Source organism: Aegilops tauschii, chromosome 4, assembly GCF_002575655.3.
Source record: "Aegilops tauschii subsp. strangulata cultivar AL8/78 chromosome 4, Aet v6.0, whole genome shotgun sequence".
Taxonomy (NCBI): domain Eukaryota; kingdom Viridiplantae; phylum Streptophyta; class Magnoliopsida; order Poales; family Poaceae; genus Aegilops; species Aegilops tauschii.
The window spans coordinates 449,790,738-449,862,826 of NC_053038.3; the positions used below are offsets into that span (position 1 = coordinate 449,790,738).

Below are 72,089 nucleotides of genomic sequence, written 5' to 3' on the forward strand. Positions count from 1 at the left end.
GCGCTCACATCGATGATGAGGAGCGGCTCGGGGCAGCCGGAGGGAGACGGCGGCGCGAAGTAGACCGGCAAGAGGAGGCGACGGCGGGCGTCCGGGCGCCAGCGGGCGTCGGGGGGCGGCGACGTCGGGGCTGCCTTCCCCCGATCCAGACGGGATCGAACAGAGGAGGCACGGGGGAGGGTTGGTCGGCGAGGAGGGAAGGTCCGGCGAGGCGGCTCGGGCGAGGTGGCCAGCGGGGCGCTACCCCGATCCCATCGGGGGAGGGGAGAGGGGCGTGGGGGTCGAGAGAAAGTGGGGGAGTTAGGTTAGGGTTCCTGGGGGTGGGGGCAATGTAGGCCAGGCGCGGGGTGGGCCGGCTGGCCAGCTGGGCCGGCCTGCTGGGTCGAGGTCCAGTTGGCCATAGGGGGGCTGTTGTTTCCCTTTTTTTAGTTTTCCATTTTTTTCTGTTTCTTTTTATTTGTTATGTTTTGTACTTATCTTAAATAGCAAATAGGTTTAGTAAAATAGGAAACTTGTCCCCATAATTCACATTCCAAAATTAGACAATGCCACAAAAAGTTTGATCCCAAAATAAAATAGTTTAACATTTTATAATTAATAAAAGGCATTTATTAAATTGGTTATGCTGCTGTTTCATTCCCATTTGAGCATTTAAACATTTTATAAAAGTGTGGTTTCTCCACCATAATTACCTATGCATTATTTTTCTCACTCCGAACATTTTAGTTTTAATATTTGAAAACTTTTATTGTTTGCTTGATTTTGAATTTGAATTTGAATCGGTTTCGAACTAACGTGAGATTAGTAATAGTAATCGAAGTGACGTGGCATCATTAGCAAAGGGTTACTGTAGTTTAATTATCTGGGCGTCACATCTCATGAGCAACAATCCTTCCAATGACTTCTGTTGGTTTGAGATCTTTGTAATTGGGCATCATTTGGATCAATGTGCACACGGTATCATATTTTCCATCCAAGGCTCTTAGGATCTACTTGATGAATTTGTCGGTCATCTCTTCACTTCCTAAGCCGGCAATCTCATTTGTGATGAGAGCAAGCCTAGAGTACATTTCAGCGACACCTTCACCATCCTTCATTTTGAACTTGTCAAGTTGACTTTGAAGCACATCCAATTTGGATTCCTTGACGGAGTCGGTACCTTCGTGCATATCAATCAAAGTATCCCAAATTTCCTTTGCATTCTCAAGACGGCTGATTTTGTTGAATTCTTCGGGGCACAATCCATTGAAGAGAATATCACAAGCTTGAGCATTGTATTGGAGCATCTTCAACTCTTCCGCGGTAGCTTCACAGTTAGGTTCTTTCCCATCGAAGAATTCACCTTGCAAGCCAATACACACAATAGCCCAAACGGCGGGGTTATGTCCAAGAATATGCTTTCATCTTATGATTCCAACTAGCAAAATTTGTACCATCAAAGTAAGGACCTCTACGGTGGTAATTTTCCTCGCTAGACGCCATACTCTCCAAGGTTGTGAAACCAAGGCTATGACCACCAAAAGCTATGGGAATCAAAGCAAATGGAGACCAAAGCTCTCATACCACTTGTAGGATCGAAAGTATGTCTAGAGGGGGGTGATTAGACTACTTGACCAAATAAAAATCTAGCCTTTTCCCAATTTTGGTTCTTGGCAGATTTTAGCAGCTTAGCACAAGTCAAGCAATCAACCTACACATGCAATTCTAAGAGTATAGCAGCGGAATGTAAAACAATTGCATATGAGGTAAAGGGAGGAGTTTGAGGGAGCAAACGCAATGTTGACACGGAGATTTTTTTATCCGTGGTTCCGATAGGTGGTGCTATCGTACATCCATGTTGATGGAGACTTCAACCCACGAAGGGTAACGGTTGCACGAGTCCACGGAGGGCTCCACCCACGAAGGGTCCACGAAGAAGCAACCTTGTCTATCCCACCATGGTTGTCGCCCACGAAGGACTTGCCTCACTAGGGTAGATCTTCACGAAGTAGGCGATCTCCTTGCCCTTACAAACTCCTTGGTTCAACTCCACAATCTTGACAGAGGCTCCCAAGTGACACCTAGCCAATCTAGGAGACACCACTCTCCAAGAAGTAACAAATGGTGTGTTGATGATGAACTCCTTGCTCTTGTGCTTCAAATGATAGTCTCCCCAACACTCAACTCTCTCTCATAGGATTGGATTTGGTGGAAAGAAGATTTGAGTGGAAAGCAACTTGGGGAGGGCTAAAGATCAAGATTTATGTGGTTGGAATGGAATATCTTGACCTCAACACAAGTGTAGGTGGTTCTCTCTCAGAAAATATGTGTTGGAAGTGTAGGCATGTTCTGATGGCTCTCTCTACAAATGAAGAGTGGGTGGAGGGGTATATATAGCCTCCACACAAAATCTAACCATTACACACAAATCACCAAACTCGGTGGGACCGATTCAAAGAACTCGGTTAGACCGATTTGGTTCATAATGTGACCGTTAGGCATTTCGGTGGGACCGACATGTCAACTCGGTGGGACCGATATCATTAGGGTTAGGGCATAACGTAATCTCGGTGAGACCGATTACACAAACTCGGTGGGACCGATTTTGGTAATAGACTAACAGAGAGTTGGTCACGCAAACTCGGTGGGACCGATTCGCTCATCTCGGTTGGACCGAAACGTTATGAAAAGGAAACAGAGTGTTTGCATTGCAATCTCGGTGGGACTGATCGCTCATCTCGGTTTGACCGAAACGTTACGAAGGGAAACAGAGAGTTTGCAATCCCATCTCAGTGAGACCGAGATTCCTATTGGTGAGACCGAAAAGACTAGGGTTTCTGGCAGTGGCTGTGTCAACTGAACTCGGTGGCTCCGGATAGAAAGAATCGGTGGGACCGAGTTGGACTTTTGGTTTGGGACATATGTGGATGTGAGAAAGTAGTGGAGGGTTTTGGAGCATATCACTAAGCATTTTGAGCAAGAACCTCATTAAGCAACACCTCATCCCTTCTTAATAGTATTGGCTTTTCCTATAGACTCAATGTGATCTTGGATCACTAAAATAGAAAATGTAGAGTCTTGTGCTTTGAGGTTGAGCCAATCTTTTGTCCTTAGCATTTTGAAGGGTCCACTTTCTAATCCATGCCATGCCAACCATTTAGCTTTCCTGAAATATTCATCTTGGAATAGCATTAGCTCAATGAGCTATATGTTGTTAGGAATTACCAAAACCACCTAGGGATAGTTGCACTTTCAATCTCCCCCTTTTTGGTAATTGATGACAACATATAGATCAAAGCTTCGACAAATGATAAATAAGATTGAAAAACATCGTCGCTTTGAGAAGTATGTGATAAGCAAGAGCTCCCCCTGAATTTGTGCATTATTTAAATAGGAATTACCAAAACCACCCAGGGATAGTTGCACTTTCAGATCAAGATGATGGAGATCATGGTGTCATGCCGGTAACGATGGAGATCATGACGGTACTTTGGAGATGGAGATCAAAGGCACAAGATGATGATGGCCATATCATGTCACATATTTTTGCATGTGATGTTTATCTTTTATACATCTTATTTTGCTTAGTTCGGCAGTAGCTTTATAAGATGATCCCTTACTAAAAGGTATAAGTGTTCTCCCTGAGTATGCACCGTTGCGACAGTTCTTCGTGCTGAGACACCACGTGATGATCGGGTGTGATAAGCTCTACATTCACATACAACGGGTGCAAGCCAGTTTTGCACACGTAGAATACTCGGGTTAAACTTGGCGAGCCTAGCATATGCAGATATGGCCTCGGAACACTAGAGACCGAAAGGTCGAGCGTGAATCATGTAGTAGATATGATCAACATAGTGATGTTCACCATTGAAAACTACTCCATCTCACGTGATGATCGGACATGGTTTAGTTGATTTGGATCACGTGATCATTTAGATGACTAGAGGGATGTCTATCTAAGTGGGAGTTCTTAAGTAATATGATTAATTGAACTTTAATTTATCATGAACTTAGTCCTGGTAGTATTAGCATATCTATGTTGTAGATCAATAGCTCGCGATGTAGTTTCCCGTTTATTTTTTATATGTTCCTAGAGAAATATAAGTTGAAAGATGATAGTAGCAATGATGCGGACTTGGTCCGTGATCTGAGGATTTTCCTCATTGCTGCAAAGAAAAATTATGTCCTTGATGCACCGCTAGGTGATAGAACTATTGCAGGAGCAGATGCAGACATTATGAACGTTTTGACAAGCTCGGTATGATGACTACGTGATAGTTTAGTGCACCATGCTTTACATCTTAGAACCGGGACTTCAAAAATGTTTTGAACGCCACGGAGCATATAAGATGTTCCAAGAGTTGAAATTGGTATTTCATACTCATGCCCGTGTCAAGAGGTATGAGACCTCTGACAATACTTTGCCTACAAGATGGAGGAGAATAGCTCAACCAGTGAGCATGTGCTCAGATTGTCTGAGTACTACAATCGCTTGAATCAAGTGGAAGTTAATCTTCCAGATAAAATAGTGATTGACAGTGTTCTCTAGTCACTGTCACCAAGTTATTGGAACTTCGTGATGAACTATAATATTAAAGGGATGACGAAAACGATTCCCGAGCTCTTCGTGATGCTGAAATCGACGAAGGTAGAAATCAAGAACAGCTTCAAATGTTGATGGTTGAAAAGACCACTAGTTTCAAGAAAAAGGGCAAGGGAAAGAAAGGGAACTTCAAGAATAATGGCAAGCAAGTTGCCACTCCCATGAAGAAGCCCAAAGCTAGATCCAAGCCTAAAACTGAGTGCTTCTACTGCAAAGGAAATAGTCACTGGAAGCGGAACTGCCCCAAATACTTGGCGGATAAGAAGGATGGCAAAGTGAACAAAAGTATATATGATATACATTTTATTGATGTGTACTTTACTAGTGTTCATAGTAGCCCCTGGGTATTTGATACTGGTTCAGTTGCTATGATTAGTAACTCGAAACAGGAGTTACAAAATGAACAAAGACTAGTGAGGGCAAGGTGACGATGTGTGTTGGAAGAGATTCCAAGGTTGATAAGATCACCATCGCACACTCCCTTTACCTTCGGGATTAGTGTTGAACCTAAAATAAATGTTATTTGGTGTTTGCGTTGAGCATAATATGATTGGATCATGTTTATTGCAATACGGTTATTCATTTAAGTCAAAGAATAATTGTTATTCTATTTACATGAATAAAACCTTCTGTGGTCATACACCCAAGGTGAATGGTTTATTGAATCTCGATCGTAGTGATACACATATTCATAATATTGATGCCAAAAGATGCAAAGTTGATAATGATAGTGCAACATATTTGTGGCACTGCCCTTTAGGTCATATTGGTGTAAAGCGCATGAAGAAACTCCATGCTGATGGGCTTTTGGAATCACCTGATGCTTGCGAACCATGCCTCATGGGCAAGATGACTAAGACTCCATTCTTCAGAACAATGGAGCGAGCAACTAACTTATTGGAAATAATACATATTGATGAATGCGATCTGATGAGTGTTAAGGCTCGCGGCGGGTATCGTTATTTTCTGACCTTTGCAGATGATCTGAGCAGATATGGGTATATCTACTTGATGAAACATAAGTCTGAAATATTTGAAAAGTTCAAAGAATTTCAGAGTGAAGTGGAGAATCATCGTAACAAGAAAATAAAGTTTCTACGATTTGATCGCAGAGGCGAATATTTGAGTTACGAGTTTGGCCTTCAATTAAAACAATGTGGAATAGTTTCACAAAGTCATGCCACCTGGAACACCACAACATAATGGTGTGTCCGAATGTCGTAGCCGTACTTTATGAGATATGGTGCGATCTATGATGTCTCTTACCGATTTACCACTACCATTTTGGGGTTATGCATTAGAGACAGCCGCATTCACGTTAAATAGGGCATCATCTAAAAATCCGTTGAGACGACACCGTATGAACTGTGGTTTAGCAAGAAACCTAAGTTGTCGTTTCTTAAAGTTTGGGGTTGCGATGCTTATGTGAAAAAGTTTCAACGTGATAAGCTCAAACCCAAATTGGAGAACTGCGTCCTCATAGGATACCCAAAATAATATGTTGGGGTACACCTTCTACCACAGATCCGAAGGCAAGATCTTTGTTGCTAAGAATGGATCCTTTCTAGAGAAGGAGTTTCTCTCGAAAGAAGTGAGTGGGAGGGCAGTAGAACTTGATGAGGTAATTGTACCTGCTCCCGAATTGGAAAGTAGTTCATCACAGAAATCAGTTCCAGTGATTCCTACACCAATTAGTGAGGAAGTTAATGATAGTGATCATGAAACTTCAGATCAAGTTACTACCAAACCTCGTAGGTCAACCAGAGTAAGATCCGCACTAGAGTGGTACGGTAATCCTGTTCTGGAGGTCATCTTAGTTGACCATGACGAACCTACAAACCATGAGGAAGCGATGATGAGCCCAGATTCCGTGAAATGGCTTGAGGCCATGAAATTTGAGATGGGGTCCATGTATGAAAACAAAGTATGGACTTTGGTGGAATTGCCCGATGATCGGCAAGCCATTGAGAATAAATGGATCTTCAAGAGGAAGACGTACGCTGATGGTAGTGTTACTATCTACAAAGCTCGACTTGTCGCGAAAGGTTTTTGACAAGTTCAAGGTGTTTACTACAATGAGTTTTTCTCACTCGTAGCGATGCTTAAGTCTGTCCGAATCATGTTGGCAATTGCCGCATTTTATGAAATCTGGCAAATGGATAAACAAAATTGCATTCCTTAATGGATTTATTAAAGAAGAGTTGTATATGATGCGACCAGAAGGTTTTGTCAATCCTAAAGGTGCTAACAAAATATGCAAGCTCCAGCGATCCATCTATGGACTGGTGCAAGCATCTCGGAGTTGGAATATACGCTTTGATAAGGTGATTAAAGCATAAAGTTTTATACAGACTTGCGGTGAAGCCTGTATTTACAAAAAAGTGAGTGGGACCACTACAGCTTTTCTAATAAGTATATGTGAATGACATATTGTTGATCGGAAATGATGTAGAATTTTCTGGAAAGCATAAAAGAGTGTTTGAAAGGAGTTTTTCAAAGAAATACCTTGGTGAAGCTGCTTACATATTGAGCATCAAGATCTATAGGGATAGATCAAGACACCTTATAAGATTTTTCAATGAGTACATACCTTGATAAGATTTTGAAGGAGTTCAAAATGGAACAGTCAAAGCCCGACCACGGCAGAAGATAGAGAGAGAGTGAAAGTCATTCCCTATGCCTCAGCCATAGGTTCAATAAAGTATGCCATGTTGTGTACTAGACCTATTGTATACCCTGCCCTGAGTTTGGCAATGGAGTACAATTTTTGATCTAGGAGTAGATCACTCGACAGCGGTCAAAATTATCCTTAGAGGACTAAGGAAATATTTCTCGGTTATGGAGGTGATAAAGAGTTCGTCGTAAAGAGTTACATCGATGCAAGATTTGACACCGATCTGGATGACCCTAAGTCACAATCCGGATACATATTGAAAGTGGGAGCAATTAGCTAAAGTAGCTCCGTGCAGAGCATTGTAGACATAGAAATTTGCAAAATACATACGGATCTGAATTTGGTAGACCCGTTGACTAAACTTCTCTCACAAGCAAAACATGATCACACCTTAGTAAACCCTTTGGGTGTTGGTCACATAGCGATGTGAACTATGGGTGTTAATCACATGGTGATGTGAACTATTGATATTAAATCACATGGCGATGTGAACTAGATTATTGACTCTAGTGCAAGTGGGAGACTGAAGGAAATATGCCCTAGAGGCAATAACAAAGTTGTTATTTATATTTCCTTATATCATGATAAATGTTTATTATTCATGCTAGAATTGTATTAACCGGAAACTTAGTACATGTGTGAATACATAGACAAACAGAGTGTCACTACTATGCCTCTACTTAACTAGTCCGTTAATCAAAGATGGTTAAGTTTCCTAGCAGTAGACATGAGTTGTCATTTGATGAATGGGATCACATCATTAGAGAATGATGTGATTGACAAGACCCATCCGTTAGCTTAGCACTATGATCGTTTAGTCTGTTGCTATTGCTTTCTTCATGACTTATACATGTTCCTCTGACTATGAGATTATGCAACTCCCGAATACCGGAGGAACACTTTGTGTGCTACCAAACGTCACAACGTAACTGGGTGATTATAAAGGTGCTCTACAGGTGTCTCTGATGGTACTTGTTGAGTTGGCATAGATCAAGATTAGGATTTTTCACTCCGATTGTCGGAGAGGTATCTCTGGGCCCTCTCGGTAATGCACATCACTATAAGCCTTGCAAGCAATGTGACTAATGAGTTAGTTGCGGTATGATGCATTACAGAATGAATAAAGAGACTTGACGGTAACGAGATTGAACTAGGTATGGTGATACCGACGATCGAATCTCGGGCAAGTAACATACTGATGACAAAGGGAACAACGTATGTTGTTATGCGGTTTGATCGATAAAGATCTTTGTAGAATATGTAGGAACCAATATGTGCATCCAGGTTCTGCTATTGGTTATTGACCGGAGATGAGTCTCTGTCATGTCCACATAGTTCTCGAACCCGTAGGGTCCGCACGCTTAACGTTCGGTGACGATCGGTATTATGAGTTTATGTGTTTTGATGTACCGAAGATAGTTCAGAGTCCCGGATGTGATCACGGACATGATGAGGAGTCTCGAAATGGTTGAGACATAAAGATTGATATATTGGACGACTATATTCGGACACCGGATGAGTTCCGGGGGTCACCGGATATTTATCGCAGTGCCGGGGGGTTATCGGAACCCCCGGGGGAACTAATGGGCCAACATGAGCCTTACGGGAGAGAGACGAGAAGGCCTAGGGCTGCCCGCGCCCCCCCTTGGCCGTCCTAATTGGACAAGGAGGGGGGCGGCGCCCCGTCTTTCCTCCCTCTCTCCCTCTCCTTCCTCCCCCCTTCCTCCTTCCTAGTTAGACTAGGAAAGGGGAGTCCTACTCCCACTAGGAGGAGGACTCCCCCCTCTCCTTGGAGTGCCCCAAGGCCGGCCGGCCTCCCCCCTTGCTCCTTTATATACGGGGGCAGGGGGCACCCATAGACACACAAGTTGATTGTTCCAAGCCATGTGCGGTGCCCCCCTCCACCATAATCCACCTCGGTCATATCATCGTAGTGCTTAGGCGAAGCCCTGCGCCGGTAGCTTCATCATCACCGTCATCATGTCGTCGTGCTGACGAAGCTCTCCCTCGACACTCTGCTGGATCGTGAGTTCGTGGGACGTCACCGAGCTGAACGTGTGCAGATCGCGTAGGTGCCGTACGTTCGGTACTAGGATTGGTCGATCGTGAAGACGTACAACTACATCAACCGCGTTGTCATAACGCTTCCGCTTTCGGTTTACGAGGGTACGTGGAATACACTCTCCCCTCTCGTTGCTATGCATCACCATGATCTTGCGTGTGCGTAGGATTTTTTTTTAAATACTACGTTCCCCAACACATCGAAGGAGATCCATGGAAGGAGGCGGGACCAAGGGAGGAAGAGGGCGGGGAGCGGGGAGGAGAGGGGAGGGGGAGAGAACCCATCGCTTGCCCTTGGAGGTATTCTTTTGAAGATGTAGTCATTCCTTGTCGTCCAAATGGCCCATGATACTAATATGAAAATCTCTAATGAGAAAGGAACATTCACTAGGATCTTGAGATGGTTGACTTCGTCTTGTATTCCTTGAAGAGTTGGCGTCCAAGTTGGAAAAAGATATGTCCAGCATATTTGGGCAAATGGGCTTGAAAAAACAGGTGATCTCTTGTTTCTAAAACCTGCAGACTGCATAAAGCACAAGAATAGTCTTGTAGAAAAACTAGTTTTCTTTGCAGGAGAGATCTAGTATTTACCCTGTCATGTATCAGAAGCCAGTAAAAAAATCTTGTGTTTGAGCTGGCAGCATGTCTTCCATAGCCATCTGATCACTGGCAATACCTCAGGTGCAATGTTGAGCAGTTTGGAAACTTTATAATTCGGGGAGCCCTGTGGCATCTGCCAGCAGTCAGCCTCTTCACTGATGGCTAAACCGTGGATATAAGTTTCAAACTATTGAAATTGCTCATACGCTTCTTCAGAGAGGGGCAAATGAAAGAGAGTTGTGAGGTCCACAACTTGAAATAATTCGGCTATGGTTATGGATTGGCTTTGCGGCATTTCATGTAACATGTTTGTATGGTCCTGGGATATGGGTATCCGATCCTTATGGACTAACGGGAAAAGTACAAGCTATAAATCCAGTGTGATCCTTTTGTTCCGGGGAATAGCTTCTCATCATATTGCTACGGGTATATTGGGTATATTAGCTGGCTTGTTCCATCTTAGTGTCCGTCCGCCTCAACGTCTCTATAAAGGATTACATATGGGCAATATTGAAATTATACTTTCCAGTAGTATCTCTGCTATTTCTTTTGCAGCTTTCTTAATTGCTGGAACTACGTGGTATGTGTCGGCAACGACCAGATTGTAAACCAGTTGGCCCTCGCCCGTCCCCCGCGTCCCTCTCCGAGGCGATACGGGGGAACCCTAGCCGCCCCCACCGCCGGCCTTCCTCCACCCTCCCCTCCCCCTCGCCGCCGCCGAGAGCCACCGCTGGGCAAAGCCCAGGCAGTGCCGGCGGCGGTGGGGCTTCTCCCCTGGCGCGGCTTCCCTTCTTACTCGCGGCGGCTTAGTCACTCCCGGTGGGCTTGGTGGCGCGGCGCTTCGTAGCTCCGACGGCTGCTCGCTTTGTGGCAGGTTGGAGGGCCTGTCCCCGTCTGGTGGTGCCGCCTAGACAGCGGCTGCGGCCTAGGACTCTTGACCTCAGATTGGATCTGGGTGGTGCTCGGGCCTGGCCGTGGCTGCCTGTCAGGCGTGGTGGCGGCGAGTCTCGCGGCCTCTGGGCATCGTGGAGGTGCCGGCGGCGGCATGTGCTCAGCCTGGTGGTGGCGGCGGCCGTACACGCGAGTTGGATTCCTTCGAACAGATCTGGGTGAAAACTTGCTTTCGGCTACTGCCAAGGCCGGCGGTGGCGGCGCTATCTGCATCGTTCCCTTCTTGAACACATCCCCGTGGAGAAGTTCAAGGCCACTCTCTGCTACCTCCGGGGGAGACCCTAGATCGGATGATCAGATGACGGCGGCGCTCTGGTGTCGTTCCCCCCTTGGGGGCGTCATTCTTGGAGGTACACACGTGTTCGAGGGACCAGAGGACGAATTCTTTGGTGGAGCGGTGCGTCATCTCACTCATCGATGGCGGTGAGTCTCGGCGGCATGGCACTGTGGTGACTCGGCGTCCGATGCGCGGAGATGGACTAGCACATGAGGGTGACGCGGTCTGGGCGTCATGGTGGCGTCGACAGCAGGTAGACCGGGCAAGGTAGATGCAGCAGGACGGCTCTGAAGATGGATTGTTGCAGGTGGCTGCGGCGGCCTCATGCCCGGCAGGCTGGTTGAGGAGTGTGCCGGACCGGTGGGTGCCCCATACCCGGCGGGCGTCCTAGATGGGACCTCAGGTCTTAGATATTAGGTTTGGCTGCGAGGTCTGTTTGGTATTAGACCCAGACTATCAGCATCCCTTCATCAATTGGATAGGAGTAGCGACAAATGTTGCCTAGACGGTGGCTTTAGTCTTACTGTTATTACTTTTTAAGGTCTTGTGTGAACAATTAATAAAGTGGATGCATACATCGTCCAGATGCAGAGGCCGGGGGTCTTCCTCCTTTTCCAAAAAAACGACCAGATTGTAAACATGAAAAAGTAGGACATTAGCGGGTTCTTACCCCTTTATCTGATTAGGGTGGAAAGGTCCCGCGGAATTTTTACTCTTATAACGTGAATTGAATCTATTCGATTCACTCTTATGAAGCAACACTAGAGCATGAAGGAAGTTCACCCATGCCCGCCCTTTCCCTTGCCGTTTTTGTTGCAAAAATAGCGGTCGAAGACACAATACAAATCGAGCCGGATATGCTCACTGTTGAAGATGTCGGATCCATCGCCAGCCTCCTCCTCTTCTTTGGGGGGGGGGGGGGCAGTTGGCCTCAGCCTCGATGGCTGCTGCGCCTTCTGCCGCGCACAACAAGCATGTCGCACCTCCTCCTCCGGGTCATGACACATTCTGGCGTTGACCTTCAACTCGAAGCCTGATGCGGTGGGGATGAGGCATCACTGCAATGGTTGCGCCGCCAACCCGGGGTTGCGCAACCAGCCATTCAGCAAGGCCGCGGTCATGAGCCTCGAGGGCCCGACACCGGCTGATACGTTTTAGCCCTAGTTGGGCGTTTAGGGGCCGAATAAGATAGATCCGACTGTAGATGCTTTTACACGTAGGTTTGGAGCCTTACCAAAAGATTTCCGTCGGACCAAAATGTACATATGCGTGTATATGTATGCATGCGAGTACATGCACACAATGGTGTTAGACACGATTGGCTCGGGCAGGAAATCACGGCCGTCATACGCATCGATTGCACTAGCACTAGGCACTGTTGGGGCCGTCATACGAGTACATGCACACATCACACAATGGTGCTAGACACGATTCTCCTTCATTGCTTCTTCTCATATGTATATGTTCATGCATGCATGCACGGTTCTTAAATTTTCTGACCAAAACGCCAAGGTTTGTGGCGTCTACCATTTGCTACATTGCAAGGTAGCATGAGATGGGCCAGGGCCAGACGCCGGAGACCGCGGCGTCCTTAGTGTAACCAAGACGCCACGATTGTTGGCGTCTTGAAATGGGTCAGATCCAAAAAAAAAATTAAAATAGGGTCAAATCGTGCTAAACTTTCGTTTGTGGGTCAAAACAGTAAAAAAGTCCTAGACTATGTGGTATGTTTGCTGAAATTTTTGTCCAAAAGAACCACCTGCCGAGTGGAATTAACAGAAAAGACTACCTTTAGATCAAATTGTGAAAAAAGACCAGCTGAGTCGTGGCGGCAGACGCCGGCGGCAGGACCTGCCGCCACGGGTGCAGCGGCAGCCCAGGCTTAACAGGTTTTTTTCGTCCGACGCACCAGCTGCAACGGAACGCGGGAGTGGTACGTCTGCTGCGCGTACCGCGACAGGCCAGATGGGCCATGCCGCCGCAGCCCGAGGCGGCAGCCGCTGTTGCTGCTGCGCGCCGTTTCCTTGCTTCGACAACTCGGGTTTCATCAGAGATGTAATAGTTCAAAGCAAGATTGATCACTAATCACACGGGCAGGCAGGCCAATGCCTGAAACACACAAAAGCTTCGTAATGATGCGCTGTTCAGGATTACTAGATCGGTTACTGGAAAGCGTGAGATGATATGTTCAGCCGTCCTCGATATGTCAATCACATGAACTCCAACCACTCGTTAGGTAATACATCACCACCTGACTGGCTGACACAAATAGTCATATATAATACTTATTGTGCATTTGTTCTTCGCTTGCAGATCAACAGCAGCGGCTGCCGCCTCTGGCCGTAGCGGCAGGGCCCATCTGGCGTGTCGCAGCACACTCGCAGCAGTAGCTGCCGCCAGCCCGTTCCGTTGCAGCTGGCGCGGGCGAAAAACCTGTTATGCCCGAGCTGCCGCCTGCGCTCGTGGCGGCAGGGCGGCAGGTCCTGTCGCCTGCCGCCACGATGTAGCTAGTCTTTTTTATCAATTCATTTCGAAGATGGTCTTTTCTGGCCATTTGACTCGGCAGATGGTTTTTTTAGATAAAAAAATCATGTTTGCTGAACTTGTGATGGCAGTTCTTCGGCCAGTACCTTTGTCCCTAGATTTGAACTCTAAACTTCATTACTCCCTCCATTTCACAATGTAGTGCTTCCTCTATCTCCGTGCTTCAACTTTGACCGTAAATTTAACTACCAAGACCGATTGCGGCGGGAGCAAAAATTATATCAGTGAATTCGTATTCGAAAGAAGTTTTTAATTATGTAATTTTTTCACCCGCCGCAGTCGGTCTCGTTCGTTAAATTTATGGTCAAAGTTCGACCTCGGGAAGCGCTGGCGCACTATATTTGGAATGGAGGGAGTATATTTTTGACAGAGGATGTGTAAACATAATTATATTTTCAACAGAGGATGTGATTACTGAACTGTTGTTGTTTAATTTTCGAAGTTATGCCATTCGTAATATATCATTGTCGATGGACAAATAGATATGGACATTAGTTTGTGCAGCTCTAGCACAAATTTTTATCACCACACTGACATTTGTTGTTCCATCTGATCTTTTGGTAGATGATGCACCAGTACGTGGCTTTGACTCTGTCAAGTAGCTACTAGTAGATATAGAAAGTATGTGACTATTAATTCCTCCGTCTTATAATATAAGACGTTTTTGCAAGTTAAAGAGTTAAACACACTGGAGGTCCTAAAAGTTTTGGCTCAGTGTCACTTTAGTCCTATATCTTTCAAAATGCACCTTTAGGTCCTAATTCTATAGTAAACGGTTCACCCGAGGTCCTTTTTTACCACTAGCGCTCGCTGACTTGCTCGCGTGGCGTGTTGACCCATGCCACGTCGACTTAGGGGCTGCTCTGTTTTATAGAAAACCCCTTATAAACATTGTTCTTCACAATCCCCACTCACTGGCCATCTTCCCAAAATTTGTGCTGGCATGGATTCGGTCCAACGTTAACAAAATTGAACAATTCAGAAATAAAGAAATGGGATAGAATCAAAGAAAATGGCTCCAAAATCTCAAACTCTTGGTTCTTGCACGATGGTTCGAACACTTGTAGAACACCCGTCCGGGGTTGGCAGTAGATTTTGACTAAAGCTTACTAGTTCTGTGGACACGACAACAAGGACACACCACCGGTGGCAATGACATACCCGGCGAAGTTGGAGCTTGCGCCGCCGGCGGAGGCAGCGGCAGCGCAGACGACGACGTTGCCATGCTCCTCTTCTTCAGCTGCTTCCCCGCCGAGGACCTTGAAGTGCCGACCATGACTAGGGTTAGGGGGCGAGAGAGAGAGAGAGAGAGAGAGAGAGAGAGAGAGGGATTTGGGGAAGAATGAGAGCCCAGTGAGTGGGGATTGTGAAGACAATGTTTATAAGGGGTTTTCTGTAAAATAGAGCAGCCTCCGCGGCCCCTGAGTCGATGTGACATGGGTCAATGCGCCACGCAAGCAGGTCAACGAGCGCTAATGGAAAAAGGGACCTCTGATGAACCACTTACTATAGAATTAGGACCTAAAGGTGCACTTTAAAAGATATAGGACTAAAGTGACACTGCACCGAAACTTTTAGGACCTCCAGTGTATTTAACTCCAAGCTAAACATAGCTTGCAAAAACGTCTTATATTATGGGACGGAGGGAGTACTTTTTAATCTGCAAAGCTTATCTTATTTTCCTTTACTTTGCAAAATAGTTCAGGTATTAAGGGAACCAAGACTATCAAGACCTTATACTTTTGGTGTACAATTTTCTCTTTTCAATTTAAGTAGTTCCTATCAGTTATTTCAATAAGCATGGACTATTGTACTCCGTGTCAAAAACGCTCTGATATTATGAGACAGAGAGAGTAGTTCTGTTTGCTTATCAACGTATGTAGTTTTTGATATGTCACCGTCGACGTCCACAACAATCACTACCGACGTTGCCAAACTCCCACCTCTCTCAATTCCGGCTCTCTGCAACATTATGACACACCACAAATCAAGGGGGAATTGAGCAGTGCCTCTAGGGGTCGTAGTGGCTCGCAGGGCACCACCAACGGGCGACGACGGAAACTGGTGACGGTCCAGCGCAGGTAGTTGTCCGGAGGTGAGGGCTGCTGCAGCATCTCGAGCTTGGGCTTGAGCAGCAGCGCAACGTCCATGGCGGTGGTGTACATGCCTACTGTCGCAGACGCCGACGATGGCCGAGGTGCAGACGTCGACGTCGACGCTAGCTGAGGTGGACATCGTTGACCGCTGCTCCACCGTCACCTCCGCTCGCTCAACTAGATAAAGGTGAGGCAGTTGCCAACGAGAGAAAAATGTGAGCCTGAAGAAGAGATTTTTTTTTATGAGGCTAAGACTAGCCACAATGGGTAGTAACATAGAGTAGTAACATGCCCATGTTACTACTCTATGTTACTACCTCTATAGTGGGGAGTAATATATGTGTGGTAACATTCAACACTTCATTTATTAGGCTATAGACTCATTTTGCCTTGATATGTGTGATGTTACTCATACTAGTAGTAAGGCTGGTCACAATGGGGAGGAACTTAGGAGTAACATCACACACTCCAATACAACTTTGCTTATGTGGCACATATTTAATGAAGAGAGAGGTGCTTGTGGTAACTAGCTAAGTTACCGGAACATCACACACTCCAAGAAATAACGAGTCTATAACCTAATAAATACATCGTTGCATGACACTACATAGATGTTCCTACCCACTATGAAGGTAGTAACATAGTCTAGGGAAGTGTGTAAGTTACTAGCTTATGTTCTTGCCCATTGTGATCAGCCTAATTAACTATGTTACTACATGACTCTCTTTCTTCATTTATTTCTTGCTACATCATCTATTTTATCTAGATATGTGTGATGTTACTACCTATATTACTCTCGCTGTGGGTAGTCTAAGAAAGAGATAAGACGAGGGAGAGAGACATGAGAGGTCCACTAGGCCACATGTCGACCAATAATGGCGGCAGATGCGGGCGTGAAAATCAGCCGGTTGAGCCCAGCCATTTTCGTTTTCACAACAGCAAAGATAAAACAAAAGAACAAAGAAATGATGGAGATTGACATGAATTTATACCAATTTTCACTTGAATAGAGCTACTCCGTCCTAGTTTATTAGTCTTTCATGTAGTTTGGGTCAAACTTTGATCTTTAATTTAACTATAAAAAAATAAGTTATATACCCTAAAAATAGTATCATTAAAACCTTTTTTAAATATGAATCCAGCAATATAAGTTTGGTGACATACGATTCATAATTTTTTAATCAAACTATGATTAAAGTTGGGCACAAAATACGAAGGGACCAATAAACCCGGAGGAAGGTAGTAGTAAAATTTAGAACGAAAATGGTGGCCTAAAAAGCAGCCAAGCCAATCAGTGTGGCTCCCGCAGCCTATCGACTAGATAGCGGTGGGGTGTGACAGGGAGCTGCGGAATTTCCGGTCACATGTTTGTTTGCTACTGCGAGCTGTCCTTTTCCGGCTATCCAAATTCAGTTTGGCACCACAAGTTTTTTTCTTTTTATGAGACAACTTTGGCACCACAAGTGACTTTGATGAATGAGCAGCGCAGGCCATTCATGGAAACGATATACTACTACTACTCCGATATAATCAGCAATGACGTCAATCTTCAAGCTCCAAGCTCCATTCACTGTCGAACTATATATGTCCAATCGAAAGGAGGAGCTCTAGCTAGATTGGTTGATTCGTGTTGAACAATCAGGCGCTCTCTTCCGAAAGTTCACCGCAGCGGCGGCAAGCATGCAGCGGCAAGAGGAGTCCGGCGAGGACATCGTGATCGTGGGCGCCGGGCTCGCCGGGCTCGCCGCCGCGCTCGGGCTGCACAGGAAAGGGGTGAGGAGCGTGGTGCTGGAGTCGTCCCCGTCGCTCCGGGCGTCGGGGTTCGCCTTCGCCACGTGGCCCAACGCCTTCCGCGCGCTCGACGCCCTCGGCGTCGGCGACCAGATCAGGAAGCTCCACCTGCACATCGAGGGGCTGCGCGTCATGTCGGCGTCCACGGGTGAGATAGCGAAGGAGGTGGACTTCAGGGACGAGTTCAGCTGCGTCAGGCGGGACGTGCTGCTGCAGGTCCTGGCGGCGGAGCTGCCGACGGGCACCATCCGCTACTCCTCCAAGATCGTCTCCATCGACGAGCACGGCGACGGCGCCAAGATGCTCCACCTCGCCGACGGCTCGACTCTCCGGGCGAAGGTGCTGGTCGGCTGCGACGGGATCAACTCCGTGGTGGCCAGATGGCTGGGGCTCGCCAAGCCGTCGCACTCCGGGCGCTCCGCCACGCGGGGCCTCGCGTGTTACCCCGACGGCCACGGCTTCCCGCCCAAGTTCTTGCAGCTCTTTGGCAACGGCTTCCGCTTCGGCTTCGTGCCCTGCAACGACACCGACGTCTACTGGTTCTACACATGGTCTCCCTCCCAAGACGGTCAGTCTAGCTCACCACTCTCTGCATCCATGGCGATGCCCTGACCCTGATGTCTATTTAACGTCTCGCGTTGACTGACGTGCAGATGATGGTGTCGCTGAGAGCGGTACCAAGATGAAGCAGTACGTGCTGACGAAGCTGAGGAGCTCCAAGGTGCCCGCAGAGGCGCGGGAAGTGGTGGAGAGGAGCGAGCTGAGCGACGACGCGCCCGCCGCGCCGCTGCGGTTCCGGCCGCCGCTCTCGCTCGTGTTCGCGGGCATCAGCAAGGGGGACGTGTGCGTGGCCGGAGACGCGCTGCACCCGATGACGCCGGACCTGGGCCAGGGCGGCTGCGCGGCGCTGGAGGACGGCGTCGTACTGGCCAGATGCCTCGGCGAGGCCATCCTCGGTGGCGATGGCGACGGAGCGACAGGCGGCACTGAGAAGGAGAGGATCGAGTCGGGCCTGCGCAGGTACGTCGGTATACGGCGGTGGAGGAGCATCGAGCTCATCGGAACGGCCTACGTTGTCGGCTTCCTGCAGCAGAGTGGTAACAGGATCATCAGCTTTCTGCGGGAGAAGGTGTTGGCTGGAGTACTCGCGGGAAGGCTCGTGAAGATGTCGGACTACGACTGCGGGACCCTGTCAAGCTGGGGAGTACAGTAGTACTAGTACATTTGAGGCGATCAGGATAGTCAAAGCATCTCCAGCCCTGAAACAGGGCACCAAAAGGCTCGGAGTAAAAAAAAAAGAAGGCACCAAAACTGCATCTTTTGGCACGAAAATGTTGCGTTTCCAACAGCTGCCTATAACAGGGCATCAAAATATCAAAAGTCTCGCATTGCATTACATATTTCCTCAAAGATCAAACATACTCGGATTCCAACTTCATGCAAAGTTCAAACATAGTACTTATAGACAACCGCGTAGCCAGGCCAGGCCAACAACATTGGTACAGCGCGAAACAGTGCCAAACAGTGATCCTTAGCTACAGCCCCAAAGGATCAGCCGGCCACCGCCCTGGTAGGCTGGGGCCTGGGTACACCCCTGCTTCTAGACTACTACTAGCACCAGGGACACACTACTCGCTGTCGTTGTTGTCCCACTCGATCTCATCCTCGTTCTCCTCACGCTCAAGTTCGTCCCAATCAATGTCGTCGTCGGTCAATGTCGTCGTCGGACAAATCGAGGTTGACCACCACCTTCGAAGAGGAAGGTCATGCCTCGTCATTGTTCTTCGCCTTCTTCTTCTCTACGTCCCTCTCCCAGTACCACTCCTGCTCGTACTGGGCATATTCTGGATGCTCCCTTGCGAACCTCGCTCTCCTCGGCAACTTTGTTGTTCCTCGGCTTCGGCTTCGTCGAGCGAGTCACAATGGTGACCTTTGGCCCGACGAGCTCTGCTGCCTCCAACGAGTCAATCTCGGAGAAGTTGAGCCTTTCCGGCGGTAGACCGAGCCACCACACCGCTATGTCGTACACGCAGGCGGCAAGGTCCGCGCTCCGCAAAGTGCCCAACCAGTACCGATGGCTGGTGTGCTGGAACTCTACGCCGTACCGGTCGGAGGGCCACAACCGTACACCCCTGAAGCCGGCTTTGGTCACGTGGTGTACCATTTCATCTGATTCGAAATGTGCAAAAGGTGGTATGAAAAACATTGATCTCTATGAATAGTTGACTGAGAAATACGGAATAACTAATTTTAAGTCGACTATAAGGCATAAATAATCAACCTGTCGTCATTGTCCAGAGCAGGCAAACCACTTATCTCATTTTGGGTCATGCGTGGGCCGATGAATGTCCTACTAGATAGGAAACGCGCCTTGGCGCGTGGTGCCTGGCTCAACCCATTATCCAAGCGTATAAACAAAGTATATATTATTGCGAGAAAAGTTGCCGAGAATGGATCAGTTTAATGCATAAAAGTGAAAAATTGCCTTTATAGATAACATGGTTGTGTTCAATACATGGCATATGCCCAGACAACACTAAATGGGCAGTGCAATCAGTCACACCAAATGCTCAACAGCATTTTGGCACCAAAAATAAACCAACATGACAGGGCACACATAATATATATTTCAGAGGTAACAAATGGCACACATAATATAGATAACTGAACCATCATATGGATTTCTAAAAGTAAGATGCTTGTGATAGTAATGGTTCGGTCATGATAGACGATTCAGATGACATGTCTTCCAAATGCCGAGGTCACAGAAATTGTAACATGGAGAGAAACGATATGTACTGTCCATCTACGACATATGTCAATAGCAGTGTATCATATAACTTTGTCTGAACATCTCGCTCGCTCAGGTGTTGTGACGAAAGACCTGCGGATGGTGATCACGTGCTCGATCCGTCCCGCTGATGTGGTAGGCCATGGCGAGCAAGCCTTGCCAGACTTGCTCGGGTGTTGTGATGTGAGGACCTGCCGATGGACATATCATGTCAGCAAAAGAATTCAGTGTGTTTTATTTATAGTGAGAATATAATTCACGCATCGACCTTCTCATAGCTTATTAGTACAGCTCCACATGCCAGCCTAACAATCACCCTCGCCATCATAAATAAGTGGATCTCACCATTGCACTATGTCTGGCATCAAGGATCTATTTTTTTTTTAAATATCTCAATGTACACCTAGCATCAATTGGCCCAATAGTAGTACTGCAAATAAAATGTGCCACTGTTAGAGCATGCCCCTATTTTTTACTCTAGCCAACAAATGAGAAAATATGGTAGTTCATGTAGTCTTAGAGCTTACATTAAAGCAGATTTTATTTTGATACATAACCATAATATGGTAGTTCGTGCCAGAGTCTAATTCGGTCACCCAATGAGAATTGATATTTATAGAGAACCACAATATTTCAATAATATAAGTACTTTGACTAACAATGAAGATTACAGTTACAACCATACCATTCTGAAAACCCATATAGACTAAAATATTTTAGTAGTGCGAGCAACACAAGTGGCAAAAAATCTGGAATGAGATGGCTACATAGTACTCCAATTTTTTTGAGTAGTGAATAAAAAAGACCACAGTACATGAAGACAGAAACATGGAAACACATTTGTAAATTGGCAAACAGATCTTAGAGGCATATCCTTAATATTATCAATCAAAAGGTACATGGAACTGAAACTATACAAGAACATTTATATCCTAAGAGCTAGTTTCAGTTCCCATTAGATCTGAAACTCAACCAAACGCGAGATTCATGTCCAGAACAGCAAGCAGACTAACCAGATGTTTTCCCTGGACCTGCATTTCAATCGTTAAGGGGTAGGTATGCCTTTCTCCTCTCCGGCAGATGGTGATGTGTCCCCCACCATTGCGAGCCTCCTCGTCGCTGGCCTGCGTCGTTGCGAAGGAGTGGTGGCAGCGGCTGTACCTCCTGTTGATTGCCGAGGAGCAGCGGCTGCCAAAGTCCAGCTGCGAGACGACAAACGAATCAGGAAAAGACACACAATAGACAACAAGGAGATGACCGGACGAATGGAATATGGAGAGAAACAACCTTGGAATCATAGTGAAAGAGAGACCACATGTATGTGTTGCTTCCAAGAATTGCCTCGTTCTTCAGGCCATTGCAGATCTGGGAAATAAAAAGCAACCGAGGTTGACATCAAAGAGAGAGAGATGGCCGGGGTGCTTTGCTCCCTGATGAACCGTGGCGAGCCAGCGTGCTGCACAGGAGCAAATGGATGGAATCCAAGCAAGAAAGCGACAGATAGAAGAAGAGGGATGGTGGACCTTGGCATCCTCGAGGTCTCTCCCGATGGAGCGCAAGAAGAAGCATGCGGCCTGGGGCTCCTGTCCCAGCGTGCGGCCCAACTTGAAGAAGCACTTGACCACCACCCGACCAAGGAAGAACGGCGGATGTTGTGTCGGGGAAGAGCGGCGTGGCGCGCGCCCATCCTCCCCGACGCAGTTGACCCGCGACGCCTCCGGCGACCGCTGCGCGAACCCGCGGAGGCACGCGCACACGCCGTTGCGCCGGCATGGGTCCACGACACCGGCAACGCCTCCCTCTCTGGTCGCTTCCTTCACAGCGCCGTCCGGTAGGTGGCGGCGATGGCATGGCGGCGGCGGACAGGGAGGATGGGGGCGGCGGTGGCGGACGGGGAGGATGGCGGTGGCGGACGCGGAGGATGGTGGCGCCGCGGCGGACGGGAAGGATGGGGGCGGCGGCGGCGGACGGGGAGGATGGCAGGCGACGGCGGCTCGAGCGAGAGGGAGAGAAGTGCGCGAGAGAGAGGTGAGGAGAGCCGAACCCTAGCACTAATTGGGAAGGAGTCAACGAATCGGAAAATGACACGTGTTGACCTAGACGTGAAATGACGAAAATGCCCCCGGCGGGGCAGTCTAATTACACGCGATGGCACGTCGGGAGTGTAACTATTCATTGTAGCAGTAGCTCCGGGTCGATCCAACGGCCCAGCTTCTCCTATCGCTCGATCCGATGCCCGGAAACACATCAAGCGACTCGATCCAACGGCCGAAATGCCCTGAGCTCTGAGAAGCCTCAGGTTCTTCCAACTAACATATTTCGTGATTCAGTGCTTGTGTCCTTGTGGATAATGTAGCACTGCCTTAAAAAAACTAGGAAAAATACCTTAAATACTAGTTTTTTTAGGGTAATACCTTAAAATAACTAGTGTATCCAATTTTTAGCCCGGACACATCTGCACCACCAGGTGAACAGTAAATTCGAAAAAAACTAGAAAAAAAAGGGTCCAATTTTTTGCATACAAAAAAAACACACCCATCCCAAAATATATACTCCCTCTGTTCCGAAATATAAGTCTTTTTAGATATTCAAATATGGACCACACATGGAGCAAAATGAGTGAATCCATACTCTAAGATATGTCTATATACATCCATATGTAGTCTATATTGAAATATCTAAAAAGATTTATATTTAGGAACGGAGGGAGTAGATGACAACATTTGAGTGTCATCGCAATGTTCTCTTTTTTTCTATATTTATACCATTCTCCTAGAGAATAATGCTTATATGTATAACTTAGATGACGAGATTAGAAAAATAGCGAGATCAAGTCACTATAAGCGTACAAGCAGTTGATCACCATCGTTTATTATGATTTGATTTGTTTCTTAGATTTACACCGCCTATCCATTAGGTACATGAATGTTTTTTGGCATTGGTCACTTTCACTCGCAGCCATTGGAATGACCGGCTAGATCTTCTTCTTCCTCCTTCAGTTGTTCCTATTCACCTTTCATGTCGTGCAACCGCTCTCCAACCCAACCCTAACCGCCATCCTCTGCCCCCCGTTAAGTTTATGACGCTCCTCATGCCATCCCGGCCTTCAACCTCGTGCTTCGCAGAAAAGTGATTGGCGCGACAAAATTTTCAGGTACCTGATGTTTAGCAAACGCGAACTAATGTAGGTGAACAACATAACTGGTGGTAAGTCTTTCGTTGTGTGTGTCTAGTACTCCCTCCGTTTCAAATAGATGACCCAAGTTTGTACTAACTTTGTATTAAAGTTAGTATAAAGTTGAGTCATCTATTTTAAAACGGAGGGAGTAGTTGATAGCGAGATGCACAGGATGATTCCGTCAACTCTGTCTCCACGACCTCAGTTTTCACCGTTGCTTGGATGTGTAAGGTGTATGTCGTGGTCTCGTGGATTTTTTTTTTAAATTGAAGATCTCGTGGATGGTTTTGGAGTTTTCCCTTGATGCACATACTAGGGGCGTGTTCGTTTCCCTAAAAAAAAAGGTGTCGTGTTCGTTGGTCTGTCCAAACGAATTGCGGTCCAGGACCGCCATACGTACCGGCCCACCCAACCATGCACGCCAGGAAAATCATCATCGGTGACATCACTTGCCATACGTACCGGCCCGTCGGGAAGACGAAATCCAAGCCGCGCACTGTCCATGCCTTGTCAAACCCAGCATAATAGCACGCGCGCTCCCAATTCGTTTGGACTTTGGACACTGAGACGACACGGCAGCTTGAATGGAAGAACAAGATGAGATCACCGCGGAGCACGTCGTCGTCGTGGGCGCCGGCCCCGCCGGACTCGCCGTGGCTCTCGGACTGCACAGGAAAGGGGTGAGGAGCGTGGTGCTGGAGTCGTCGCCGGCGCTGCGGGCGTCCGGGTACGCCATCACGACGTGGCCAAACGCCTTCCGCGCGCTCGACGCCCTCGGGGTCGGCCACAAGCCCACAAGATCAGGAAGCTCCACCTGCACATCCAAAGGTACCTCCTTGCCGTTCCTGTTTCCCGTTTCGTCTTGGCCTGCCATGAGTGCCCGTTTTATTGATCCTCTCGATCCATCTTCACAGGCTGCGTGTCTTCTCTGCCTCCACCGGAGAACTCGCACACGAGCTGGATTTCACGCTGCAAGACAATGGGTGAGCACCGAGTTATCAGCAAGTTCTCATCGATCAGGACGTGATGAGTAACAGTGCAAAATTACCTGCATAATTTTGGACGCAGAGGACCCCATGAGACCTGCCGCGTCACGCGTGACCTGCTGCTCCGGGCGCTGGAGGAGGAGCTGCCGGCGGGCACCATCCGCTACTCCTCCAAGATCGTCTCCATCCACGACCAAGACGGCGCCGCCAAGATCCTCCATCTCGCCGACGGCTCGACTCTCAGAGCAAAGGTCTTGATCGGCTGCGACGGGGTCAACTCGGTGGTGGCCAAATGGCTGGGGCTCCCCAAGCCGTCCCACTCGGGCCGCTTGGCCACCAGAGGCCTCGCGCATTACCCCGACGGCCACGGATTCCAGCCCGAGTTCCTGCAGTTCATCGGGCATGGCTTCCGCTTCGGCTTCGTGCCCTGCGACGGCACTCGCATCTACTGGTTCTACACGTGGTCTCCCTCCCAAAACGCAAGTGCGGACAAGGGCGTCGACGTTGAGGGCGCCGCCAAGATGAAGCAGCACGTGCTGGCCAGGCCGAGGAGCTCCAAGGTGCCCGCGGGGGCGCTGGAGGTGGTGGAGCGGAGCCACATGAGCGACGCGTCCGCCGCGCCGCTGCGGTTCCGATCGCCGCTGTCGCTCCTGTTCGCGAGCATCAGCAAGGGGAACGTGTGCGTGGCCGGCGACGCGCTGCACCCTATGACGCCGGACCTGGGCCAGGGCGGCTGCTCGGCGCTCGAGGACGGCGTCATCCTGGCCAGATGCCTCGGCGACGCCGTCCTTGGTGCGGAGGCTGGCACGGAGGAGGAGAGGATCGAGTCGGGCCTGCGCGAGTACGCCGGGATGCGGCGGTGGCGGAGCGTCCAGCTCGTCGGAGCCGCCTACATGGTCGGCTTCGTGCAGCAGAGTGACAATGCGGTCGTGAGCTTTCTCAGGGAGAAGGTGCTGGCCGGAGCGCTCGCGAGAAGCCTTTTGAAAATGGCCGACTACGACTGCGGAACACTCTGATCGACTGAGCTTGTGACGAGTGATGTGGTCATTTTCAGGGCGAGAGTGCATCGCGGTGTAGTCTGAACCATTTTCCCGTTCCACGTCAGCCGTCGTCGGGTTTAGTTTCACACAGGCCCGCGCCAGTGGTGGTGTTTCGTTGCCTGTGGCTCTTGGGCCTGGCCCGAGGTAGATGTTTGATTGGTTGTCGATCATCCTGCCTACTGTTCGAAATACTACAGTAACCAGATGATTTCTTGGCGTGTTGCGGCGGGAATTCAAAGATTAATTTGAGATGCATTTTGTTTTGCGAAATATCAGATTTATTATAAAGATTCATCAAAAGTACGTAGCACCTCAAACATAATCAAACACATTAACGCGCGTTGAAAAGGCGAGCGCTGGTGATGTCCACTTGTCCCTTTTACCGTGCAAGGGAAAAGGTTAGGTCCGGATAAGATAACTCCTCCCCTGCATAAGGTAGCACACGACTGTAAAGAAAAGCACATGTATTGACTAGAGTAACGCTGGGTTCTCTTCTTCCTCACACGATCTCCACTTTCCACGCCCTCCTCTCTCTCGTTTCATCTCCCACGAGACCCGCCGCCGCCGCCTCCAACGGGAGAGGCACGACTCTGCCGGATCGGCTGGCCGCGCGGTGTGTGTGTGTGTGGGGGGGGGGAATGGAGAGACGACGGGTGTAGGCCCTGTAGGGAGGGCTGCGGGAGAAGATTGGCAGGAGGAGATGCAGGGCTTGGAGGCGACCTCACTGGAGGAGGGCGGACGACTGGGTGGTGGCGTACCAGTTGAGGTGATGCTCCTGCGGAGCTTGAGGCCGGGAGGACTTCGACCCTGGGCCCTCGCCGCCTGCCTCCACTTCATCTCTTTTTCCTCGTGCTGCTCGTCATCTACATGGCCTTCCTCGTTGGCAGATACGCCGCACCTGGGGCAGCCCTCGTGTTAGATATATATAGGAATACATGAGAGTTACATGCCTTGGAGGACAAGGGAGATCACAACCAAATCATACAAAATCAGGTAGGTTGGGATATTCCTATACATAAGATATACACGGAGATATACTCTAACATCCCCCCTCAGTTTGTGTGTCAGCTGGCAAGAGGCATAAACTGGTACGGAACTCCGAGAAGGGCTGCGATGATAAGCCTTTTGTCATAATGTCAGCATACTGTCGAGATGATGGCACGTGAAGCACACGAACCTGACCAAGCGACACCTTCTCGTGAACAAAATGAATGTCGATCTCGATGTGTTTGGTATGGCGATGTTGCACAGGATTGGAGGCCATGTACACTGTGCTGACATTATCACAAAAAACGATCGTGGCAGAAATCGAGGGGTGATGAAGCTCTGTAAGAAGCTGACGAATCCAGCAGCACTCTGCCACAGCGTGAGCCACAACACGATACTCCGCCTCAGCACTCGAACGGGAAACCGTAGTCTGGCGCTTGGAGGACCAAGAAACCAAGATGTCACCGAGATAAATACAGTATCCTGAGGTAGACCGCCGAGTGTCAGGACAACCAGCCCAGTCGGCGTCGGAGTAGGCCGTGAGAGTCATGGACGACGACCGAGGAATGTGCAGGCTGAGGTCGAGTGTACCCTTGACGTAGCGAAGAATACGCTTGACCAAGTGTAGATGCGGCTCGCGTGGAGCGTGCATGTAGAGACAGGCCTGCTACACAGCATATGCTATGTCTGGACGGGTGAGAGTGAGATACTGCAATGCGCCATCATAACTCCGAGAAGTAGTAGCATCATCAAGCAGAGCACCATCGGTGGCCGAGAGTTTGACCTTGACGTCAACTAGAATGGCCGAGGGATGACAGTCAGCCATGCCTGCACGCTGAAGAAGATCCAAGGCGTACTATCGCTGGGAGAGAACCATGCCATTGGCGTTCCGGGTAACCGAGATGCCAAGGAAAAACGAAAGGTCTCCAAGGTCGGTCATGGCAAACTCGGAGTGTAGCCGCTGCGTCAAGTGCTGAAGAAGCGTGGAGATAGAGGTGGTGATCACAATATCATCAACGTACAAAAGGATGTATGCAAGCTGGTGTCCGTGGTGGTAGATGAACAGGGAGACGTCCAATTTCGATGCAACGAAGCCGAGGCGATGTGTGTAGAGAGAGAACCGTTGATACCATGCACGGGGCGCCTACTTGAGGCCATATAACGACTTGTGAAGACGGCACACATAGTCGGGGCAGCGGGCATCAATAAATCTAGGCGGCTGCTGGCAATAAACCTCCTCATCAAGATTGCCGTTGAGAAAGGCATTCTTGATGTCAAGCTAGTGGATCGACCATGCACGGGAAATCGCAAGGCTGAGAACGATCCGGATGGTGGCCGGTGCACAACAACAGGAGGAGAAGGCTTGCTCGAGCCAGAGGCAGAAGCATGCGAAGGCCCGGGTGAGGTAGGCGCACTCGGCGGGACAACAAAAGTGGGTGGGCTGGGTGGCAGGCTAGGCGGTCCAGCAGGGCTGGTCGCGCTCGCGGGCAAGCGGACAGAGGGGACGGGGGAAGGCGAAGGGTTTTCATGCATGGCGGGTGCATGCATAGCAGGTTGGACTGCACTAGGCAAGGTGGGTGTGGTGTTTGTGGCTGCAAGGTGGAGAAGGAAATCCAGCGATGCGAGAGGGTTAGACGGACGATCCTGGGAGGAAGAGAAGGGAAAGATCGTTTTGTCGAAGACGACGTGGCGAGAAATGATGACATGACGTGTTGCAGGATCAAGACACCGATATCCTTTATGGTTGGCGGGATAACCAAGGAATATGCATGCGATGGAACGGGGCGCTAGCTTATGCTTGGCGACGGAGGATTGGTTAGGGTAGCATAAACATCCAAAACTCGGAGCATGCTATAGTCACGGAGTGTATTGTGCAGGCGGATGTAGGGGATGGCGAACGCGATGGACTGAGAGGGGCATATGTTGATGAGATGGGTGGCGGTGACCAAAGCTTCTGCCAAGTAGGACGGTGGCATCAAAGAATGAAAGAGAAGCGTGCGTGTAACATCATTGAGGGTGCGGATGGCACGTTCGGCCTTGCTGTTTTGAGCGGAGGTGTATGGGCATGAAAGACGAAGATGGATGCCATGGGAGGCAAAGAAGGTGGTGATCGTGGAGTTGAGAAACTCGGTGCCATTGTCGGCCTGCATAGCTACTAGTGGACGGGAAAACTGTGTGCGGGCATAGGCGACAAAATTGATAAGTGTGGCGGTGGTGTCTGATTTTTTGCTAAGAGGAAACGTCCATATATAATGCGAGAAGTCGTCCACAATAATAAGATAATACTTAAAGCCAGAGTTGCTCAAAATAGGAGATGTCCAAAGATCACAATGTACTAATTGAAATGGCTCGACACAATGCGGGGTAGACCTAGTGAACGGCAAGCGCACATGTTTGCCGAGTTGGCAAGCATGACAAACGTGTGAAGCCGCTTTATTACATGGAATAGATGACTGTTTATGAAGTTGTGACATAGCGTCACGACCCGGATGTCCTAAACGGCAATGCCAAAGCTCGGTGGAGGTGGTGGTGATGAGTCCATGGGCGTGGTGGTTGATGACCGAGGATGGAAAGACGTAGAGATCTCCATGGCTATTGCAGCGAAGGATCACAACCTTGGTGCGAAGGTCCTTCACAGAGAAACCAAAGGGGTCAAATTCTATTGAGCATAAATTATCAATAGTGAAGCGACGAACAAAAAGGAGTTTTTTAACGATATGAGGGACGAGTAAAACGTTGTGAAGAAAAAGTGTGCGAGCGGAAGTAGGAATAGAAGCATCACCAGTATGAGAAACAGGTAATGTAGAGCCATTGCCAACGGTTACAAGGGAGGAAGAAGAGGCAGGAAGGAGATGATGAAGCATACCGGGGTCGGAGGCCATGTGGGACGTGGCTCCGGAGTCCACGACCCACTCACCGACGTTGGAGGCGGAAGCGGCGTTGTTCAAGGTGGCCATTAGCGCGGCGCAGTCCCACTGAGGTGCGGGGTTGTAGCCGGGAACCGGAGGAGCGTTGGTGCCTAAAGCCTGGCCATGGAGAGGAGCCAGGGAAGTGAACGCCTGGGCGGGTGGGAGCATCGAGGGCCGCGGTCCGAGCAGGCCGACTCCACTGGTCGGGCGCGGCGAGGGAGTGCCCTGAAGCTGCAGTGACTGGCCCATGTATGGGTTGAAGCAGATCCACGGGCCGACCCCGGGCTGGCCGCCGCGGGGACCGCCGGTGTTGCTGCCGCCAGAGCCGCCGCCTTGCCTCTTCTTGAGCCAGTTCCCGTCGTTGCGGTTGCCGCCGGCGCCGGAGTTGCCGCAGCCGCGGTTGCTGTCGCCACGATTGCCGTCACCGCAGGAGGAGTTGGAGCCGCCAAAACCGGAGCCCTGGGAGGAGTGGCCGCCGTACAGGGCGGTCTGGTTCGCCATGGCGGAGGTGTTGGCGAGCTGTGTCTCGCGGAGAACGAGCAGAGAACGCATCTGCCCGAAGGTCAGGAGCGGGTTTTGCATTGTCACGATTGTGGTGATGTCGGCGAAGCGTGGGTTGAGGCCTCGAAGACAATTGTGGACAAGGGTCTGGTCCGTGACCAGAGTGCCGACATCGCGAGGGAGTCAGAGAGGGCCTTCAGGCGGTGGCAGTACGCGGTGACCGAGAGGTCGCCTTGCACGAGGCCGTGAAACTCGGCCTCGAGGTAGACTGTGCGGGTCATCTGGTTGTCTAGAAAGATGTTGGTGATGAGAGTCCAGGACTCATGCGCCGTATGATCTTCCGCCATGATCATATCCTGAATCTCGTTAGAGATGGAGCCGTACATTCAGGACCGGACGACGTAATCCTCACGAGTCCAGTCCGGCGTGCGGTCCGCCTCGGCCGTGACGGTTGTGACGCGAGGGAGCAAGTCATACTTGCCGAGGAGGACGCAGCTGAGCATCTTCCACTTGGCGAAGTTGGAAGTGTGGAGATCAAGCATGACGGGCACGTGGGTGCGCACGCTAGCGACTTGCTCAGCCGATGAGGCGGAGGCGGGCATGGTGGTGCTGATGAGGGGGCCAACGATGGTGGAGTTGCAGGCGGGTAGGGAGGGAGAGGTGAGGGAGGAGGCGGTGGCGGCGTTGGTTCCTATCATGTCTGGGTGGTGGCGAACAGGGAGGCTCGCGGCGGCGTGGAAAGGTTAGGAGGAGAGGATCGATCTATTTGATACCAAGTAAACGAGATTGATTAGGAAAAATATGCCACACCTGGGGCGCGCTCAAGAGCTCGCGCGCGCATCCCTTCCATGGTCGCGCCCCTCCTCCTCGCCCTCTCCGCAGCCAAGCCGCCGCACACGCACGGGCTTGGTCCCGCACGGGTGCGCCCGCAACCGCGCCATGGTGCCCCACCACTGCCTCGCATGGCCCACGCCTCGCCCCGCCCAGCACGCCGCCGCGCGCGCTCACCCGCGCCACCCCTGCCGTTGCCTCGCCGGCGCCACCGGCCCCCCTGCGCCAGCCCCTGCTGGGTCCGCCCGCACTGGGCGTGCGCCCGCTCGGGCGCGTCTGTAACACCCCGCATGTATCTTTCCATATTTGTAACTCCGACTCTTGCCGTTTTCGGCTATGTGTTATGATATTCCCTCCGTGGTCGGGTTTTGTTTTTCGTTTTGTATTTTGTTCTTGTCATGCATTTCATATCATGTCATCATGTGCATTGCATTTGCATACGTGTTCGTCTCTTGCATCCGAACATTTTCCCCGTTGTCCGTTTTGCAATCCGGCGCTCCTATCTCCTCCGGTGCACCCCTCTTGTTTTCTTTCGTGTGCGGGTGTCAAACTTTCTCAGAATGGACCGAGGCTTGTCAAGTGGCCCTAGTATACCACCCGGAGACCACCGGTCAAGTTTCGTTCCATTTGGAGGTCGTTTGGTACTCCAACGGTTAACCGGGCATCCGCAAAGGCCATTTGTGTGTTGCAGCAAAACCCCCCTCAAAACCAGCCCAAAACCCACCAAACTCTCTTCCATGCTCTAGGTCGTTCGATCACGATCGTGTGGGCGAAAACCGCACCTCATTTGGAGCCTCCTAGCTCCCTCTACCTATTTATATGTGACCCTCCCGAAAAACGAAACGCAGACGAACCCTAACCCGCTCCTCGCGCCGCGCCGGACGCGTCCGCCGCCGGCCGGACACAACCCGCCGCCGCCCGCAGCCAATAAGGGCGCGCCACGTCACCCCAGGCGCCCTCTCTCTCCTCCTCGCGCCGCCGGCCCGACGGGCCCAGGCGGGGCCCGCCCGGCCCGTACCGTCGCCGCCTGCCTCCCGCGCCAGCCTGCCCCGCCGCGTCGCTTCCCCGCCGGCCTCGCCGCTCCGCCTCGCCGGAGCCCGCGCGCTGGCGAGCCCGTCGCCGCCCCCAGCCCGGCACCCCCTCCGGTCTCTCCTCCTCCCTTCGGCCTCCTTCCTACGGCAGCCGCCGCCGCCTCCTTCCCCTCCCTCTCCCTTCCCCTCCCACTCAATCTTGCTCTACTTTTGCTATAAATTATTTCTAGCAGATTCTTAACATGATATGCAATTTTGCCAAGCTTATTGTAGTTGATCCATACATGCTATGCTTTTGTTCTTGCTATGGATAGCTTCATCAACATGCCATCTTGCTGTAGGTATGCTTGTTTTGTCATGCATTGCTTTGTGGTGAGTGCATCAAGCTCACCAACATGCCTTCATATTATTGTTTCCGCCATGCTCTGTTTTCTGCCAAGTCTGAAACCTGGTAACGAAACTTGCTATGTTTACAAGCTTGCCATCATATCTTCTGGTCCTTTTTGGCTTATGGTCAGTAAGGGACTTTTGTCATATGCATTTAGTAGAATACTGCCATGCCTTGTTTTGCTATGTTAAGTTCCTGTAGCATGTTGATTTCATGCTCTAAACATTGCTACCTGATGCTGTTTTCAGCCATGTCCAGTAATTTCACCAAGTCTGTGAACCTGTTATCTTTTGCACTTTTGCCATGCTTGTTTGAGCTTGTTATGTTGTGAAAAAGCCATAGCTCAGTGTTCATCTTTTGTCAAGAATCTCCTGTAGATTACTTTCATATGCTTTGTTGCTATGTTGGAGTGCTGTAGCATTGTTGCTTGTTGCTTTTTATGTGCTATCATGCTGTTAATCGCAGATTCGTGTCATTCTTGTTTTGCTTGCCATTTGCAAACCGTGCATCCGTTTCCGGTGATCTTTATATCGATTTCGACCAAAATCATCCCATCTTTCTAGTGGCATGCTTGGTTTTCCAAGTTACTGCCTTGTTCATCATTTTCCTTCCGGAGCACGCATATGCATCACATATCACATCTTGCATATCATACATGTTTTGCATCATGATGCTTGTGCATTTCTCGTGGTTGATTGTGGTTCCGTTTGTTTGTGTTCTTGTCTTGGGTAGAGCCGGGAGACGAGTTCGTGAACGAGGAACCTGTTGAGTACGCTTACGAGGATCAAGCTTTCGACAACTCTGAGAACCTTGCAGGCAAGATGACCACCCCTCAAAATCACTTCTATCTTTGCTTTGCTAGTTGTTCACTCTATTGCCATGCTGCGCTACCTATCACTTGCTATATCATGCCTCCCATATTGCCATGTCAGCCCCTAACCATCCTTTCCTAGCAAACCGTTGTTTGGCTAAGTTATCGCTTTTGCTCAGCCCTTCTTATAGCGTTGCTAGTTGCAGGTGAAGTTGAAGTTGTTCCATGTTGGAACATGGATATGTTGGGATATCACAATATCTCTTATTTAATTAATGCATCTATATATTTGGTAAAGGGTGGAAGGCTCGGCCTTATGCCTGGTGTTTTGTTCCACTCTTGCCGCCCTAGTTGCTGATATACCGGGATTATGTTCCTTGAGTTTGCGTTCCTTACGCGGTTGGGTGATTTATGGGACCCCCTTGACAGTTCGCCTTGAATAAAACTCCTCCAGCAAGGCGCAACCTTGGTTTTACCATTTGCCACCTAAGCCTTTTTCCCCGGGTTTTCTAGAGCCCGAGGGTCATCTTTATTTAAACCCCCGGGCCAGTGCTCCTCTGAGTATTGGTCCAACCTGTCAGTCGCCGGTGGCCACCAGGGGCAACTCTGGTCTGGCCTATCGGAAGCTTGGACAATCCGGTGTGCCCTGAGAACGAGATATGTGCAGCTCCTATCGGGATTTGTCGGCACATTCGGGCGGCTTTGCTAGTCTTGTTTTACCATTGTCGAAATGTCTTGTAAACCGGGATTCTGAGACTGATCGGGTCTTTCCGGGAGAAGGTTTATCCTTCGTTGACCGTGAGAGCTTATGATGGGCTAAGTTGGGACACCCCTGCAGGGTATTATTTTTCGAAAGCCATGCCCGCGGTTATGAGGCAGATGGGAATTTGTTAATGTCCGGTTGTAGATAACTTGTCACTTGACCCAGTTAAAATACATCAACTGCGTGTGTAGCCGTGATGGTCTCTTCTCGGTGGAGTCCGGGAAGTGAACACGGTTTGAGTTATGTATGACGTAAGTAGGAGTTCAGGATCACTTCTTGGTCATTGCTAGATGACGACCGTTCCGTTGCTTCTCTTCTCGCTCTCTTTTGCGTATGCTAGCCACCATATATGCTTATTGCCGCTGCAGCTGCACCTCACTACACCATCCTTTCCTATAAGCTTAAATAGTCTTGATCTCGCGGGTGTGAGATTGCTGAGTCCCCGTGACTCATAGATTCTACCAAAACAGTTGCAGGTGCCGACGATGCTAGTGCAGATGATGGGGTCGATCTCAAGTGGGAGTTCGACGAGGAACATGGTCGTTACTATGTGTCTTTTCCTGATGATCAGTAGTGGAGCCCAGTTGGGACGATCGGGGATCTAGCATTTGGGGTTGTCTTATTTTCTTCTGGATTTTGACCGTAGTCGGTCTATATGTTTGTATTTTGGATGATGTATGAATTATATTTATGTATTGTGTGAAGTGGCGATTGTAAGCCAACTCTTTATCCCATTCTTGTTCATTACATGGGATTGTGTGAAGATGACCCTTCTTGCGACTAAACCACTATGCTGTTATGCCTCTAAGTCGTGCCTCGACACGTGGGAGATATAGCCGGATCGTGGGCGTTACAAGTTGGTAATCAGATCCATCCCCGACTTAGGAGCCCCCTTCTTGATCGAATCGCTGGCGTTGTTGAGTCTAGAACAAAAATGTTTTGAGTCTTAGGATTATATATATCGGAGAGTAGGATTCTTTTTACTCCTCAGTCCCTTCGTCGCTCTGGTGAGGTCTCCTGACGTAGAAGTTTTGACTATTCTCTCCTCAAATTTCACTAAATTTTTTTTAGGATCACGCGGGTACCTTGGAATCGTTCCGATGGTTTTGTGACGAGAACATTGTTCTTGGTGCCTCCTGACATTTAGGGGTTGTGGCAGTGTCCCGGGGAGTTGAGCTCCGAGGTGTTGTCGTCACAATTTTATCGTTGCAGTTCTGGAATACCTGAGTTTCGCCGACATCGAAATCTCTTTTATGCAGTTGTTGGTGAGATCACCTCGGCGCCACCCAGTACTAGGGCGGGAGTTCGGGAGTATTGCCATAACTTGTATAACGGATGCTTTTCGAAGGTTGAGGTAAACGATTTCCGAAGGTTTCTTGGTTATGTGTTGACGGATGGATACAGCTGGATCCAGGGATTGCTAGTTTGGGTGATATATTTTGTGTCCCCTGTATCCCCAACACCAGATTGCATAACCAGAAAGTTTCGGGAGTTTATAAGTGGGAATTCAAGTAGCCTTAGGATATCTTTCCGACAGACGCATGATATGAGATTGGGGTTCGACGTCTAGTGGTCCGCCTTTCCACGGTTGGTTTTACAGTGGTCTCGTAGTGTCTTAAAGAGTCCTTGGCTATGCCGACTCGGGGACGCTTCGTATGTCATGTGCACAGCCTTGTACATGATGGTGCTGTACGATTGAGCCCGTGTGGGCCCCACCACAAAAACTTCGGACGAAATCTCTATCATATGTTTGTTCCGGCTTATTCTGCAAGCCAATACTTTGTTTTGTTTTGTATTGTGGTATTCGAGTTCCTTCGAAGTCATATGTTGATTCCATATCTTTTTCTAAGTGGCTTCTCAACTAACGGAAGTGTGATGATTTACTACGGAATTCATTCGTTCATCTTCGTTCGAATGTTTATTGTGAAGACTATATGTTGCAATTTCTATCCGTTGATTCTACTTATCTATTTGTCTATCAAGATGCTAACGGATGTCACCCTCTTCAGGATGGCTCCGCCAACGCGTCAGAATCCGGATCGCAATGAAGGGAGTCAAGCGAACCCTCCGCCACCACCTCCGCCTCCGGAGGCATGGCAAGCAATCATGGCAGCCACCAACGCCAATGCTCAGATGATTCTGCAACTCTTGCAAGAACGTACTCAAGGGCAAGGCAATCAAGGCAATCAAGGTCAAGGCAACAATCAGTCTCACTTCGCTACACTCAACCAGTTTCTCGTAAATCAGCCCAAGTCTTTCAGCTACTGTGCCGAGGCCACGGATGCCGATGATTGGCTCGTGGACATCAACAAGCATTTTGAATGTAGCAATGTCAGGCCTGAGGACTATGTCAAGTTCGCATCTTTTCAGCTCAAGGACCAAGCTGCTGATTGGTATCAACAATACAAAGATTCCAGAGGAGGTCGTGTGATCACTTGGACCGACTTCTGTCGGGATTTCAAAGCACACCACATTCCACAAAGTGTTGTTGAGAGCAAGCGTGAGGAGTTCCGCAATCTCAAGCAAGGCAACATGTCTGTGTATCAATACAACATCCAGTTTCAGAAACTTGCTCGCTTCGCTAAACAAGACGTTCCTGATGAAAAGAGCATGATCTATCACTTCAGAGGTGGCCTTAAAGAGGATCTGCAGTTAGCTCTTGTTCTTGTTGAGCCTACTCAGTTTGATCAATTCTACAATATGGCACTGAAGCAAGAGGCTGCTCAGCTCAAGTGTGAGGCTTCTAAGAAAAGAGTCAGAGACGTAGTTCAGTCTTCTTCTTCCTCACTTGTGACAGCTAAGCAACAGAAGTTCTGGTTGCCTCCTCCTCCCCCGTTTCGTCAGTCTTACCAGCAGAAGAACAAAGGTGGCCATGGTTCTTCCAACTCTTCCAACTCTTGGCTATCAGAACAAGTCTCAGAATCAAGCTCCAAAGTCCAATGCTCCTTATCACCATCCACTCTCAGAGGTGACTTGCAACAAATGTCAGCAGAAAGGTCACTATGCTAACAAGTGCTTCAACCAAAGGCGTCTTCCTCCTCCTCCTCCTGTCAGATCTTCCAGCAATGCAGTGGTCAAGCATAATCCAAAGTTTGCTAAGGTGAACATGATGAATGCAGCTCAAGCGGAGGAATCTACTGATGTGATAATGGGTAATCTTCCTGTTAATGATATTCCTGCATAAGTTCTTTTTGATACTGGTGCATCGCTTTCTTTCATATCAAGACCATTTGCATCTAAGCATGAATTGCATTTCCAAGGATTGCCTAGACCGTTAGCAGTTGTCTCTCCGGGCAAATGCATGAATGCAAGTTCCATGGTTCCGGATGTTACCATCAAGATGGGCGACTATAACTTTCTGTCTTCTCCAATTGTTCTTGGTGACTCGGATATTGATCTTATTCTTGGGATGGACTAGCTTTCTAAGCACAAAGCTCAACTTGATTGTGCTGCCAGGGAAATTCAATTGACACACTCTTCTGAGGATGTGATTATTTTTGCCGCTCGTGATGAAACCATTCGGTTTTTTCTCTCAATGAGAAGGGCGAATTGAATGCCATCTCTCAAATTCCAGTCGTTTGTGAGTATCAAGATGTCTTTCCAGAAGAGCTTCCGGGTATGCCTCCTCATCGACCAGTTGAGTTCGTTATCGAACTTGAGCCAGGCACTGAACCCGTTTGCAAGCGTCCATACAAGCTTGGACCCAACGAGCTGAAGGAATTGAAGAAACAGCTCGATGAACAAGAGCGTCTGGGTTTGATCAGACCGAGTTCATCTCCATGGGGTTGTGGTGTTCTTTTTGTCAAGAAGAAGGATGGCACGGACCGACTTTGTGTCGACTACCATCCATTGAACAAGAAGACAATCAAGAACAAGTACCCACTTCCCAACATCAATGAGCTATTCGAGCAACTCAAAGGTGCTAAAGTATTCTCCAAGCTTGACCTTCGTATGGGTTATCATCAGATTCGCATTCGTGAAGAAGATATTCCCAAGACAGCATTCAGAACAAGCTTTGGTTCTTATGAATATACTGTCGTGTCTTTCGGCCTTGTCAATGCTCCTCCAGTATTCTCTCGGATGATGAATTTCATATTCAACCCCTATACCAATGAATTCGTCCTGGTGTATCTCGATGATATCTTGGTCTTCTCCAAGAATATGAAGGACCATGCCAAACATTTGCGATTGGTGCTCGACAAGCTCAGAGAGTATCAATTCTATGCGAAGTTCTCCAAATGTGAGTTTTGGCTCGATGAAGTTCTTTTCCTTGGTCACATCATCTCTGCCAAGGGCATCGCTATTAACCCCAAGAAGGAGTCCGCAATTGTGAATTGGGAACCTCCTCAGAATGTCAAGCAGCTCCGCAGTTTTCTTGGTCTTGCAAGCTATTGCCGAAGATTCGTTGAGAATTTCTCTAAGATTGCAAAGCCTCTTTCCAACCTCCTCCAGAAGCATGTGAAGTATGTCTGGTCTCCTGAGTGTGACGTTGCTTTCAACACTCTCAAAGAGAAACTCGTCACCGCTCCTGTCTTAACTCCTCCTGATGAATCCAAGCCATTTGAAGTTTTCTGTGATGCTTCTCTCCAAGGTCTCGGTGCTGTGTTAATGCAAGAGAAGAAAGTTGTGGCCTATACCTCTCGTCAGTTGAAGCCCAATGAGAAGAACTACCCCACTCACGATCTTGAGTTGGCGGCAGTTGTCCATGCATTAATAACGTGGAGACATCTCTTGTTGGGAAGACAAGTGGACATTTTCACTGATCACAAGAGTCTCAAGTACATCTTCACTCAGCCCAACCTCAACCTCAGGCAGACTCGATGGGTCGAAATGATTCAAGAGTACAATCCGAGTATTGAATATACTCCAGGCAAAGCCAATGTCATTGCAGATGCTTTAAGCAGGAAGGCTTATTGCAACAGCTTAATTCTCAAGCCATTCCAACCGGATCTTTGTGAAGCTTTCCGCAAGCTGAATCTCCAAGTTGTTCCTCAAGGCTTTCTTGCCAACCTCATAGTCTCTCCTACTTTGGAAGATCAAATTCGTGAGGCACAACTCCTTGATGCCATGGTGAAGAAGGTGAAACGTGGTATCGACAAGGTCTTTCGAAATACAAGTGCTATCGCATTGATGACAGAGACACTTTATTCTTCGAGGACCGGATTGTGGTTCCTAAAGGTGATCTAAGGAAAGTCATAATGAACGAGGCGCACAATTCTCTTCTGTCCATTCATCCTGGAAGTACGAAGATGTACCATGACCTCAAGCAGTCATATTGGTGGACTCGAATGAAGCGAGAAATCGCTCAATTCGTGAATGAATGTGATGTCTGTCGAAGAGTGAAAGCAGAACACCAATGACCAGCTGGTCTCCTCCAACCTCTTGCTATCCCAGAATGGAAGTTTGATCATATCGAAATGGACTTCGTAACTGGTTTTCCCAAGTCCAAGCGCGAAAATGATGCTATCTTCGTTGTCATTGACAAGCTTTCTAAAGTGGCTCATTTCCTTCCAATCAAAGAATCCATCACAGCAGCTCAGTTGGCAGAGCTATACACCTCCAGAATTGTCTCTTTGCACGGCATTCCACAATTGATTTCTTTAGATCGTGGAAGCATCTTCACCTCTAAGTTCTGGGACTCCTTCCAGAAGGCCATGGGCACAAACATTCGCTTCAGCACAGCTTTCCATCCTCAAACTAGTGGCCAAGTCGAGCGAGTCAACCAAATTCTTGAAGATATGCTCAGGGCTTGTGTCATTTCTTTTGGCATGAAATGGGAAGATTGCCTTCCATATGCTGAATTCTCCTACAACAACAGCTTCCAAGCGAGTTCGGGCAAGGCCCCATTCGAGATTCTCTATGGCAGAAAGTGCCGTACTCCTATCAATTGGTCAGAGACTGGTGAACGCCAACTTCTTGGCAATGACTTAATCACTGAAGCTGAAGAAATGTGTAAAGTCATCCGTGATAATCTCAAAGCCGCGCAATCGCGCCAGAAGAGTTACTATGATAGTAAGCACCGTGATTTGGCTTTCGAGATCGGAGACCATGTCTACCTCCGCGTCTCTCCAATGAAAGGCACTCGTCGCTTCGGTATCAAAGGGAAGCTTGCCCCTAGATACGTGGGTCCTTTCAAGATCATTGGCAAAAGAGGCGACCTCGCCTATCAACTTGAGCTTCCTTCCAACTTCGCGAACGTGCACGATGTGTTCCACGTGTCACAGCTCCGCAAGTGCTTCAAGATGCCTGAGCGCACTATCAACTTCGAAGAGATTGACCTCCAAGAAGATTTGTCTTATCATGAGCACCCCGTTGCTATTCTTGAAGAAACTGAGCGCAAGACTCGCAACAAGTCTATCAAATTCCTGAAAGTGAAGTGGTCGCACCATTCCGACCGGGAAGCCACCTGGGAACGCGGGGACCATCTCCGTTCCGAATATCCGGAGTTCTTTCAGTCCTAGATCTCGGGACGAGATCCTCTCGTAGTGGTGGAGTGTTGTAACACCCCGCATGTATCTTTCCATATTTGTAATTCCGACTCTTGCCGTTTTCGGCTATGTGTTATGATATTCCCTCCGTGGTCGGGTTTTGTTTTTTGTTTTGTATTTTGTTCTTGTCATGCATTTCATATCATTTCATCACGTGCATTGCATTTGCATATGTGTTCGTCTCTTGCATCCGAACATTTTCCCCGTTGTCCGTTTTGCAATCCGGCGCTCCTATCTCCTCCGGTGCACCCCTCTTGTTTTCTTTCGTGTGCGGGTGTCAAACTTTCTCAGAATGGACCGAGGCTTGTCAAGTGGCCCTAGTATACCACCCGGAGACCACCGGTCAAGTTTCGTTCCATTTGGAGGTCGTTTGGTACTCCAACGGTTAACCGGGCATCCGCAAAGGCCATTTGTGTGTTACAGCAAAACCTCCCTCAAAACCAGCCCAAAACCCACCAAACTCTCTTCCATGCTCTAGGTCGTTCGATCACGATCGTGTGGGCGAAAACCACACCTCATTTGGAGCCTCCTAGCTCCCTCTACCTATTTATATGTGACCCTCCCGAAAAACGAAACGCAGACGAACCCTAACCCGCTCCTCGCGCCGCGCCGGACGCGTTCGCCGCCGGCCGGACACAATCCGCCGCCGCCCGCAGCCAATAAGGGCGCGCCATGTCACCCCGGGCGCCCTCTCTCTCCTTCTCGCGCCGCCGGCCCGCCGGGCCCAGGCGGGGCCCGCCCGGCCCGTACCGTCGCCGCCTGCCTCCCGCGCCAGCCTGCCCCGCCGCGTCGCTTCCCCGCCAGCCTCGCCGCTCCGCCTCGCCGGAGCCCGTGCGCCGGCGAGCCCGTCGCCGCCCCGAGCCCGGCGCCCCCTCCGGTCTCTCCTCCTCCCTCCGGCCTCCTTCCTACGGCCGCCGCCTCCTTCCCCTCCCTCTCTGTCGTGGAATTGCCATGGCAGATGTCCTCGAACTAGGACTTAGTCGTGGAGCCATCGCAACTAGGAAGCTTGAAGGGGTTAAGTGGGACAAGGAACACGAGGGTTTATACTGGTTCAGCCCCTTACGGTGAAGGTAAAAGCCTACGTCCAGTTTGAGGTGGTATTGATTAGGGTTTCGATGACCAGGGAGTGAGACCGCTATGCCTGGTTCTCGATGAGATCTTGCTTGTCTCTAAACCGCTGCCGGGTCGTCCCTTTATATAGGGAGGCTGACGCCCAGCAGCTCTCAGAGTCCCGGCCGGCTCATAAGAGTGTCCGGCTCGGACTCTCAACTATTCTTGCCTTACACTACAAGTTCTACCATGATAATGATTGTAACTACGGGCCTTAAGCCATATCCGGGTCTTAAGCCCATCTTTGGCCCACCGTCTTCAAGCTTGGCGTCGGGCTTCTGTTAATGACCATATGAGTAACCCGGCCCCTCCTGGCGGGTGACTCTAAGGTCTATATCCTCAACATTAGGCCCCAGATTGATTTGAGCCGGCTCATGTTAATCTTCGATCCTTTCGACAGAAAATCTCCGGCTTACAATTGTGTGAAGGCCATAACCCGGCGTGACGTCATCCTCTGGACTCCGGGTAATCTGCCGTGACGTCATCTTCCATTAAGCCCGTTTTTTACTCCGCCAGATCCGCAACGGATCTTATCTTTACTGTCATCCCGGAAATCGAGGCGTTTCGTGGGGAGATAACCACGCCGTGGTCTCCTTGATTCTCGCGCCCACTTATGAGCTCGCCCTTATAAATAGGCCGGCCCGACGGGCCTTCAGCCACTCTTGTTCCTCCTCGCGCCACTGTTCCTCTGCTCGAGCTCGAACTCCACCGCCGCCGCCGCGCCCTCGGTCTTCGTCAACCTTGGCCGCTGCATCACCCTGACTCGGTCCAGACAAACGGCGGCGACCCCCGCACCTCTTCAGCACCGGTAAGTCCTCACTACCCCGTAGAACAGATCTGCCGTAGGGTTCATCCGTGTTCGTCCGTGTTCGTCGCCGTCGCCCACAAGCTCCGGTAGTTCTCATTGTTACTGCCCCTGTTTGATCTTAGCCTTGTATAGAACCACTGCGGTAGATGTTTTAGCATCCATTTCACACGCAAGTAGACCCCTCCTTCACTGCATAAAGGCCTCATTCGAGCTCAAGAACTCCCCTGCGTCTGCTTTTAGGTCTAGAAATTTTCTTTTTACCCGACCATTTTGATCCAAAATATTTACCGCAAAGTGTGAAACCTGTTTTCACCACACTTAGTAAAAAACTGCACTCCTTGAGTCATGACGGTTTATATTTCCGGCTTAAAGAAACCACGCCCCTTAGAATCTTTCGACTCAAAGGAAACCATGCGCCATAGAGCTTTCCGGCTCATCTGTGATAAGGCCATAGACAAATTGAATTACTCTTGACATCTTTTCTGCGGCTTAGATAACTCAACGTACTCAGATATATATCATTAGGCCCCTCCGTAAGCCGCCACTTAACACTGAACTATAACTTTCCTCCGGCTTATACTTAAACCGGACGTTTCCTTTTATCATAGGCTGCCGACTTTCACCATGCCTCCCAAAGCTCCTAAGGCCTCCATCACTTGCAATTGGATGAGGTCCAACGTCACCAATGAGACCTTAGCGGATTTTGTCAAGTCAGGCCACCTGCCCAAGAAGGATGTCATGTCCTACCGTGCCCCTGACCCGTCAGAGGAGAGACCACAGCCAAAGGACGGAGAGGTGGTCATTTTTGCGGATCACATGAGCCGGGGCTTCGCACCGCCCGGCTCAAAGTTTTTCAGAGACGTTCTGAATTTCTTCGATCTGCAGCCTCAGGACATAGGACCCAACTCAGTGTCCAATATCTGCAATTTCCAAGTGTTCTGCGAGGTTTACCTTGGAGAAGAACCCAGTCTGCTGCTCTTCAGAGAGCTTTTCTATTTAAACCGCCAGAACGAGTGCGCCAACGGGCCAAGTTTGGAGCTAGGCGGCATCTCCATCCAGCGGCGCAGGGACTGCCTTTTTCCTTACGTAGAGCCGCCGAGCCACCCCAAAGACTGGAATCTGACGTGGTTTTACTGCCAAGACACGTCGCCGGCTGATGAGAGTCCGTTGCCCGGCTTTCGCCCCTCGCGTCTGGAGCCGACTCACCCACTGTCAGACAAGCTGACTCAAGCAGAGCGCCAACCTCTGCTCCCCACCATCAACAAGATCAAGGCTCTCCTGGGCAATGGTCTGAACGAAATCGATCTGGTCCGGGTCTGGATCTCGTGGCGGGTGATCCCATTGAGCCGCCACCCCGGCTTAATGTGTGAGTACACGGGCCGAAAGGATGACCCCCAGAGACATAGCCGCAATGATCTTCCTGAAGATGTTGCAGAGGAGATGACCAAGGCTCTCTTGAACGAGAGCCTGGCAGACTGCGGAAGGACCGGCCTAGCCCCCTTCTGCAAGACCAACCCAGCCCCAGCGGTAAGCCGCTGATCTGAACATCTTATCTGCATGTAGCTTTCATCTGAATCGTTTCAAGAAATCATCATTGTATTTTTCAGGTTGATGATAAGTTCTGGCGGGTCAAATATGACCATGAGGCGGCCAAGAAGGCCAGAAAGGCGAAGAAAGCCGCCAAGAAAACCGCCCCTCGCAAAAAAGGAAATAGGCCTACTGCTTCAGAGCTGATGCAACTAAGCGATAGCTCCGAGTCAGAGGTAACCCCTGAGCCTGTAAGTCCTTGTTGTACTTTGTTGTTTACTTCTGTCCGCCTTATCAATACTTGTTCATCAATAGGACGACACCGGAGCAAGTAACCCGGTGGTTGAAGAGGTAACGACATTTTCCTCCGACTCGGAGCCCTTGCCAAGGCTGAAAATCCGAAGGGTAACCCGGAAAGTAAGCTTTTCACATCCTTTAGCTTATCAAGACCCTCAATTTATTTTGAAGCAACAGGTGCATGAGAGCCGGCGGCACACCCGGACCGACAAAAGCACCGACCTCTCCTCCGGGTTACCTGACGCATCGAGGAAACGCCGGACCGAGGTGATCTTAAAATTGTACCCTTTTCATCCTTTGGCAGGTGTTATACGTCAACCGCTCAACTCTTCTGACTCAACTTACCAGGAAACTTCCCCCTCTTCTGGCGACTCTATGCAGTCAAGCCTGCCGGCTTTCAAGACCGTGCCCGAGTAATGATAACCATCTCATATTGTACTTTTGTCTTTACTTACACCATTGTGCTTAACCTTTCTGTCCTTCCAGTGCCCAGGCCAAGCTCACCAAGAGGGCGAAGAAATCCAAGCCGGTCAATGAGCCGGACTTGCCTGAGCCGGAGGCAGCCACTCAAGAACCGCCGGCTGCCTCTGCTCCTGAGGCTGCTGCCCCAACCAACAAGCCCGCAACAGAAGCTTCTGTTAACCCGGAGGCCTCCAGCTCGGCTCAACCAGTAGATGACCCGGACGTGGTAATTACCCGGACAGAGTTTGTTGAGCCGGGGAGACCTACCGCGCTGGCCAAGTGCTCCGCCAAAGGGGAGCTGCTAGAGTCCCGCCGAGTTAACCTGGACCTCACTGACTACTCCAATTTGAACATTGGAGAGATCGTCTCCAGCTTCGTCAGCCAAGTGCACAAGAGCCGGGACGCAGAGATTGCCATGGTGACCCAGATCCAGCAGAAATCTGAGGTATTATTCTTCTGTCCTCTTACTTACTACATAGTTACCTCTACCATGCTAGCCCCCAAGTCGACGACTTATGATTGAATATGTTGTAGACTTAGGTTCCGGCTTACCCAATTGAACCGGCAATTTGTAGATAGAAACGTTCAGTATGCATTAGCCCCCAAGTGCCAAGTGTCTTTGCTTGGAAAACGCTTGGGACTTTACATTTGTATAGTAACTGTTCACGCCATAACCCGGAAATTTATGCAGGCTGCTGGCAAGAAACTGGAAGCTGACCTCGCTGATCTCAAGAACCGGCTGAAGATGCAAGAGATGGAGACCCGGAAGGCAAATGCCAAATTTGTGTCCAGCATCGCTGCGCAAGAGAAGCTGAAGACGGAGTTTGACGCTGAACGGAAAGCCTGGGCCGAAGAGAAGGCCGCGCTGGTGAACTGGGCCGAACAGGCAGAGAAGGCTCTGTCAGAAAAGATGGCCGAACTCTCCGGCTTAAAGCGCCAAGTGTCCTAGATGGTGGCCGCAATCTTCGGTAAGTCATCTCACCGGCTTTCATCAAGTTGTAGAATCTTTATATCTCATAGTTCATCCTTGTCGGCGGCTTATCTGATTCTGTTAAACAGGTCCCAGAAGCGCCAACCTCAACCAGAGTGTGGTAACCAAGCTAAAGGCCGTGTATACCCTGGTGGAGCAACTCTACACCGGGTCACAGCGTGCCTTAGCTGTGGTGGCCCTATCTAACGAGGTGCCGACTCATCTGGCGGAAGTGCTTCGCCGGCTCGCCGTTCTGCCTCAACGTATCCAAGAGCTGCGACGGGCCTCTGCAAGAGCCGGAGCGATCGCCGCGCTGAGCCGGGCCAAGGCTTTCCTCCCCGAGTTAGACCCGGCGGACATCGCCCTCGGCTATCCAAGTCTAAAGGAAGACAGCACGACCTTCGACCAAAGAGACTTTGCCGCCTGCGTGAAGGTCGTGCGCCCGGTGGCCACCCTTATCGGGAACGACACAGATCTGACTAAGTACCAGCCGGGTTACAATGCGAAGAATCAGAGGATCCCGACCCCTCGCTATGAAGCCCTGAGTTTAATTCCGCCGGCTCGTCAGCACACCTTCGCCCCGGAGATTGACCCGGCCGGGTTAATTGATGAGGAAGCCCAATTCGAAGCGCTGAGCGGCATCGACTGGAAGTCGTCGACTTTCCAGACCTTGGGAACAGCCGGAGGAGAAGAAAGAGACGAGCCGAAGACTTCAACCCAGCAAGCGTCTTAACTTCTGTAGACGGCTTAGAAAACAATGCTCCACCCTTTTGGACTCGATGAGTCTTGTAATAGAGTAGGACCAACACTTTATCTCTGCCGTGCCATCGCGCATGCCCTGAATGCTTGAAGTTTTATTGAAGTTGTCTCCCTTATATTTCTCCGGGTCATTCATTCGCCTTAGTCTCAAATAATTGTCTTTAATTATCCTGCATAGAAAGATGAATCACAAGTCTCTAGGCGGCTTACCGCCCTGAGAATCATATGTTTAGATACATAACCCGGAATATGAATCGAAAAAGACTGGTCCTCAATTATATCCTTAATGCAGCCGTAATAACACACTTAGCGGCCTGCAAGCATACTTCCGGTTTAAATAACCCGGGTAAGAAGGTTGGTACCTTAATTCCGATTTACTTGTCTTAACGACACCCATTGTGTTCGACTAATACTGTAAATCCAAGTTAAACCGGCAAAGTGAGACCCGGCCGTACACACTTTGAAATGATCAGAAGAAAACTTACTATGAAGCAGAAGAACTTAGGGGCTTCCGGTTCGAATACGACCAGAGACCCGGCCCAAAGGGGTTATGCTAAGATTCGAATGCGATCATATAGCCCCCAGTGGGTGTGGCGATGCCAATCAAGAGGGTATCGACAGCTATGTTCTCTTTGGTTCGAATACGACCCATGTTTGAACAGGAAGCCCCCAAATGACTTTAAGAATTGTTTAACGACGCTGATTCGAATACGATCCATGTCGGTTCCCAAAGGGGTTAAACTAAGATTCAAATATGATCAAAGAAAACTCCCCAATGAGCTCGGCACCTTGCCAATCAAATGGGTATCGACAGCTATGCTCTCTTTGGTTCGAATATGACCCATGTTTGAACAGGAAGCCCCCAAGTGACCTTATTACTTACGGCTAGATTCGAAGATGATCATAAGCCGGATCCTCCTTCAAGCTATCATGTAATCTTGCAATGAAAACAACACGTGCACATTTGGAGGAGGAAAAAGGACAAAGGTCCTGCTTTATTGCTTATTATAATATATACATGGCTTAGAGAAATATGTACATCATGAGAGCCGGTGACTCAAGTGTAGTAAGGTCGAAGCTGAGCTATGTTCCACGGCCGACGGGTCTCTTCCTCCGACTTACGTGAATCTTTGTGCTCCCGAATATCAATGAGGTAATATGACCCGTTGTGCAAATTCTTGCTGATCACAAAGGGCCCTTCCCAAGGCGGGGATAGCTTGTGCGCATCAGTTTGATCCTGGATGAGCCGGAGCACCAGATCGCCTTCCTGGAAGACCCGGGATTTAACCCGTCGACTATGATAACGGCGCAGGTATTGTTGATAAATCGCTGAACGAGCTGCGGCCACATCACGCTGTTCGTCCAACAAGTCAAGAGCATCTTGGCGCGCCTGTTCATTGTCCGCCTCAACATAAGCCGCCACTCGAGGCGAGTCATGACGGACGTCACTGGGGAGGACTGCTTCTGCTCCATAAACCATGAAGAAAGGCGTAAAGCCTGTAGACCTGTTAGGAGTAGTGTTGATGCTCCACAGCACGGAGGGCAACTCCTCCACCCAACAACCCGGCGTCCGTTGCAAAGGGACCAAAAGCCGGGGCTTGATGCCCTTCAAAATTTCCTGATTAGCTCTCTCAGCCTGACCATTGGATTGAGGATGAGCCACCGAGGAAACATCAAGTCGGATATGCTCTCGTTGACAAAACTCCTCCATGGCGCCTTTGGATAAATTGGTGCCATTGTCAGTTATAATGCTGTGTGGAAAACCAAAGCGAAAGATCACCTTTTTCATAAACTGAACCGCCGTGGCTCCATCACACTTGCTAACTGGCTCCGCTTCAACCCACTTGGTAAACTTGTCAACTGCCACCAAAAGGTGGGTCTTCTTATCCTTGGATCTTTTGAAAGGCCCAACCATATCAAGCCCCCAGACCGCAAAGGGCCAAGTAATTGGGATCATCCTCAGCTCTTGAGCCGGTACATGAGCCCGTCGCGAGAACCTTTGGCAGCCATCACACTTACTGACCAAGTCCTCTGCATCAGCATGAGCCGTCAACCAATAAAAACCATGACGAAAAGCCTTGGCCACAAGAGACTTTGAGCCGACGTGATGGCCACAATCCCCTTCATGGATCTCACGCAAGATCTCTTGACCTTCCTCAGGGGAAACACAACGCTGAACCGCTCCCGTAACACTGCGGTGATGCAACTCACCATTGATAACAATCATTGACTTAGCCCGCCGGGTTATTTGCCTGGCCAAAGTTTCATCCTCAGGCAACTCGCCTCGGGTCATATAAGCCAGATAGGGCATTGTCCAGTCCGGTATGATATGGAGAGCCGCCACCAGTCGTGCCTCCGGGTCAGGGACAGCCAAGTCTTCCTCTGTAGGCAGCTTAACAGAAGGATTATACAGGACATCCAGGAAAGTATTAGGCGGCACCGACTTTCGCTGGGATCCTAGCCGTCTTAAAGCATCAGCCGCCTCGTTCTTCCTGCGATCAATGTGCTCTACTTGGTAGCCCTGAAAGTGCCCAGCAATGGCATCAACTTCGCGGCGATAAGCCGCCATGAGAGGGTCCTTAGAGTCCCACTTGCCTGATACTTGTTGAGCCACCAAGTCTGAGTCACCGAAAGACCTTACCGGCTCAAGCTCATCTCCTTAGCCATCCGAAGACCGTGGAGCAAGGCCTCGTACTCAGCCGCATTGTTAGTGCAAGGAAACATCAATTGTAGCACATAATGAAACTTGTCACCTCTAGGGGAAGCCAATACAACTCCAGCCCCCGAGCCTTCCAACTGCCTGGACCCATCAAAGTGAATAGTCCAATATGTGTTATCCGGCTTTTGCTCGGGCACTTGTGACTCTGTCCAATCATTGATGAAATCCATCAAGGCCTGAGACTTAACAGTAGTGCGTGGCACATATTTGAGACCATGAGGTCCGAGCTCGATAGCCCACTTAGCCACTGTCCCTGTGGCCTCTCTGTTTTGGATGATATCACCAAGAGGGGCAGAACTGACCACAGTGATGGGATGACCCTGGAAATAATGCTTAAGCTTCCGGCTTGCCATGAACACACCATAAACAAGCTTCTGCCAATGCGGATACCGCTGCTTGGACTCAATGAGCACTTCGCTGACATAATAAACCGGCCGCTGAACCGGATGCTCCTTACCCTCTTCCTTGCGCTCCACCACCACAGCCACACTGACGGCTCGTGTGTTAGCAGCCACATACAGCAATAAGGGCTCCTTATCAACCGGAGCAGCAAGGACTGGGGGCTCTGCCAGCTGCTTCTTCAAATCCTCAAAGGCAGTGTTAGCTGCATCATTCCAGACAAAGTTATCAGATTTCTTCATCAACTGATATAATGGCATGGCCTTCTCACCCAAACGGCTTATAAACCGGCTTAAAGCAGCGATGCGACCCGCCAAGCGCTGAACATCATTTATACACGCCGGTTTAGCCAGGGAGGTGATGGCCTTGATCTTCTCCGGGTTAGCTTCAATGCCTCTGTCAGAAACTAAAAAACCCAAGAGTTTGCCTGCAGGAACACCAAAAACACACTTGGCCGGGTTAAGCATCATCTTGTAAACCCGGAGATTATCAAAGGTTTCTCTCAAATCATCTATCAGGGTTTCCTCCTTTATAGATTTAACCACAATATCGTCCACATAAGCATGAACATTGCGCCCAATTTGTTTATGAAGACAGTTCTGTACACAACGCTGGTAAGTCGCCTGTGCACACTTGAGTCCAAAGGGCATAGACACATAGCAGAAGGCTCCAAAGGGAGTGATGAACGCCGTCTTCTCCTGGTCCTTAACTGCCATTTTAATCTGATGATATCCGGAATAAGCGTCCAGGAAACTTAAGCGCGCACAACCGGCCGTAGCATCAATGATTTGATCAATACGGGGAAGGGCAAAAGGATCAGCCGTACACGCCTTGTTTAAGTCCGTGTAGTCCACACACATCCGCCAAGTGCCGTTCTTCTTGAGTACGAGTACCGGGTTAGCTAACCATTCTGGGTGAAAGACTTCGACAATAAACCCGGCCGCCAAGAGCCGAGCCACTTCTTCACCAATAGCTTTCCGCCTCTCCTCATTGAATCGCCGAAGGAACTGCCTGACCGGCTTAAATTTCGGATCAACATTGAGAGTGTGCTCAGCGAGTTCTCTAGGTACACCTGGCATGTCGGAAGGTTTCCATGCGAAGATGTCCCTATTCTCACGGATGAACTCAATGAGCGCGCTTTCCTATTTTGGATCCAGATTGGCACTGATGCTAAACTGCTGAGATGAATCTCCTAGAACGAAATCAACAAGTTTAGTCTCATCAGCTGACTTAAATTTCATTGCCGGCTCATGCTCCGTAGTCGGCTTTTTCAGAGAGGTCATGTCTGTTGGGTCAACATTGTCTTTGTAAAACTTCAACTCCTCTGTTGCACAAACAGATTCTGCATAAGCTGCATCGCCTTCCTCACATTCTAAGGCCACCTTCCGGCTGCCGTGAACCGTAATGGTCCCATTATGACCCGGCATCTTGAGCTCTAAATATACGTAACACGGCCGTGCCATGAACTTGGCGTAAGCCGTCCGCCCAAATATGGCATGGTACGGACTTCTTATCTTGACTACCTCAAAGGTCAATTTTTCCACCCTGTAGTTGTTCTCATCTCCGAAGGCCACTTCCAACTCGATCTTGCCGACTGGATAAGCCGACTTACCAGGTACCACACCATGGAAGATAGTGTTTGACTGGCTGAGGTTCTTATCAACCAACCCCATACGACGAAAAGTCTCATAATAGAGGATGTTGATGCTGCTGCCTCCGTCCATGAGTACCTTAGTGAACTTATATCCTCCCACCTGAGGAGCCACCACTAAGGCCAAGTGACCCGGATTGTCCACCCGGGGAGGATGATCCTCTCTACTCCAGACTATAGGCTGCTCAGACCACCGCAAGTAGCGTGGAACCGCCGGCTCAACAGCATTCACAGCCCTCTTATGAAGCTTCTGATCTCGCTTACACAGACTGGTGGTAAATACATGGTACTGTCCACCGCTAAGCTGCTTTGGATTGGTCTGATAACCCCCCTGCTGCTGTTGATGACCCTGGCCAGACTGCTGATTAAAGCCCCCTTGACCGTTCTGAGGATTAGAATTTGAGCCGCCGCCCGGGCCATGAAAGCCGCCGGCGCCTGAGCCTCCGCCCGGGCCATTGTAATTCTTAAAGGCCTTCATGATTGCACAATCCTTCCATAGATGAGTTGCTGGCTTCTCTCTAGAGCCATGCCTTGGACAAGGCTCATTCAGAAGCTGCTCCAGCGTCGGGCCTGACCCGCCGCCTCGGGGAGGGGGCCTCCCCTTACGTCGCTGGTTATTACCTTGTGAGCTGGCGTTGGCCACAAACTCTAGGCTGCCATCGGCCTTGCGCTTGCCTCCTCCTTGGTTCCCCGGGTTATGCTGAGGACCCTTGCCATTGCCGTTCTTCTTTCCCTTCCTTGTCCTTTCATCATCTGAAGCGGGGTCCTTGGTACCATCAGAATTGGCGTACTTGACAAGAGCCGCCATCAGTGTACCCATATCATTGCAGTCGCGCTTAAGCCGCCCGAGTTTCATCTTCAGGGGCAAAAAACGACAATTCTGCTCCAACATTAAGACTGCAGAGCCGGCGTCCATCTTATCCGAGGAATGTATTATCTCCTTAACCCGGCGAACCCAATGTGTCGTAGACTCACCCTCCTGCTGCTTGCAGTTAGTCAAATCCACAATTGACATAGACTGCCTACAGGTATCCTTGAAGTTTTGGATGAGCCGGACCTTCAGCTCAGCCCAAGACCCAATGGAATTCGGTGGTAGCCCTTTCAACCAAGTGAGGGCAGTCCCATCTAACATCATGGTGAAGTACTTAGCCATGGCCGCCTCACTGACCTCCAGCAGCTCCATAGCCATCTCATAACTCTCGATCCAGGCTGCGGGTTGTAAGTCTGCTGTGTAATTAGGCACTTTCCTAGGACCTTTGAAGTCCTTGGGTAGACGTTCATTGCGGATAGCTGGCACTAAACAAGGGACACCCCCAGTCCTGGTAGGGATACCCACGTCGACGGAAGTTGTCGGATAAGTCGGGGGAGTCTGGTAAGCCGTCAACTGAGGCACCTGCTCCGCCTCCTGCCGCGCTCTGTCCTGGTCTGCTGCGTGAAAAGTTCCATTATGAACCGGGCCATGGCCAGGGGGCGGGTCATGGCGTCGGACGTTACTTGAGCCGGTCGCTGAGACCATGTGCCTGCTGTAACTCGGGCTCCGGCCTGGCCGAGGGGTCGAGTGGATCCTGTTCCGGCTGTAGGAGTACGCCTCTTGCTGCGCCAATGCTGTCTGAAGGAGTTCCCTGACCCGGCGGGTTTCAATAGCCGTCGGAGAGTCACCGTCGACTGGGAGAGCCGCCAGCCGTGCTGCCGCGGCGACCATGTTCTCCAGCGGGTTATTATAATGACCCGGGGGTATTGGCATGTACTGAGGCGGGGCAGGGGGCACCTGGGGAGGCCCCATCACTATTGGCTGAATAGGGGTCCCAGACCCGGGCACTATGACCCCTGGCAGGTTACTAGACCCTGCACCTGGCGTGTTGAAGAGGTTGCGTGGATCGTAAACCGGAGGGAGTCGAGATTGGGCCTTTTGATGCCTCCTTCTCATGACCTCATTGGACGCGTTCTGATCCATCGTGAGCCGGAAGGACTGCGCCTGGATCAACTGAGTTTGGGCATCGAGAGCCGCCCTCTCTGCAGCCATCCTGATCCCTTCCGCTGCCAGATCCTCCTTAGCTTTCACTAGATCCAACTTTAACTGTGCCACCTCCGCATCATGCTGAGCTTGATCCGCCGGGTCAACCGTGGCGGTTAATAGGGCCGTCATCCTGTCCGTGAGATCCATTAGCACCTGAGCCGGTGAAGGCACCGGGGTTCCCGCTCCAGCAGCAGGGTTCTGAACAGGCTGTGCACCGGCCATAAAGACTCCGACCTGACTTGGCGGCTCAAACGGGTCCGGAATACTGTCACCGTCGGAACAACCCATGAGCCTGCCATCTTGAAGTTGATACAGCAAATTTGACTCATCAGTGGACGACTCGCCGTCAGAGCCGGCGGCCGCCTCATCCCCAGATCCGGATCGATCAGAGGGCCCTCCATGAATGCATCCCACAAAAGCATGCCTTAAGGCAGGCCGGGCCCGGGCGGGTCGTGCACGCTGAGCCGTCTCGATGAAATCGGCGCAGAGATCCAGCTCAGGGCCCGGCTCACCAATCTTGCCAATGAAAACATGAATTCCACCGAAGGGGACCCGGTGCCCGTACTCAATTGAGCCGGCGTCGGGGCCCCAGTTTGCATCGTCGATGTAGAGCTTGCCGCGACGACTCTTGGTCATCCGGCCCACAGCGTATCCCTTGAGCCCTTCGGAGCTGCCCTTCAAGAACTCAAATCCACCGTGCGCTGGCCCCACGGTGGGCGCCAACTGTCGTGGAATTGCCACGGCAGATGTCCTCGAACTAGGACTTAGTCGTGGAGCCATCGCAACTAGGAAGCTTGAAGGGGTTAAGTGGGACAAGGAACACGAGGGTTTATACTGGTTCAGCCCCTTACGGTGAAGGTAAAAGCCTACGTCCAGTTTGAGGTGGTATTGATTAGGGTTTCGATGACCAGGGAGCGAGACCGCTATGCCTGGTTCTCGATGAGATCTTGCTTGTCTCTAAACCGCTGCCGGGTCGTCCCTTTATATAGGGAGGCTGACGCCCAGCAGCTCTCAGAGTCCCGGCCGGCTCATAAGAGTGTCCGGCTCGGACTCTCAACTATTCTTGCCTTACACTACAAGTTCTACCATGATAATGATTGTAACTACGGGCCTTAAGCCATATCCGGGTCTTAAGCCCATCTTTGGCCCACCGTCTTCAAGCTTGGCGCCGGGCTTCTGGTAATGACCATATGAGTAACCCGGCCCCTCCTGGCGGGTGACTCTAAGGTCTATATCCTCAACACTCTCCGACGGCCGGCGAGCCCCCGCGAGCAGGCCCGATCTGGATCCGTTCGAGTTCGTGTAGCAGGTTGACCCGAGACCCCCCGATTTTTGCTGTCATTGATATTTTACAGAATATACCCCTGTTCACAACTGCATAACTCACTGTGCATAGCTCCGTTTCGCGCGTGTAATATGTCAAATTGTTCGCCTCGTGATGCTCTACATTTTGTTCAATTGCACCATGTTCATTAGAGGTCATCTTGATGCCCAAATCTCTGTTGCAAGAGGGCTAGTTGCTGTTATCTGCTGGTTCTTAACAGAACTTGGAGATTTGTCATTTTTTGTATGATTTAATCTGTGCATCTTATGGGCATGAGCTCTACATGTGTTTTGTTGTATGCCATGCCATCTTCCCAGTGGTGTAGGCCATGTATTTTTGTGATCTCTGTGGTGACTAGCACAAGCATGCAAAGTAGGCTCCGTAATGTTTCTGATTTCAGAGACTTGGTGATTTCTCTGTCCTTGTCTGCTGTTATTTTGTTGCCATGTAAACTTGATGCTACAGAGCGATCCATGCATATTTTGGAGATGTTCAGTAAGGATGTTTTGTAGCTATAGTTGTAATTGATCCATTCCTGCCCTTGTTTGTAATTATGGAGTGCCATAGCATGACTCAATATTGCTCTACTTTTGCTATAAATTATTTCTAGCAGATTCTTAACATGATATGCAATTTTGCCAAGCTTATTGTAGTTGATCCATACATGCTATGCTTTTGTTCTTGCTATGGATAGCTTCATCAACATGCCATCTTGCTGTAGGCATGCTTGTTTTGTCATGCATTGCTTTGTGGTGAGTGCATCAAGCTCACCGACATGGCTTCATATTATTGTTTCCGCCATGCTCTGTTTTCTGCCAAGTCTGGAACCTGGTAACGAAACTTGCTATGTTTACAAGCTTGCCATCATATCTTCTGGTCCTTTTTGGCTTATGGTCAGTAAGGGACTTTTGTCATATGCATTTAGTAGAATACTGCCATGGCTTGTTTTTGCTATGTTAAGTTCCTGTAGCATGTTGATTTCGTGCTCTAAACATTGCTACCTGATGCTGTTTTCAGCCATGTCCAGTAATTTCACCAAGTCTGTGAACCTGTTATCTTTTGCACTTTTGCCATGCTTGTTTGAGCTTGTTATGTTGTGAAAAAGCCGTAGCTCAGTGTTCATCTTTTGTCAAGCATCTCCTGTAGATTACTGTCATATGCTTTGTTGCTATGTTGGAGTGCTGTAGTATTGTTGCTTGTTGCTTTTTAAGTGCTATCATGCTGTCAATCGCAGATTCGTGTCATTCTTGTTTTGCTTGCCATTTGCAAACCGTGCATCCGTTTCCGGTGATCTTTATATCGATTTCGACCGAAATCATCCCATCTTTCCAGTGGCATGCTTGGTTTGCCAAGTTACTGCCTTGTTCATCATTTTCCTTCCGGAGCACGCATATCCATCGCATATCACATCTTGCATATCATACATGTTTTGCATCATGATGCTTGTGCATTTCTCGTGGTTGATTGTGGTTCCGTTTGTTTGTGTTCTTGTCTTGGGTAGAGCCGGGAGATGAGTTCGTGAACGAGGAACCTGTTGAGTACGCTTACGAGGATCAAGCTTTCGACAACTCTGAGAACCTTGCAGGCAAGATGACCACCCCTCGAAATCACTTCTATCTTTGCTTTGCTAGTTGTTCTCTCTATTGCCATGCTGCGCTACCTATCACTTGCTATATCATGCCTCCCATATTGCCATGTCAGCGCCTAACCATTCTTTCCTAGCAAACCGTTGTTTGGCCAAGTTACCGCTTTTGCTCAGCCCTTCTTATAGCGTTGCTAGTTGCAGGTGAAGTTGAAGTTGTTCCATGTTGGAACATGGATATGTTGGGATATCACAATATCTCTTATTTAATTAATGCATCTATATATTTGGTAAAGGGTGGAAGGCTCGGCCTTATGCCTGGTGTTTTGTTCCACTCTTGCCGCCCTAGTTGCTGATATACCGGGATTATGTTCCTTGAGTTTGCGTTCCTTACGCGGTTGGGTGATTTATGGGACCCCCTTGACAGTTTGCCTTGAATAAAACTCCTCCAGCAAGGCCCAACCTTGGTTTTACCATTTGCCACCTAAGCCTTTTTCCCCCGGGTTTTCTAGAGCCCGAGGGTCATCTTTATTTAAACCCCCGGGCCAGTGCTCCTCTGAGTATTGGTCCAACCTGTCAGTCGCCGGTGGCCACCAGGGGCAACTCTGGTCTGGCCTATCGAAAGCTTGGACAATCCGGTGTGCCCTGAGAACGAGATATGTGCAGCTCCTATCGTGATTTGTCGGCACATTCGGGTGGCTTTGCTGGTCTTGTTTTACCATTGTCGAAATGTCTTGTAAACCGGGATTCCGAGACTGATCGGGTCTTTCCGGGAGAAGGTTTATCCTTCGTTGACCGTGAGAGCTTATGATGGGCTAAGTTGGGACACCCCTGCAGGGTATTATTTTTCGAAAGCCGTGCCCGCGGTTATGAGGCAGATGGGATTTTGTTAATGTCTGGTTGTAGATAACTTGTCACTTGACCCAGTTAAAATACATCAACTGCGTGTGTAGCCGTGATGGTCTCTTCTCGATGGAGTCTGGGAAGTGAACACGGTTTGAGTTATGTATGACGTAAGTAGGAGTTCAGGATCACTTCTTGGTCATTGCTAGATGACGACCGTTCCGTTGCTTCTCTTCTCGCTCTCTTTTGCGTATGCTAGCCACCATATATGCTTATTGCCGCTGCAGCTGCACCTCACTACACCATCCTTTCCTATAAGCTTAAATAGTCTTGATCTCACGGGTGTGAGATTGCTGAGTCCCCGTGACTCACAGATTATACCAAAACAGTTGCAGGTGCCGACGATGCCAGTGCAGATGATGGGGTCGATCTCAAGTGGGAGTTCGACGAGGAACGTGGTCGTTACTATGTGTCTTTTCCTGATGATCAGTAGTGGAGCCCAGTTGGGACGATCGGGGATCTAGCATTTGGGGTTGTCTTATTTTCTTCTGGATTTTGACCGTAGTCGGTCTATATGTTTGTATTTTGGATGATGTATGAATTATATTTATGTATTGTGTGAAGTGGCGATTGTAAGCCAACTCTTTATCCCATTCTTGTTCATTACATGGGATTGTGTGAAGATGACCCTTCTTGCGACTAAACCACTATGCGGTTATGCCTCTAAGTCGTGCCTCGACACATGGGAGATGTAGCCGCATCGTGGGCGTTACAGCGTCCTACGCCCCCGCCCGCTAGCGGCGCCCGATAGGCCCCTAGGGCCAATGACATGTGGGGCCCGGCCCCAGAACATTTTTCTAAAAAACAAAATTGAAAAATTAAATAAAAATAATAAAAATATTAATTAATTAAGTAACTAAATTAATTATCTTAATTAATCATAATTAGATTAATCTAATCACTATTTAACCTAGTTAACTGTTAGTTAATTAATCAGTCAATGACATGCGGGACCCTCCCGTAAGTTTGACCAGTCAACACCTCTGTTGACTGCTGACGTCATCTGATGCAATAATACTAATTTCGAATTAATTTAATAATAATAATTTAGAAAATGATATAAAACTTTAAAAATTAATATAAAATAAACCGTTGCTCAGATGGAAAAACTTTGTACATGAAAGTTGCTCAGAACGACGAGACGATTCCGGATACGCAGCCCGTTCGTCTGCTACACATCCCTAGCATAGCAAACTCGGGAATACTTTCCCGGATGTTTCCCCCCTTCGCCGGTATCACCTACTACCGCGTGAGGGCACACCTAGCAACGCTCATTGTCATGTCGTGCATGGTCATGCATATGTTTGCATTATATTTATTGTTTCTTCCCCCTCTTCTCTCGCTAGACACCGAGACCGACGCCGCTGCTATCCAGTACGACTACAGTGTTGACGACCCCTCCTTCTCGGCTGAGCTTCCAGGCAAGCCCCCCCTTGATCACCACATATCGCCTATTCCTTCTCTCTACTGCTTGCATTAGAGTAGTGTAGCATGTTACTGCTTTCGGTTAATCCTATTCTGATGCATAGCCTGTCATTGTTGCTACAGTTGTTACCCTTACCTGCTATCCTACTGCTTAGTATAGGATGCTAGTGTTCCATCGGTGGCCCTACACTCTTGTCCGTCTGCCATGCTATACTACTGGGCCGTGATCACTTCGGGAGGTGATCACGGGCATATGTTATATACTTTATGCTGTTACATTACTTATGATACTGTTCGGAGATGGGGGCTGAAGGGGCAGGTGGCTCCATCCCGGTAGAGGTGGGCCTGGGTTCCCGACGGCCCCCGACTGTTACTTTGTGGCGGAGCGACAGGGCAGGTTAAGACCACCTAGGAGAGAGGTGGGCCTGGCCCTAGTCGGCGTCCGCGGATACTTCAATTAACACGCTTAACGATATCTTGGTATTTGATCTGAGTCTGGCCACTGGCCTATACGCACTAACCAACTACACGGGAACAATTATGGGCACTCAACGTTGTGGTATCAGCCGAAGCCTTCTTGACGTCAGCGACTGAGCGGCGCGCGCCGGATTGGACTGGAACGCCTGCTCTTGTATTAGGGATGCTAGGTCTGCTTTCGGCCGCCCACGCAACGTGCAGGCGTGCAATGGGCGATGGGCCCAGACCCCTGCGCCATAGGATTTAGACCGGCGTGCTGACCTCTCTGTTGTGCCTAGGTGGGGTTGCGACTTGTTGATCTTCCGAGGCCGGGCATGACCCAGGAAAGTGTGTCCGGCCAAATGGGATCGAGCGTGTTGGGTTATGTGGTGCACCCTTGCAGGGAAGTTTATCTATTCAAATAGCCGTGATCTTTGGTAACAGGACGACTTGGAGTTGTACCTTGACCTTATGACAACTAGAACCGGATACTTAATAAAACACACCCTTCCAAGTGCCAGATACAACCCGGTGATTGCTCTCTCACAGGTTGACGAGGAGAGGATCGTTGTGTTAGGATTATGCTATGCGATGATACTTGGTGAACTTACCATCTACTCTCTTCTACATGCTGCAAGATGGAGGCTGCCAGAAGCGTAGTCTTCGACAGGACTAGCTATCCCCCTCTTATTCTGGCATTCTGCAGTTCAGTTCACCGATATTGCCTCTTTACACATATACCCATGCATATGTAGTGTAGATCCTTGCTTGTGAGTACTTTGGATGAGTACTCACGGTTGCGTTTCTCCCTCTTTTCCCCCTTTCCCTTCTACCTGGTTGTCGCAACCAGATGCTGGAGCCCAGGAGCCAGACGCCACCATCGACGATGACTCCTACTACACCGGAGGTGCCTACTACTACGTGCAGGCCGCTGACGATGGCCAGGAGTAGTTTAGGAGGATCCCAGGCAGGAGGCCTGCGCCTCTTTCGATCTGTATCACAGTTTGTGCTAGCCTTCTTAAGGCAAACTTGTTTAACTTATGTCTGTACTAAGATATTGTTGCTTCCGCTGACTCGTCTATGATCGAGCACTTGTATTCGAGCCCTCGAGGCCCCTGGCTTGTATTATGATGCTTGTATGACTTATTTTATTTTTAGAGTTGTGTTGTGATATCTTTCCGTGAGTCTCTGATCTTGATCATACATGTTTGCGTGTATGATTAGTGTACGATTGAATCGGGGGCGTCACAGGAGGGCTGCGGGAGAAGATTGGCAGGAGGAGATACAGGGCTTGGGGGCGGCCTCACTGGAGGAGGGCGGACAACTGGGTGGTGGCGTACCAGTTGAGGAGATGCTGCTGCGGAGCTTGAGGCCGGGAGGACTTCGACCCTGGCCCTCGCCTCCTGCCAATCGACTAAGGATTTGGTAACAAGGTGATGTATTACGGAACAAGTAAAGAGACTTGCCGGTAATGAGATTGAATGATGTATGAAGACACCGACGATCGAATCTCGACCAAGTAACATACTGATGACAAAGGGAATAACGTATGTTGTCATTACGGTTCGACCGATAAAGATCTTCGTAGAATATGTAGGAACCAATTTGAGCATCCAGGTTCCGCTATTGGTTATTGACCGGAGAGGTGTCTCGGTCATGTCTACATAGTTCTCGAACCCGTAGGGTCCGCACGCTTAATGTTTGATGACGATTTTGTGTATGAGTTATGTGATTTGGTGACCAAATGTTGTTCGTAGTCCCGGATAAGATCACGAACATGACGAGGAGTCTCGAAATGGTCGAGAGGTAAAGATTGATATATAGGACGATAGTATTCGGACACCGGAAGTGTTCCGGGGGTTACGGGTACATATCGGGTCACCGGAAGGGGTTTCGGATACCCCCGGCAAAAGATATGGGCCTAATGGGCCAAGAGGGGAAACACAGCAGCTAGCAGGGGCTGCTGCGCCCCCCATATCGGCCACACCTGAGGGATAGGAAGGAGGGGAAGAGAGAAGGAAGGGGAGGGATTCGGCCTCCCCCTTCCTTCCCTCCTCCCTCCCCTTTCCTCCCCCTCCGGTACTTTTGGAAGGGGGGAGGCCGAATTGGGGGAGGCGCCCCTTGGTGCGCCCCTTGGATTCCTCCTACTTGGGGCGCCCCTTTCTGCTCCCCTCCCTCTCCCGCCTATATATATGTGAGGGGGGCACCACTAGAACACACAACATTGATTCCTAGCCGTGTGCGGCGCCCCCTCCACAATTTACACCCCTCGGTCATATTCTCGTAGTGCTTATGCGAAGCCCTGCGTGGATCACTTCACCATCACCATCACCATGCTGTCGTGCTGACGGAACTCATTTACTTCCTCGACACTTTGCTGGATCAAGAGTTTGAGTGACATCATCGAGCAGAACATGTGTAGAACTCGGAGGTGCCGTACGTTCGGTGCTTGATCGGTCGAAACGAGAAGAACTTCGACTACATCAATCGCATTGTCAAACGCGCCGCTTTCGGTCTACGAGGGTACGTGGACACACTCCCCCCTCTCGTTGCTATGCATCTCCTAGATAGATCTTGCGTGAGCGTAGGATTTTTTTTGAAATTGCATGCTACGTTTCCCAACAGTGGAACCATTAGCCAGGTCTATGCGTAGATGATATGCACGAGTAGAACACAAAGACTTGTGGGCGGTGATAGTCATACTGCTTACCACCAACGTCTTATTTTGATCCGGCGGTATTGTAAGATGAAGCGGCCCGAAACAACCTTACATGTCCACGTACATGAGACCGGTTCCACCGACAAGCTTGCAACTAGTTTTGCATAAAGGTGGCTGGCGGCTGTCTGTTTCTCCTACTTTAGTTGAATCGAATTTGACTATGGCCGGTTCTTGAAGAAGGTTGAAACAACAAACTTGATGAAACACCATTGTGGTTTTGTGCATTGGTAAGAACAGTTCTTGCTAGATGCCCATAGCAGCCATGTAAAACTTGCAACAACAAAGTAGAGGACGTCTAACTTGTTTTTGCAGGGCATGTTGTGATGTGATATGGTCAAGACATGATGTGATTGTTGGGGAACGTAGTATTTCAAAATTTTCCTACGATCATGCAAGATCTATCTAGGAGAGGCATAGCAATGAGTGGGGAGAGTGTGTCCACGTACCCTCGTAGACCGAAAGCGGAAGCGTTAAGTAACACGGTTGATGTAGTTGAACGTCTTCGCGATCCATCCGATCTAGTACCGAACGCACGGCACCTCCGCGATCTGCACACGTTCAGCTCAGTGATGTCCCTCGAACTCTAGATCCAGCTGAGGCTGAGGGAGAGTTCCTTCAGCACGACGGCGTGGTGACGATGATGATGAAGTTATCGGCGCAGGGCTTTGCCTAAGCACTACGACGATATGACCGAGGTGTAAAACTGTGGAGGGGGCACCGCACACGGCTAAAGATCAACTTGTGTGTCTATGGGGTGCCCCCTCCCCCGTATATAAAGGAGGGGAGGAGGAGGAGGGCCGGTCACAAGGGGCGCGCCCAAGGGGGGGATTCCTACTCCTAGTAGGAGTAGGTTCCCCCTTTCCTAGTCCAAGTAGGAGAAGAAGGAAGGAGAGGAAGAAGAGAAGGAAAGGGGGGCGGCCCCCCAAGCCCTAGTCCAATTCGGTTCGGTCTAGGGGTGGGCGCCACACCTTGGCCTGCCTCCTCTCTTCCACCACTAGGCCCATAAGGCCCAATAACTTCCGGGGGGGGGGAGTTCCGGTAACCCCCGGTACTCCGAAACTTATCCAAAACGACCCGAACCATTCCGGTGTCCGAATGTAGCCATCCAATATATGAATCTTTATGTCTCGACCATTTTGAGACTCCTGATCATGTCCGTGATCTCATCCGGGACTCCGAACAACCTTCGGTACATCAAATCACATAAACTAATAATACCAATCGTCATCGAACGTTAAGCGTGCGGACCCTACGGGTTTGAGAACTATGTAGACATGACCGAGACACATCTCCGGTCAATAACCAATAGTGGAACCTGCATGCTCATATTGGTTCCTACATATTCTACGAAGATCTTTATCGGTCAAACCGCATAACAACATACGTTTGTTCCCTTTGTCATCGATATGTTACTTTCCCGAGATTCGATCGTCAGTATCACCATACCTAGTTCAATCTCGTTACCGTCACGTCTCTTTACTCGTTCCGTAATGCATCATCCCGCAACTAACTCATTAGTCACATTGCTTGCAAGGCTTATTGTGATGTGCATTACTGAGAGGGCCCAGAGATACCTCTCAGACAATCGGAGTGAGAAATCCTAATCTCGATCTATCCCAACTCAACAAACACCATTAGAGACACCTGTAGAGTATCTTTATAATCACCCAGTTACGTTGTGACGTTTGACAGCACACTAAGTGTTCCTCCGGTATTCGGGAGTTGCATAATCTCATAGTCAGAGGAACATGTATAAGTCATGATGAAAGCAAATAGCAACAAACTAAACGATCATAGTGCTAAGCTAACGGATGGGTCTTGTCCATCACTTCATTCTCTAATGATCTGATCTCGTTCATCAAATGACAACACATGTCTATGTCTAGGAAACATAACCATCTTTGATAAACAAGCTAGTCAAGTAGAGTCATACCAGGGACACTCTGTTTGTCAATGTATTCATACATGTACTAATTTCCGGCTAATACAATTCTAGCATGAATAATAAACATTTATCATGATATAAGGAAATGTAAATAACAACTTTATTATTGCCTCTGGGGCACATTTCCTTCAGTCTCCCACTTGCACTAGAGTCAATAATCTAGATTACATAGTAATGATTGTAACACCCATGGAGTCTTGGTGCTGATAATGTTTTGCTCGTGAGAGAGTCTTAGTCAACAGGTCTGTAATATTCAGATCCGTATGTATTTTGCAAATCTCTATGTCTCCCTCCTTGACTTGATCGCGGATGGAATTGAAGCGTCTCTTGATGTGTTTGGTTCTCTTGTGAAATCTGGATTCCTTTGCCAAGGTCAAGAACATCCTGAAATACCTAAAAAGGACTAAGGATATGTTTCTCGTTTATGGAGGTGATAAAGAGCTCATCGTAAATGGTTATGTTGATGCAAGCTTTGACACTGATCCGGATAACTCTAAGTCACAAACCAGATACGTATTTGTATTGAATGGTGGAGCTGTCAGTTGGTGCAGTTCTAAGCAAAGCATCGTGGCGGGATCTACGTGTGAAGCGGAGTACATAGCTGCTTCGGAAGCAGCAAATAAAGGAGTATGGATGAAGGAGTTCATATCCAATCTAGGTGTCATACCTAGTGCATCGGGTCCAATGAAAATCTTTTGTGACAATACTGGAGCAATAACCATGGCGAAGAAATCCAGATTTCACAAGAGAACCAAACACATCAAGAGACGCTTCAATTCCATCCACGATCAAGTCAAGGAGGAAGACATAGAGATTTGCAAAATACATACGGATCTGAATATTGCAGACCCGTTGACTAAGCCTCTCTCACGAGCAAAACATGATCAACACCAAGACTCCATGGGTGTTAGAATCATTACTATGTAATCTAGATTATTTACTCTAGTGCAAGTGGGAGACTGAAGGAAATATGTCCTAGAGGCAATAATAAAGTTGCTATTTATAGTTCCTTATATCATGATAAATGTTTATTATTCATGATAGAATTGTATTAACTGGAAACTTGATACATGTGTGGATACATAGACAAAACAGAGTGTCCCGAGTATGCCTCTACTTGACTAGCTCGTTTATCAAAGATGGTTAAGTTTCCTACCCATGGACATGTATTGTCATTTGATGAACGGGATCACATCATTAGAGAATGATGTGATAGACAAGACCCATTCGTTAGCTTAGCACTATGATCGTTTAGTTTATTGCTATTGCTTTCTTCATGTTCCTATGACTATGAGATTATGCAACTCCCGAATACCGGAGGAACACTTAGTGTGCTTTCAAACGTCACAACGTAACTGGGTGATTATAAAGATGCTCTACAGGTGTCTCCGATGGTGTTTGTTGAGTTGGCATAGATCGAGATTAGGATTTGTCACTCCGTGTATCGGAGAGGTATCTCTGGGCCCTTTCGGCAATGCACATCACTATAAGCCTAGCAAGCAATGTGACTAATGAGTTAGTGCATTACGGAACGAGTAAAGAGACTTTCCGGTAATGAGATTGAACTAGGTATGGTGATACCGATGATCGAATCTCGGGAAAGTAACATACCGATGACAAAGGGAACAACGTATGTTGTTATGCAGTTTGACCGATAAAGATCTTCATAGAATATGTAGGAACCAATATGAGCATCCAGGTTCCGCTATTGGTTATTGACCTGAGATGTGTCTCGGTAATGTCTACATAGTTCTCACACCCGTAGGGTCCGCACGCTTAACATTCGATGACGATTTGTATTATGAGTTATGTGATTTGATGACCGAACTTTGTTCAGAGTCCCGGATGAGATCACAGACATGAAGAGGAATCTCTAAATGGTCGATACATAAAGATTCATATATTGGAAGGTTACATTCGGATACCGGAATGGTTCGGGTCGTTTCAGATAAGTTTTGGAGTACCGGGGGTTACCGGACCCCCCGGGAAGTTCATGGGCCTTCATGGGCCGTAGTGGAAAGGAGAGGAGGGCCAGAAAGGAGGCCGCGCACCCCCCCATGGCCAGTCCGAATTGGACTAGGGAGGGGGGCGGCGCCCCCTCTTTCCTTCTCCCCTCTTCCTCCTTCCCCCCTCTCCCTCTCTTGGATGGATGGGGACTCCAACTAGGATTGGGAATCCTAGTTGGACTCCCCATGGCACGCTCCCCCCTTGTCCGGCCTCCTCCTCCTCCCCTCCTTTATATATGTGGGAGGGGGGTACCCCAAAGGACACAAGTTTCTCTTAACCGTGTGCGGTGCCCAAATCCACAGTTACACACCTCGGTCATATTGTCGTAGTGCTTAGGCGAAGCCCTGGACCGGTAACTTCATCATCACCGTCACCATGCCATCGTGCTGACAAAACTCTCCCTTGGAATCAACTGGATCAAGAGTTCGAGGGACGTCATTGAGCTAAACGTGTGCTGAACGCGGAGGTGCCGTACGTTCGATACTTGGATCGGTTGGATCGCGAAGACGTTCGACTACATCAACCGCGTTACTTAACGCTTCCGCTTTCGATCCACGAGGGTACGTGGACACACTCCCCCTGCTCGTTGCTATGCTTCTCCTAGATAGATCTTGTGTGATCGTAGGAAAATTTTGAAATACTACGTTCCCCAATAGTGGCATCCGAGCCAGGTCTATGCATAGATGTAATATGCACGAGTAGAACACAATGAGTTGTGGCCGATAATAGTCATACTGCTTACCAGCAACGTCTTACTTTGATTCGGCGGTATTGTTGGAAGAAGCGGCCCAGACCGACATTACATGACCGCGTTCATGAGACTGGTTCTACCGACGTGCTTCGCACACAGGTGGCTAGTGGTTGTCTGTTTCTCCAACTTTAGTTGAATCGACTTTGACTACGCCCGGTCCTTGTTGAAGGTTAAAACAGCACACTTGACGAAAAATCGTTGTGGTTTTGATGCGTAGGTAAGAACGGTTCTTGCTAGAATCCCGTAGCAGCCACGTAAAACTTGCAACAACAAAGTAGAGGACGTCTAACTTGTTTTTGCAGGGCTTGCTGGTGATATATAAGTTGTTGTATGAGATGATCATGTTTTGTAAAAGTTATCGGCAACTGGCAGGAGCCTTATGGTTGTCGCTTTATTGTATGAAATGCAATCGCCATGTAATTGCTTTACTTTATCACTAAGCGGTAGCGATAGTCATAGAAGCAATAGTTGGCGAGACGACAACAATGCTACGATGGAGATCAAGGTGTCAAGCCGGTGACGGTGGTGATCATGACGGTGCTTTGGAGACGGGGATCAAAAGGCACAAGATGATGATGGCCATATCATATCACTTATTTTGATTGCATGTGATGTTTATCTTTTATGCATCTTATTTTTCTTAGTACGGTGGTAGCATTATAAGATGATCTCTCACCAAATTTCAAGGTACAAGTGTTCTCCCTGAGTATGCACCGTTGCTACAGTTCGTCGTGCCGAGACACCACGTGATGATCGGGTGTGATAAGCTCTACATTCACATACAACGGGTGCAAGCCAGTTTGGCACGCGCAGAATATCGGGTTAAACTTGACGAGCCTAGCATATGCAGATATGGCCTCGGATCACTAAGACCGAAAGGTTGAACGTGAATCTTATAGTAGATATGATCAACATAGTGATGTTCACCATTGAAAACTACCCCATCTCACGTGATGATCGGACATGGTTTAGTTGATATGGATCACGTGATCATTTAGATAACTCGAGGGATGTCTATCTAAGTGGGAGCTCTTAAGTAATATGATTAATTCAACTTTAATTTATCATGAACTTAGTACCTGATAGTATTTTGCATGTCTATGTTGTTGTAGACCAATGGCCCGTGCTACTGTTCCTTTGAATTTTAATGCGTTCCTAGAGAAAGCTAAGTTGAAAGATGATGGTAGCAACTACATGGACTGGGTCCGTAACTTGAGGATTATCCTCATTGCTGCACATAAGAATTATGTCTTGGAAGCACCGCTAGGTGCAAGACCCGCTGCAGGAGCAACTGCGGACGTTATGAACGTCTGGCAGAGCAAAGCTGATGACTACTCGATAGTTCAGTGTGCCATGCTTTACGGCTTAGAATCGGGACTTCAACGACGTTTTGAGCGTCATTGAGCATATGAGATGTTCCAGCAGTTGAAGTTAATATTTCAAGCAAATGCCCGAATTGAGAGATATGAAGTCTCCAATAAGTTTTTTTGCTGCCAGATGGAGGAGAATAGTTCTATCAGTGAACATATACTCAGAATGTTTGGGTATCACAATCACTTTACTCAACTGGGAGTTAATCTTCCTGATGATAGTGTCATCGACAGAGTTCTTCAATCACTGCCACCAAGCTACAAAAGCTTCACGATGAACTATAATATGCAAGGGATGGATAAGACAATTCCTGAGCTCTTTGCGATGCTAAAGGCTGCGGAGGTAGAAATCAAGAAGGAGCATCAAGTGTTGATGGTTAACAAGACCACTAGTTTCAAGAAGAAGGGCGAAGGGAACAAGGGGAACTTCAAGAAGAACGGCAAGCAAGTTGCTGCTCAAGTGAAGAAACCCAAGTCTGGACCTAAGCCTGAGACTGAGTGCTTCTAGTGCAAAGGGACTGGTCACTGGAAGCGGAATTGCCCCAAGTATTTGGCGGATAAGAAGGATGGCAAAGTGAACGGTATATTTGATATACATGTTATTGATGTGTACCTTACTAATGCTCGTAGTAGCGCCTAGGTATTTGATACTGGTTCTGTTTCTCATATTTGCAACTCGAAACAGGGGCTACGGATTAAATGAAGATTGGCTAAGGACGAGGTGATGATGCGCGTGGGAAATGGTTCCAAAGTCGATGTGATCGCCGTCGGCACGCTACCTCTACATCTACCTTCGGGATTAGTTTTAGACCTGAATAATTGTTATTTGGTGCTAGCGTTAAGCATGAACATTATATCTGGACCTTGTTTGATGCGAGACTGTTATTCATTTAAATCAGAGAATAATGGTTGTTCTATTTATATGAGTAATATCTTTTATGGTCATGCACCCTTGATGAGTGGTCTATTTTTGTTGAATCTCGATAGTAGTGACACACATATTCATAGTATTGAAGCCAAAAGATATAAGTTTAATAATGATAGTGCAACTTATTTGTGGCACTGCCGTTTAGGTCATATTGGTGTAAAGCGCATGAAGAAACTCCATGCTGATGGGCTTTTGGAATCACTTGATTATGAATCACTTGATGCTTGCGAAACATGCCTCGTGGGCAAGATGACTAAGACCCCATTCTCCTGAACAATGGAGCGAGCAATAGACTTGTTGGAAATAATACATACTGATGTATGTGGTCTGATGAGTGTTGAGGCTCACGGCGGGTATCGTTATTTTCTGACCTTCACAGATGATGTGAGCAGATATGGGTATATCTACTTGATGAAACATAAGTCTAAAACATTTGAAAAGTTCAAAGAATTTCAGAGTGAAGTAGAAAATCATCGTAACAAGAAAATAAAGTTTCTACGATCTGATCGCGGACTTGAATATTTGAGTTACGAGTTTGGTCTTCATTTGAAACAATGCGGAATAGTATTGCAACTCACGCCACCCGAACACCACAGCGTAATGGTGTGTCCGAATGTCATAACCGCACTTTATTAGATATGGTGCGATCTACGATGTCTCTTACTAATTTACTGCTATCGTTTTGGGGTTATGCATTAGAGATGGCTGGATTCACGTTAAATAGGGCACCATCTAAATCCGTTGAGACGACACCATATGAACTGTGGTTTGGCAAGAAACCCAAGTGGTCGTTTCTTAAAGTTTGGGTCAGCGATGCTTATGTGAAAAAAACTTCAACCTGATAAGCTCGAACCCAAATCGGAGAAATGTGTCTTCAAAGGATACCCAAAGGAAACTGTTGGGTGCACCTTCTATCACAGATCCGAAGGCAAGATATTCGTTGCTAAGAATGGATCCTTTCTAGAAAAGGAGTTTCTCTACAAAGAAGTGAGTGGGAGGAAAGTAGAACATGATGAGGTAATTGTACCTGCTCCCTTATTGGAAAGTACTTCATCACGGAAATCAGTTCCAGTGATTCCTACACCAATTAGTGAGGAAGCTAATGATAATGATCATGAAACTTCAGATCAAGTTACTACTGAACCTCGTAGGTCAACCAGAGTAAGATCCGCACCAGAGTGGTACGGTAATCCTGTTCTGGAGGCCATGTTACTTGACCATGACGAACCTACGAACTATGAGGAAGCGACGATGAGCCCAGATTCCGCGAAATGGCTTGAGGCCATGAAATCTGAGATGGGATCCATGTATGAGAACAAAGTGTGGACTTTGGTTGACTTGCCCGATGATCGGCAAGCCATAGAGAATAAATGGATCTTCAAGAAGAAGACTGACGCTGACGGTAATGTTACTGTCTACAAAGCTCGACTTGTTGCGAAAGGTTTTCGACAAGTTCAAGGAGTTGACTACGATGAGAGCTTCTCACCTGTAGCGATGCTTAAGTCTGTCCGGATCATGTTAGCAATTGTCGCATTTTATGATTATGAAATTTGGCAAATGGATGTCAAAGCTGCATTCCTTAATGGATATCTTAAAGAAGAGTTGTATATGATGCAACCAGAAGGTTTTGTCGATCCAAAAGGTGTTAACAAAGTGTGCAAGCTCCAGCGATCCATTTATGGACCGGTGAATGCATCTCAGAGTTGGAATATACGCTTTGATAGTGTGATCAAAGCATATGATTATATACAGACTTTTGGAGAAGCCTGTATTTACAAGAAAGTGAGTGGGAGTTGTGTAGCATTTCTGATATTATATGTGGATGACATATTGTTGATCGGAATGTTGGGGAACTTAGTAATTTCAAAAAAATTCCGACGCACACGCAAGATCTATCATGGTGATGCATAGCAATGAGAGGGGAGAGTGTACTCCACGTACCCTCGTAGACCGTAAGCTGAAGCGTTATGACAACGCGGTTGATGTAGTTATACGTCTTCATGATCCGACCGATCCTAGTACCGAAAGTATGGCACCTACGCGATCTGCACATGTTCGGCTCGGTGACGTCCCACAAACTCTCGATCCAGCTGAGTGTCGAGGGAGAGCTTCGTCAGCACGACGGCGTGATGACGGTGGTGATGAAGTTACGTACGCAGGGCTTCGCCTAAGCACTACAACGATATGACCGAGGTGGAAATCTATGGAGGGGGGCACCGCACACGGCTAAACAATCAACTTGTGTGTCCATGGGGTGCCCCCTCCCCCGTATATAAAGGAGTGGAGGAGGGGAAGGGCCGGCCCTCTATGGCGCGCCCAAGGGGAGTCCTACTCCCACCGGGAGTAGGATTCCCCCCCTTCCCTAGTTGGATTAGGAGAGGAAGGAAGGGGGAGAGAGGGGGAAGGAAAGGGGGGCCGCCCCCCACCCAATTCGGATTGGGCTTGGGGGGGGGCATGCCCCCTCCTAGGCTCCCTTCTCCTATCTCCCACTATGGCCCAATATACTTCCCGGGGGGTTCCGGTAACCTCCCGGTACTCCGGTAAATGCCCGAACTCACCCGGAACCATTCCGATGTCCAAACATAGTCATCCAATATATCGATCTTTATGTCTCGACCATTTCGAGACTCCTCGTCATGTCCGTGGTCATATCCAAGACTCCGTACAACCTTCAGTACAACAAAACACATAAACTCATAATACCGATCGTCACCGAATGTTAAGCGTGCGGACCCTACGGGTTCGAGAACTATGTAGACATGACCGAGACTCATATCCGGTGAATAACCAATAGCAAAACCTAGATGCTCATATTGGTTCCTACATATTCTACGAAGATCTTTATCGGTCAAACCGCATAACAACATACGTTGTTCCCTTTGTCATCGGTATGTTACTTGCCCGAGAATCAATCGTCGGTATCATCATACCTAATTCAATCTCGTTACCGGAAAGTCTCTTTACTCGTTCCGTAATACTTCATCCCACAACTAACTCATTAGTCACATTGCTTGCAAGGTTTATAGTGATGAGCATTACCGAGAGGGCCCAGAGATACCTCTCCGATACACGGAGTGACAAATCCTAATCTCGATCTATGCCAACCCAACAAACACCTTCGGAGACACCTGTAGAGCATCTTTATAATCACCCAGGTACGTTGTGATGTTTGATAGCGCACAAGATGTTCCTCCGGTATTCGGGAGTTGCATAATCTCATAGTCAGAGGAACATGTATAAGTCATGAAGAAAGCAATAGCAATAAAACTCAATGATCATAATGCTAAGCTAAAGGATGGGTCTTGTCCATCATATCATTCTCTAATGATGTGATCCCGTTCATCAAATGACAACACATGTCTATGGTCAGGAAACATAACTATCTTTGATTAACGAGCTAGTCAAGTAGAGGCATACTAGGGACAATCTGTTTTGTCTCTGTATTCACACATGTACTAAGTTTCCGTTTAATACAATTCTAGCATGAATAATAAACATTTATCAAGATATGAGGAAATATAAATAACAACTTTATTATTGCATCTAGGGCATATTTCCTTCAGTCTCCCACTTGCACTAGAGTCAATAATCTAGTTCACATCGCCATGTGATTTAACACCAATAGTTCACATCGCAATGTGACTAATACCCAAAGGGTTTTACTAGAGTCAATAATC

The 72,089-nt window shown here is 48.8% G+C and overlaps 1 protein-coding gene, 1 long non-coding RNA gene and 2 pseudogenes across 2 annotated transcripts; 2 read left to right on the top strand and 2 right to left on the bottom strand.

Moving 5' to 3' along the window:
* Positions 1-17,239: 17,239 nt before the first annotated feature.
* On the top strand, positions 17,240-18,975 carry LOC109754530 (monooxygenase 2). Its single transcript, XM_020313435.4, has 2 exons — positions 17,240-18,147; positions 18,233-18,975. The coding sequence occupies exons 1-2, from the start codon at positions 17,469-17,471 to the stop codon at positions 18,790-18,792; spliced, it is 1,239 nt and encodes a 412-aa protein (XP_020169024.1). The 5' UTR covers positions 17,240-17,468; the 3' UTR covers positions 18,793-18,975.
* A 1,074-nt stretch (positions 18,976-20,049) lies between these two features.
* LOC109754560 (uncharacterized) lies at positions 20,050-22,380 on the bottom strand. The gene is made up of 4 exons (XR_002230739.4): positions 21,894-22,380; positions 21,384-21,735; positions 20,639-20,800; positions 20,050-20,561 (listed from the first exon to the last, which is right to left on the bottom strand). It is a non-coding gene; the product is annotated as an uncharacterized lncRNA (long non-coding RNA).
* Positions 22,381-24,049: 1,669 nt separating this feature from the next.
* On the top strand, positions 24,050-25,874 carry LOC109754532 (monooxygenase 2-like; annotated as a pseudogene).
* A 2,960-nt stretch (positions 25,875-28,834) lies between these two features.
* Positions 28,835-30,669, bottom strand: LOC141021546 (uncharacterized; annotated as a pseudogene).
* Between the last annotated feature and the right edge of the window lie 41,420 nt (positions 30,670-72,089).

Excerpts from the sequence above, each read along its gene's own strand:
- LOC109754530 (XM_020313435.4), top strand. The coding sequence starts at position 17,469 with ATGCAGCGGCAAGAGGAGTCCGGCGAGGACATCGTGATCGTGGGCGCC. Across the intron at positions 18,148-18,232 it reads ATGGTCTCCCTCCCAAGACG|ATGATGGTGTCGCTGAGAGC; the intron begins GTCAGTCTAGCT and ends ACTGACGTGCAG.